General features: G+C 56.8%; 1 protein-coding gene across 1 annotated transcript; it reads left to right on the top strand.

Annotated features, from left to right (window-relative positions):
- Positions 1-14,166: 14,166 nt before the first annotated feature.
- lrrc20 (leucine rich repeat containing 20) lies at positions 14,167-66,420 on the top strand. The gene is made up of 5 exons (XM_072491876.1): positions 14,167-14,317; positions 15,927-16,036; positions 26,672-26,821; positions 29,740-29,907; positions 66,089-66,420. The coding sequence occupies exons 2-5, from the start codon at positions 15,967-15,969 to the stop codon at positions 66,220-66,222; spliced, it is 522 nt and encodes a 173-aa protein (XP_072347977.1). The 5' UTR covers positions 14,167-14,317; positions 15,927-15,966; the 3' UTR covers positions 66,223-66,420.
- The last annotated feature ends 2,453 nt before the right edge of the window (positions 66,421-68,873 follow it).

The following is a 68,873-nucleotide window of genomic DNA, read 5'->3' as shown; positions in this document are numbered from 1 at the left end:
TCCACTCTCTCCCCCTCCCTCTCTCTCCCCCCTCCCTCTCTCTCCTCCCCCCCTCCCTCTCTCTCCCCCCTCCCTCTCTCCCCCCTCCCTCTCTCTCCCCCCTCCCTCTCTCTCCCCCTCCCTCTCTCTCCCCCTCCCTCTCTCCTCCCCCTACCTCTCTCTCCCCCCTCACTCTCTCCCCCTCCGTCTCTCTCCACCCTCCCTCTCTCTCCCCCTCCCTCTCTCTCCCCCTCCCTCTCTCTCCCCCTCCCTGTCTCTCCCCCTCCCTGTCTCTCCCCCTACCTCTCTCTCCTCCCTACCTCTCTCTCCCCCCTCCGTCTCTCCTCCCCCCTCCGTCTCTCTCCACCCTCCCTCTCTCTCCCCCCTCCCTCTCTCTCCCCCTCCCTCTCTTTCCCCCTCCCTCTCTCTCCCCTCCCTCTCTCCCCCTCCCTCTCTCTCCCCCCTCCCTCTCTCTCCCCCTCCCTCTCTCTCCCCCTCCCTCTCTCTCCCCCTCCCTCTCTCTCCCCCTCCCTCCTCTCCCCCTCCCTCTCTCTCCACCTCCCTCTCTCCTCCCCTACCTCTCTCTCCCCCCTCACTCTCTCCCCCCTCCGTCTCTCTCCACCCTCCCTCTCTCTCCCCCTCCCTCTCTCTCCCCCTCCTCTCTCTCCCCCTCCCTGTCTCTCCCCCTGTCCCTCTCTCCCCCTACCTCTCTCTCCTCCCCCTACCTCTCTCTCCCCCTCCGTCTCTCTCCCCCCTCCGTCTCTCTCCCCCCTCCCTCTCTCTCCCCCTCCCTCTCTTCCCCTCCCTCTCTCTCCCCTCCCTCTCTCCCCCTCCCTCTCTCTCCCCCTCCCTCTCTCTCCCCCTCCCTCTCTCTCCCCCTCCTCTCTCTCCCCCTCCCTCTCTCTCCCCCTCCCTCTCTCTCCCCCTCCCTCTCTCTCACCCTCCCTCTCTCCCCCTCCCTCTCTCCCCCCTCCTCTCTCTCCCCCTCCCTCTCTCTCCCCCTCTCCTCTCTCTCTCTCCCCCTCCCTCTCTCTCCCCCTCCCTCTCTCTCCCCCCTCCCTCTCTCCCCCTCCCGTCTCTCTCCACCCTCCCTCTCTCCCCTCCCTCTCTCTCCCCCTCCTCTCTCTCCCACCCTCTCTCTCCCCTCCCCTCCTCTCTCTCACCCCTCCCTCTCTCTCCCTCCCTCTCTCTCCTCCTCCTCTCCCCTCCCTCTCTCTCCCCCTCCCTCTCTCTCCTCCCCCCTCCCTCTCTCTCCCCCCTCCCTCTCTCTCCCCCTCCCCTCTCTCCCCCTCCCTCTCTCTCCCCCCTCCCTCTCTCTCTCCCCCCTCCCTCTCTCTCCCCTCCCTCTCTCTCCCCCTCCCTCTCTCTCCCCCTCCCTCTCTCTCCCCCTCCTCTCTCTCCCCCTCCCTCTCTCTCCCTTCCTCTCTCTCCCCCTCCCCTCTCCCCTCCGTCTCTCTCCCCCTCCTCTCTCTCCCCCCCTCCCTCCCTCTCTCTCCCCTCCCTCTCTCTCCCCCCTCCCTCTCCTCTCTCTCCCCCCTCCCTCTCTCCCCCTCCTCTCTCTCCACCCTCCCTCTCTCCACCCTCCCCTCCTCCACCCCCTCTCTCTCCCCCTCCCTCTCTCTCCCCCCTCCCTCTCTCTCCCCCTCCCTCTCTCTCCCCCCTCCCTCTCTCTCCCCCTCCCTCTCTCTCCCCCTCCCTCTCTCTCCACCCCCTCCTCTCTCTCCCCCTCCCTCCCTCTCTCTCCCCCCTCCCCTCTCTCCCCCTCCCTCTCTCTCCCCCCTCCCTCTCTCCCCCTCCTCTCTCCCTCCCTCTCCCCCTCCCTCTCTCTCCCTCTCTCTCCCCTCCCTCTCTCTCCCCCTCCCTCTCTCTCCCCCTCCCTCTCTCCCCCTCCCCTCTCTCCCCCTCCCTCTCTCTCCCCCTCCCTCTCTCTCCCCTCCCTCTCTCTCCCCCTCCCTCTCTCTCCCCTCCCTCTCTCTCCCTCCCTCCTCTCCCCCCTCCCTCTCTCCCCTCCCTCTCTCTCCCCCTCCCTCTCTCTCCCCCTCCCTCTCTCTCCCCCTCCCTCTCTCTCCCCCTCCCTCTCTCTCTCTCCCCCTCCCTCTCTCTCCCCCTCCCTCTCTCTCCCCCTCCTCTCTCTCCCCCTCCTCTCTCCCCCCTCCCTCTCTCTCCCCCTCCCTCTCTCTCCCCCCTCCCTCTCTCTCCCCCCTCCCTCTCTCCCCTCCCTCTCTCTCCCCCTCCCTCTCTCTCCCCCTCCCTCTCTCCCCTCCCTCTCTCTCCCCCTCCCTCTCTCTCCCCCTCCCTCTCTCTCCCCCTCCCTCTCTCCCCTCCCTCCTCCCCCTCCCCCTCTCTCCCCCTCCCTCTCTCCCCCTCCCTCTCTCTCCCCCCTCCCTCTCTCTCCCCCCTCCCTCTCTCTCCCCTCCTCTCTCTCCCCTCCCTCTCTCCCCCCTCTCCCTCTCCCCCCCCTCCCTCTCTCCCCCCTCCCTCTCTCTCCCCCTCCCTCTCTCTCCCCCCCTCCCTCCCTCTCTCTCCCCCTCCCTCTCTCACCCCTCCCTCTCTCTCCCCCCTCCCTCCTCCCCCCTCCCTCTCTCCCCCCTCCCTCTCTCTCCCCCCTTCCTCTCTCTCCCCCTCCCTCTCTCTCCCCCTCCCTCTCTCTCCCCCTCCCTCTCTCTCCCCCTCCCTCTCTCTCCCCCCTCCCTCTCTCTCCCCCTCCCTCTCTCTCCCCCTCCCTCTCTCCCCCTCCCTCTCTCTCCCCCCTCCCTCTCTCTCCCCCTCCCTCTCTCTCCCCCTCCCTCTCTCTCCCCCCTCCCTCTCTCCCCCCTCCCTCTCTCTCCCCCTCCCTCTCTCTCCCCCTCCCTCTCTCTCCCCCCTCCCTCTCTCCCCCTCCGTCTCTCTCCACCCCTCCCTCTCTCTCCCCCTCCCTCTCTCTCCCCCTCCCTCTCTCCTCCCCTACCTCTCTCTCCCCCCCTCCCTCTCTCCCCCCTCCGTCTCTCTCCACCCTCCCTCTCTCTCCCCCTCCCTCTCTCTCCCCCTCCCTCTCTCTCTCCCCCATCCCTCTCTCTCCCCCTCCTCTCTCTCTCTCCCTCCCTCTCTCTCCCCCTCCCTCTCTCTCCCCCTCCCTCTCTCTCCCCCCTCCCTCTCTCCCCCTCCCTCTCTCTCCCCCCTCCCTCTCTCTCCCCCTCCCTCTCTCTCCCCCTCCTCTCTCTCCCCCTCCCTCTCTCTCCCCCCTCCCTCTCTCTCCCCCTCCCTCTCTCTCCCCCCTCCCTCTCTCCCCCTCCGTCTCTCTCCACCCTCCCTCTCTCTCCCCCTCCCTCTCTCTCTCCCCCTCCCTCTCTCCTCCCCTACCTCTCTCTCCCCCCTCCCTCTCTCCCCCCTCCGTCTCTCTCCACCCTCCCTCTCTCTCCCCCTCCCTCTCTCTCCCCCTCCCTCTCTCTCTCCCCCATCCCTCTCTCTCCCCCTCCCTCGCTCTCTCTCTCCCTCCCTCTCTCTCCCCCCTCCCTCTCTCTCCCCCTCCCTCTCTCTCCCCCCTCCCTCTCTCCCCCTCCCTCTCTCTCCCCCCTCCCTCTCTCTCCCCCTCCCTCTCTCTCCCCCTCCCTCTCTCACCCCCTCCCTCTCTCTCCCCCCTCCCTCTCTCTCCCCCCTCCCTCTCTCCCCTCCCTCTCTCTCCCCCTCCCTCTCTCTCCCCCTCCCTCTCTCTCCCCCTCCCTCTCTCTCCCCCCTCCCTCTCTCCCCCCTCCCTCTCTCCCCCCTCACTCTCTCTCCCCCTCCCTCTCTCTCCCCCCTCCCTCTCTCTCCCCCTCCCTCTCTCTCCCCCCTCCCTCCCTCTCTCTCCCCCTCCCTCTCTCTCCCCCTCCCTCTCTCTCCCCCCCTCCCTCTCTCTCCCCCTCCCTCTCTCTCCCCCTCCCTCTCTCTCCCCCCTCCCCCTCTCTCCCCCCTCCCTCTCTCTCCCCCCTCCCTCTCTCTCCCCCCTCCCTCTCTCTCCCCCTCCCTCTCTCTCCCCCTCCCTCTCTCTCCCCCCTCCCTCTCTCTCCCCCCACCCTGGAATGTGCCGCCGGAGCTGAGACCCGCGCGGGGAGGGAACCGGGACCGTGGCTCAGACCCCCATCTGAACCCCCCCTGAACTCCCCCCCCACCCTGACCCTCCCCTGACCCCTCCCTCACCCTGTCCCCCCCTCACCCTGTCCCCCCCTCACCCTGACCCCCATAACCCTGACCCTCCCCTGACCCCTCCCTCACCCTGTCCCCCCCTCACCCTGACCCCCCTCACCCTGACCCCCCACTCACCCTGACCCCCCCTCACCCAGACCCCCCTCACCCTGACCCCCCCTCACCCTGACCCCCCCTCACCCTGACCCCCTCACCCTGACCCCCCTCACCCTGTCCCCCCTCACACTGACCCCCCCCTGACCCTGACCCCCCTCACCCTGTCCCCCCCTCACACTGACCCCCCCCTCAACCTGACCCCCTCACCTGACCCCCCTTCACCCTGACCCCCCTCACCCTGTCCCCCCCTCACCCTGACCCCCCTCACCCTGACCCCCCTCACCCTGACCCCCCTCACCCTGTCCCCCCTCACCCTGACCCCCCCTGACCCTGACCCCCCTCACCCTGACCCCCCCTCACCCTGCCCCTCCCCTGCACCCCCCTCACCCTGACCCGCCCTTACCCTGACCCCCCCTCACCCTGACCACCCCTCACCCTGACCCTCCCCTGCACCCCCCTCACCCTGACCCCCTTTACCCTGACCCCCCTCACCCAGACCCCCCCTCACCCTGACCCCCCCTCACCCTGACCCCCCCTGACCCCCCTCAGCCTGACCCCCCTCACCCTGAACCCCTCACCCTGACCCCCTCACCCTGACCCCCCCACCCTGACCCCCCCACCCTGACCCCCCCCACACTGACCCCCCCCACCCTGACCCCCTCACCCTGACCCCCCCTCGCCCTGACCCCCCCTCGCCCTGATCCCCCTGACCCCTCCCTCACCCTGACCCCCACACCCTGACCCCCCACTCACCCTGACCCCCCTCACCCTGACCCCCCTCACCCTGACCCCCCTCACCCTGACCCCCCTCACCCTGACCCCCCCTCATCCAGACCCCCCTCACCCTGACACCCCTCACCCTGACCCCCCCTCACCCTGACCCCCCTCACCCTGACCCCCCTCACCCTGACCCCCCCTCACTCTGATCTCCCTCGCCCTGACCCCCCTCACCCTGACCCCCCTCACCCTGTCCCCCCTCAACCTGACCCCCCTCACCCTGAACCCCCTCACCCTGACCCCCCCACCCTGACCCCCCCCACCCTGACCCCCTCACCCTGACCCCCCCCTCACCCTGACCCCCCCTCGCCCTGATCCCCCTGACCCCTCCCTCACCCTGACCCCCCCTCACCATAACCCCCCACTTACTCATCCCTCACCCTGAGCCCCCCTCACCCTAACCCCCCCACCCTGACCCCCCCTCGCCCTGGCCCCCCCTTACCCTGACCCCCCCTCACCCTGATCCCCCCTCACCCTGACCCCCCCTCAGCCTGACCCCCCTCACCCTGACCCCCCTCACCCTGACCCCCCCACCCTGACCCCCCACCCTGATTCCCCCCCACCCTGACCCCCCCCACCCTGACCCCCTCACCCTGACCCGCCCTCACCCTGACCCCCCCTCGCCCTGATCCCCCTGACCCCTCCCTCACCCTGACCCCCCCTCACCATAACCCCCCACTTACTCATCCCTCACCCTGAGCCCCCCTCACCCTAACCCCCCCCCACCCTGACCCCCCCTCGCCCTGACCCCCCCTTACCCTGACCCCCCTCACCCTGACCCCCCTCACCCTGTCCCCCCTCACTCTGACCCTCCCTCACCCTGACCCCCTCTCACCCTGACCCCCTCATCCTGACGCCCCCTCACCCTGACCCCTCCTCACCCTGAACCCCCCTCACCCTGACACCCCCCACTCTGACCCCCCCTCACCCTGACCTCCCTCACCCTGACCCCCCCGACCCACCCACCGACCCTCACCCCCTCACCCTGACCCCCCCCCTCTCCCTGACCCCCCCCCTCTCCCTGACCCCCCCCCCTCTCCCTGACCCCCCCCCACCCTGACCCCCCCTCACCCTGGTCCCCCCCTCACCCTTGTTAAGTAATGCATTAAGAGACATTGCAATTAGTTGTCTCATTTATGTTAAGTATCCAATAATTGACACTGATATGTAAAGGGGCTTCAGGTGGCCTGTCAGGTGGTGTGTTGTTAGAGTTTTGTGCAGAGGCTGTGGAAGTGAAATAAATGGTGTTTGGTGAAAAGGAACAAGAACTTTAGACTCTTCATTTCACAGCAACTAAAACGACTAACAATGGGAGCAGAGGATGGTTGCTGTGCAAATGTGAAGGGTTGAAAGTTACAACTTTTACTGATCAAACCAAGGAGTGAGTGAGAAGGAAAAAAAACAGTTATATGGCTGAACCCAGGATAAAGGTGGCTGGATATGACTATCCCCCCTTATTTTCTGAAAGGGGATCGTACGACCAATGGAGAAGTGCAGTAGTTATGTGGACTAAGGTATAAGCCTTGGGAAAGAGAAAACAAGGTATGGCATTGACTCTTTCTCTACCATATGGCAGTAAAATCCGAAACAAAGTGCTTTCTGAGCTGGAATTGGAAGAGTTAGACTCAGAAGAAGGTCTGGGGACTCTATTACATTATATGGATAAGATTTACAAGAAAGATGACTTGTTAAATGCGTATGAAGCATGGTCGGAATTTGATAAGTTCCGGAAAATGGAGGATATCTCCATGGAAGACTATATAATGGAATTTGGCAGACTATATAAACGGCTGCAGAAACACAACCTGGAATTTCCAGTCTGTGTTGGCCTTTAAATTACTTGACTGTGCGAGAGTGAGCAACATGGATAGGCTCCTGGTTTTGACAGGAGCTCAGTTTATGGATGAGGATACCTTATTCGATCAGATGACAAAAGTTTTAAAGAAGTTTCTGGGGAAACATTCGATTCCGATGGCTCTGATGACCCAAATAGATCAGCCTGCAATAAGGCAGAATATGGAAGATACACTACTAACAGGATGGCGAAATTGTACGGCTACCAACAGGGTCCAAGACTATAGAAGGAGATCAAGACAAGGAAATTATGAAGACAGAAACCCAGTTAGAACTTACAATAGGAAGATGAACCCCAGAAATGCACGGGGCATGATAAATCGATGTATTCGATGTGACTCTCAATACCATTATGTCTTCAACTGTCCAAAACGTTATGATAGAGTGTTTGAAGCGACACATGACACGGAAGAACCAGAAGAGGAAAAAGATATTGACCAGAGAGAAGACATTGTCCTATTGACAAGCAGTTTTACGCCGGTAATGAGGGTGTTGGTTGCAGAATCCTTCAACTGTGCTGTATTGGACAGTGGCTGCACATCTACTGTGTGTGGAATTGACTGGTTAAAATGTTACCTGGACTCTTTGAATGCTGAAAATCGTAACAACGTTAAGGAATTTGAAAGTTCCACAAGTTTCAGGTTTCATAGATTTTCATAGAATTTACAGTGCAGAAGGAGGCCATTCGGCCCGTCGAGTCTGCACCGGCTCTTGGAAAGAGCACCCTACCCAAGGTCAACACCTCCACCCAATCCCCATAACCCAGTAACCCCACCCAACCCAGCACTAAGGGCAATTTTGGACACTAAGGGCAATTTATCATGGCCAATCCACCTGACCTGCACATCTTTGGACTGTGGGAGGAAACCGGAGCCCCCGGAGGAAACCCACGCAGACACAGGGAGGATGTGCAGACTCCACACAGACAGTGACCCAAGCCGGAATCGAACCTGGGACCCTGGAGCTGTGAAGCAATTGTGCTATCCACAATGCTACCGTGCTGCCCCAGGATGATAATACTCTGAAGTCGCTGAAAAGAGCGGTGATCCCTTGCAATATTGCCGGAGCGAATCATTTCATTAGCACGGATGTTGTATCAAGTGAGATACCTTTGCTTCTGAGCAGACCGTCGATGAAGAAAGCACACATGAAACTGGATATGGAACAGGATAAGGCAACAGCTTTTGGAAAGATGGTGGACTTACAATTTACACAGTTGGGACACTATTGTATTCCATTACTGACAAATAATATTTCAAGTAGAGTGTTTAAGGATGTGTTAATGGCAGTTGAAAATGGGACTTTCGCTGATAAAAAGCTTGTGCTATTAAAACGGCATAGGCAATTTACACATCCGTCTCCTTGGAGGCTGGAAAATGTATTAAAGGATGCAGGGGTAAGGGATGACGACTATACTAAACTAATAGAACAGGTTAGTGACCGCTGTGAAGTTTGTAGGAAGTACAGAAGGACACCAGCATGACCGATAGTAACCCTACCTTTGGCCAGGGATTTTAACAACTTTGTGGCCATGGACCTTAAGATCTGGGATAAGGCTATTTTTCCGAAAGGACAACTACCAAAAGTTGGTACAAAGGTGACATACTTGCCTGAAGGGTCTAGTCAATGGAAGGATGCAACTGTTATTAGAGCAGGGAAGGCCACTGGAAAGTATAAACATTGGTTGAATGGACAGCATTCAGGGGAGGGAGTTAAGAAAATGGATTGGGAACACAAAGTTCAAAAATGGAGGTCACAGAAACGCAGTGCCAGTTCAGATAGTACATCGGTTAGTGAACAGGTTCGCAGGAAAAGGTCGAGAATTTTGAAAGGACATCCCACAGCAGATAGGAAAGATCAAGCAGTAGCAGATAGAACAAGTTACCAGGCGGGAGAGGGGACGTAGTTTATCAAGGTCTCGGAACATGAGTAAAACAGCAAGAACTGCAGAGTTGGAGTGAATTTGGGGCATACACGGAAGTACCGGAAAACTCTATCTCACAGATGGATTTGCACGGAAAAGGTTCTTCCGCATGGAACTTATAAGGCAAAGGCCAGACTTGTGACAAGGGGATTTGAAGAAAGCTTAGAAGGTCAGGATTTAAGGGTAGATTCACCTACAGCAGGAAAGGTTAATTTTAAAGATCTTCTTTTAGCCACAAAGGCATGGGAATGCAAATCTATAGATATGAAAGCTGTCTTCTTGCAGGGGCATCAGCTCCAGAGAGACATTTTTCTCCGTCCTCCTATAGAAGCAGCTAACACAGAAGGGGTACTCTGGAAGTTGAATAAATGTGTATGTGGTTTAAATGTTGCATCTGGAGTCTGGTATTTTTCGGTAAGGTCAGTTTTGTTAAAGTTAGGCTGTTACCAGTTGAAAGTAGATCCGGTAATGTTTTACTGGCACTGTAAAGGGAACCTTTCTGGCATCTTTATGATGCATGTCAAATAATTTTTGTGGGGTGTGACTAGTGATGTTTAAGCTTTTGTAATCTCTGGTTTGAGGAAAGGATTCAGGGTCGGAAGTCAGGCTTCCGGTGCATTTAAATATATTGGACTGGAAATCGGACAGACTAAGTTAGGGGCAACTTTACGTCAGCAATCTTATTTGGAAAGCATCACCCCAATAGCAATTAGTCATGGCCGAGTTTCACAAAAAGATGCAAGGTTTCTTTTGATAGATACTCTAAAGTTTCTTTTGACAAGGTGCCACACAAAAGGTTGCTGCATAAACTAAAGATGCATGGCATTGAAGGTAAAGTGGTAGCATGGGTAGAGGATTGGTTAACTAACAGAAAGCAGAGAGTGGGGATAAATGGGTGTTTCCCTGGTTGGCAACCTGTAACTAGTGGGGTCCCTCAGGGATCAGTGTTGGGCCCGCAGTTGTTCACAATTTACATAGACGATTTGGAGTTGGGGACCAAGTGCAATGTGGCAAAGTTTGCAGACGACACTAAGATGAGAGGTAAAGCAAAAATTGCAGAGGATACCGGAAGTTTGCAGAAGGATTTGGATAGGTTAGGTGAATGGGCTAGGGTCTGGCAGATGGAATTCAATGTTGCCAAGTGTGAGGCTATCCATTTTGGGAGGAATAACAGCAGAATGGATTCTTATTTAAACGGTAAGATGTTAAAACATGCTGCTGTGCAGAAAGACCTGGGTGTGCTGGTGCACGAGTCGCAAAAAGTTGGTGTGCAGGTGCAACAGGTGATTAAGGAGGCTAATCGAGTTTTGTCTTTCATTGTTGGAGGGATGGAGTTCGAGACTAGGGAGGTTATGCTGCAATTGTATAGGGTGTTAGTGAGGCCACACCTGGAGTATTGTGTTCAGTTTTGGTCTCCTTACCTGAGAAAGGACGTACTGGCACTGGAGGGTGTGCAGAGGAGATTCACTAGGTTAATCCCAGAGCTGAAGGGGTTGGATTGGAGAGGTTGAGTAGGCTGGGACTGTACTCATTGGAATTTAGAAGGATGCAGATGGATCTTATAGAAACATATAAGATTATGAAGGGAATAGATAGGATAGATGCGGGCAGGTTGTTTCCACTGGCGGGTGAAAGCAGAACTAGGGGGCATAGCCTCAAAATAAGGGGAAGTAGATTTAGGACCGAGTTTAGGAGGAACTTCTTCACCCAAAGGGTTGTGAATCTCTGGAATTCCTTGCCCAGTGAAGCAGTTGAGGCTCCTTCTTTAAACGTTTTTAAGAAAAAGATAGATGCCTTTCTAAAGAATAAAGGGATTTGTGGATATGGTGTACGGGCCGGAGAGTGGAGCTGAGTCCACAAAGATCAGCCATGATCTTATTGAATGGCGGAGCAGACTCGAGGGGCCAGATGGCCTACTCCTGCTCCTAGTTCTTATGTTCAAAGATGGAAAAAGAGCAACTGCGAAGTTTAATTGGGCAACTGAACTGGTTAGGTAGACAGACTAGACCGGACGTGAATTTTGATGTCTTAGAGTTGAGTACAAAAATGAATGATCCCAAAGTGGAAGACATAATAAGAGCAAATAAAGCGTTTGGCCAAACTAAAAATGCAGGAGTGTGTTTTGAGGTTCCAGGTTTTAGGTGACCTTAGGCACTTGAAACTCATAGTTTACAGTGATGCGTCCCATGCAAATCAAGCACAGGAGGTTTTATAATTTTCCTTTGGGGAACAATGGTAAATGTTGTCCTCTTGTGTGGGAAACAAGAAAATAAGGAAAGTGGGCGAAAGCACTTTGGCTGCTGAGACATTAAGCTTTGTAGAGGCGGTGGATATGGCCTTTTATATATCTCAGATATTTGACAGAAATTTTACTTGTGGATATTGTTAATGAAGGGCGCCTGTTTCTGTGATTCCCCCCCCCCCAAAAAAAAGGGGGGAAATTGCGTGTGTGTTTTTGAGTTTCTTTAAATTTTGTTTTCACCTCATTATTTTTTTCTCCAAGGAAGGGGAGACTGTTAAGTAATGGGTTAAGAGTTAAGTAATGGGTTAAGAGACATTGCAATTAGTTGTCTCATTTATGTTAAGTATCCAATGATTGACACTGATATGTAAAGGGGCTTCAGGTGGCCCTTGTGTCAGGTGGTGTGTTGTTGGAGTTTTGTGCAGAGGTTGTGGAAATGGTGTTTGGTGAAAAGGAACAGGACTTCTGACTTTTCATACAATGGTAACTAAAACATTTCACGACCCTAACCCCCCCCTCACTGACTCCCCCCTCACCTGACCCCCCTCACCCTGACCCCCCCTCACCCTGACCCCCCCTTACCCTGACCCCCACCTCACCCTGACCCCCCCCACCCTGACCCCCGCTCACTAACTCCCCCTCACTGACTCCCCCCTCGCCCTGACCCCCACTCAGCCTGACTCCCTCACCCTGACCCCCCTCACCCTGACCCCCTCCCTCAGCCTGACCCCCTCCCTCACCCTGACCCAACACGCCTCACCCTGACCCCCCCTCACCCTGACCGCCCCTCACCCTGACCCCCCCTCACCCTGACCCCCCCTCACCCTGACCCCCTCACCCTGACCCCACTCACCCTGACCCCCCCTCACCCTGACCCCCCTCACCCTGACCCCCCTCACCCTGACCCCCCTCACCCTGACCCCCCCTCACTGACTCCCCCCTCACCCTGACCCCCCCTCACCCTGACCCCCCTCACCCTGACCCCCCTCACCCTGACCCCCCTCACCCTGACCCCCCTCACTGACTCCCCCCTCACCCTGACCCCCACTCAGCCTGACTCCCCTGACCCCACCTCGCCCTGACACCCCCCACCCTGACCCCCCCTCACTCTGACCCCCCTCAACCTGACCCCCACCTCACCCTGACCCCCTCCCTCACCCTGACCCCCCTCAACCTGACCCCCCCTCACCCATACCCACGCTCACTGACCCGCCTCACCCAGTGTCCACTCCTTCACCCAGAGTGACCCCCTCACCCTGACCCCCTCCCTCACCCTCAACCCCCACTCACCCTGACCCCCTCCCTCACCCTGACCCCCTCCCGCACCCTGACCCCCTCCCTCACCCTGACCCCCTCCCTCACCCTGACCCCCCTCAACCTGACCCCTCCTCAACCTGACCCCCCCTCACCCTGACCCCCCACCTCACCCTGACCCCCCACCTCACCCTGACCCCCCCTCACCCATACCCACGCTCATTGACCCGCCCCACCCAGTGTCCACTCCTTCACCCAGAGTGACCCCCTCACCCAGTGTCCACTCCCTCACCCAGTGTCCACCCCCTCACCCAGTGTCCACCCCCTCACCCTGACCCCCCTCGCCCAGTGTCCACCCCCTCACCCAGTGTCCACTCCCTCACCCTGACCCCCCTCGCCCAGTGTCCACCCCCTCACCCAGTGTCCACCCCCTCACCCAGTGTCCACCCCCTCACCCTGACCCCCCTCGCCCAGTGTCCACCCCCTCACCCAGTGTCCACCCCCTCACCCTGACCCCCCTCACCCAGTGTCCACTCCCTCACCCTGACCCCCCTCACCCAGTGTCCACTCCCTCACCCTGACCCCCCTCACCCAGTGTCCACCCCCTCACCCTGACCCCCCTCACCCAGTGTCCACTCCCTCACCCTGACCCCCCTCACCCAGTGTCCACTCCCTCACCCTGACCCCCCTCACCCAGTGTCCACTCCCTCACCCTGACCCCCCTCATCCAGTGTCCACTCCCTCACCCTGACCCCCCTCACCCAGTGTCCACTCCCTCACCCTGACCCCCCTCACCCAGTGTCCACTCCCTCACCCTGACCCCCCTCACCCAGTGCCGACTCCCTCACCCAGTGTCCACTCCCTTCACCCAGTGTCCAGCCCTCACCCAGTGTCCACTCCCTTCACCCAGTGTCCAGCCCCTCACCCAGTGTCCACCCCCTCACCCACTGTACACACACCGTACACATCCTTACCCAGTGTACAGATACCGTACACCCCTCTCCCAGTGTACACACCCTTTCCTCACCCTGTCCACCCATTCCTGATATTCGTTTGGTAAACATCCTCTGAACGGCTTCCAGCTCATTTACAATCTTCCTGAAATAAGGTGACCAGTATTGGACACCACCCCCTGTACAACTGGAGCAGGACTTCCCTACTGTGTGACCAATTCCCCTCACAATAGGCAATAACATTCCTCATGACGTGCTGCGCCCAGACACCAGCCTTTTGTGATTCATGCACTAGGCCACCCAGATCCCTCTGCGTCTCAGAGCTCTGCACGCTCGCACCACTGAGATAATAATCGTTTTTATTCTTCCTGCCAAAATGGACAATTTCACATTTTCACACATTATACTCCCATTTGCCAGATCTTTGTCCACTCGCGTAACCTTTCTATGACCGTTTGTGGCCTCCGTACGTCCTCTTCACAACGCACTTTCCCATCTTTGTCAGCAGCAAATTCAGCAACAATCCCCTTAATCCCTTCATCCCGATGAGGAGCTGTAAACAGCCGAGTTGGCAACACTGACCCCTGTACAAACCACTCTTTACATCGCGCCAAACTGAAACATTTATGCCAACTCTCCGTGCCCTGGTCGCTAGCCAGTGTTAGTATCAGTTCGCCCGCAATCTTATTCGACGGCAGAGGAGGCTCGAGGGGCTGAATGGACCACGCCTGCTCCTTGTTTGTTTTGTCCGTATGTCCACTGCTGCCCTGGCGTGTATCAGCCTTCCCCTGACCTGCCCACAACCCTGGGGCTGTGAACTGGGAGCAGGGACAAATGTCATTGCAAAGCAGTCAGCTAGTGAAAGGCTTTTAGTCAGCGTGGGATTATTCTGTACGTTCTGTTTGGTGGGGCGATTCCACGTGACTGGAAGCTGATTTTACTGGTTCAGCAAGTTTGCCCGATAAAGATGTGCTTGCAGTGGGAGGAGTCAGCTGTGTGACTTGGCATCTTGTTTCAATGGAGGAGGCTAATGCTTCGCTGTTTCACTCTCCTTAATTTCCTTTAGACTTCAAACCGGTAAGTACAGACTTGAACAAAGTTCCCATTCACACAGCCTTGAGGTGCTTTCTATCAATTCTACGGCAAGTGAGAGCATTATTTAATTCAACAGCAGACATTCTTAAGAGGAGGAGCTCTATGTTTGGCTGCTCTCAGAGACTGCGAGGCGAGCACCGTTAAATATCACCCCCGCCCCTGTCTTGGTGGGTAAGTATGCAGCCCAGTGAGTCCCACTGCTCTTGCTCTTTAACCCACAGTCCTGAGAGACTTGGGGTAAGATCTGTGCGGTAACAAGGCAGGGACTGGACATTCCGAGCTAGCAGTTTATTGAGTACATTAATGGACATTGTGGGACAGTTTTCAGCAGCCGAGACCTGACACCCTCCCCCACTTTGTGTCATAATAGAATTGATTACCAGGAATAATGAATGACTTGCATTTCTATAGCGCCTTTCACAATCTCTGGGCATCCCAAAGCAATTTACTTTTTGAAATGAAATGAAAATCGCTTATTGTCACAAGTTGGCTTCAATGAAGTTACTGTGAAAAGCCCCTAGTCGCCACATTCCGGCGCCTGTTCGGGGAGGCTGGTACGGGAATTGAACCGTGCTGCTGGCCTGCCTTGGTCTGCTTTCAAAGCCAGCGATTTAGCCCAGTGTGCTAAACCAGCCCCTTGCTGGAAGTGCTGTCACTTGTGGGAAACAAGTTTGCGCAGAGCAACGTCCCAGAAACAGCAGCGAGCAAGATAACCAGATCGGACGTCTTAGTGATGTTTGGATGAAGGATTATAAATTGAGCAGGACCTTGGAGGTACCCCCCCCCCCCCCCCCCCCCCCCCCCACCGCTCTACTTCTAAATAGTGTTGTGGGATCATTTATGTCCACCTTGATGTGAATTCAGAGATCCTGCTTTCTCTGTGGAAGTGGCAAGTGGGCTATAGGAAGCCTTGTGTGGTCTGGAGTTGTAAACACACTGGACAAGGTTTATGTGCAAGGCCGTTAGCTGATCTCAAAACTGGGGAACACCGTGTGGGAATGGGCGAGAGATTGGCTGAGCTGGGAACACTGTGTGGGAATGGGCCTTAATTGGAGGTCGTCTCCAGTCAGTAGGGCCTCCTGGTGGAGGTGACCTCTGCCCTTTTGTGTCTGAAATGGAATTGTTTTATTTCCGTCTCCATCCGCACAGAGCCGCACTCGTCCGCCAGCTTGAAGTATCAGACTCGATGGAAGACCCCATTAAATGGCCATTGAGAGCATTAAGGGGGCAAGGGTGATCTTCCCACTTGAGACCCTTCCCTTCCCGCGTAATATCGTCACCAGGTCGGGGCAGATGGAAACTCGGAGGGAATTCCGTCAATGCAATTTCACATCCCCCCCCTCCACCTCAGGACCCGCCCGGGGAGGGGGGCGGGGGCTGGTTAGGGTTTGGGGCGAGTGTTGGCAACGTTGAAATTCTAACCCCCATATTTAACTGTACGTCTGTGCTTTGTCCAACACGGGGGGGAGGGGGGGGCCACACACACACACACACGGAATGTTTCATTCTCAGCCCCAACACCCGAAATCTGTCGGGCACAGAATTCGCTGCTGGATTCGGCTTTGTTTAAGGGCGTGATTTTCTCTTTCAGATCTGCTCCGGCCCATTGAAGACCGTGTGTTGTGGAGACGATGGCGAAGGATGCAGCAAGAGTCGCTCGGATAGTCAATGAGACCGTGGAGGAGGGCAGGGACTCCCTCGGTAAGCTCCCTGGGCTGGAGTTCAGGGTCTCTGGGGATTTGGGTGTGGGGCGAGGAGGGTGGTGGGGGTGCTCTCAGTGAGTGGCAGCTCGGGCCCGAAGCTCACATTCTGCTCAGGATCCAGGATAAGATCAGTTTCCATTTTCCAGCTTTTTAATTCTCACAATGGACGGGTTAGGTTTTGTGAATCATAGAATCGCACAATTTACAGCACAGCAGGAGGCCCTTCGGCCCATCGAGCCTGCCCGCTGCATGAAAAACCCCCGACCTGCCCACCTCACCCCATCCACCAGCACTGGGCCCACAGCCTGGAGTGTTAGGCCGTGCCCAGCGCTCATCCAGGTACTTTGTAAAGGATGTGAGGTAACCCGCCTCCCCCACCCTCCCAGGCAGCGCGTCCCAGACCCGCCTCCCCCACCCTCCCAGGCAGCGCGTCCCAGACCCTCACCACCCTCTGGGGAAAAATGTCCGACGGTGTGGACACTCTGCTGCCGAATGGGAGAATCCCGCTCTCCCGCCCCATATATCAGGACAAAATGCCAGGCATGGAGCATGGGAAGTTTGACAGAGAGCTGGGGTGCACTCTCACGGTGGCCAGAGGGAACTCTGAAGACTTCACTCGGGATTTTTGACCTTGAATCCTGGGGGCTGCTCGACCAGGATGGCTGCACCTGGCGCAACCACATTAAAAAAGCGTTGTTCGAAAGTAAGCACCTCTCAGAGAGAAAAGAGCAGGAGTGGAAATTCCCATTCCGGGATTCCTCCAAACTCAATTCTCTGCAATCCTGTCCTAGGTCAGTCGAAGTCATCATCTCCATACCCACAGGAGCACCACAAGACCCCCTCCAGATGATGAATCCGGTCACTTTCAACTCAAAGGACAAAGAAGAAGGGGTTCAGTGCTGGTGGTCACTATCATTGTTGGAGTTAGAATCATAGAAGCAGAGGGCAGCACGGCAGCGCATTGGTTAGCACTGCTGCCTCACAGTGCTGAGGACCCGGGTTCGATCCCGGGTCACTATCCGTGTGGAGTTTGCACATTCTCCCCGTGTCTGTGTGGGTCTCAGCCCCACAACCCAAAGATGTGCAGGGGAGGTGGATTGGCCGCGCTAAATTGCCCCTTAATTGGGAAACAAAATTGGGTACTCTAAATTTATTTTAAAAAAGAATCATAACCTAGAATTCTTACCGTGCAGAAGGAGGCCTTTGGGCCCAACAACTCTGTGAAAGAGCTACTTCAGATTTTGGAAAAGAGTAAAAGCAACAGGGTTGTGGTGATGGGAGACTTCAACTTCCCCAATATTGACTGGGACTCACTTAGTGCCAGGGGCTTAGACGGGGCAGAGTTTGTAAGGAGCATCCAGGAGGGCTTCTTAAAACAATATGTAGACAGTCCAACTAGGGAAGGGGGTGTACTGGACCTGGTATTGGGGAATGAGCCCGGCCAGGTGGTAGATGTTTCAGTAGGGGAGCATTTCGGTAACAGTGACCACAATTCAGTAAGTTTTAAAGTACTGGTGGACAAGGATAAGAGTGGTCCGAGGATTGGGGGCGGATGTTTGAGGGCAAATCAACATCTGACATGTGGGAGGCTTTCAAGTGCCAGTTGAAAGGAATTCAGGACCGACATGTTCCTGTGAGGAAGAAGGATAAATACGGCAATTTCCGGGAACCTTGGATAACGAGAGATATTGTAGGCCTCGTCAAAAAGAAAAAGGAGGCATTTGTCAGGGCTAAAAGGCTGGGAAAAGACGAAGCCTGCGTGGAATATAAGGAAAGTAGGAAGGAACTTAAGCAAGGAGTCAGGAGGGCTAGAAGGGGTCACGAAAAGTCATTGGCAAATAGGGTTAAGGAAAATCCCAAGGCTTTTTACACGTACATAAAAAGCAAGAGGGTAGCCAGGGAAAGGGTTGGCCCACTGAAGGATAGGCAAGGGAATCTATGTGTGGAGCCAGAGGAAATGGGCGAGGTACTAAATGAATACTTTGCATCAGTATTCACCAAAGAGAAGAAATTGGTAGATGTTGAGTCTGGAGAAGGGTGTGTAGATAGCCTGGGTCACATTGAGATCCAAAAAGACGAGGTGTTGGGTGTCTTAAAAAATATTAAGGTAGATAAGTCCCCAGGGCCTGATGGGATCTACCCCAGAATACTGAAGGAGGCTGGAGAGGAAATTGCTGAGGCCTTGACAGAAATCTTTGGATCCTCACTGTCTTCAGGGGATGTCCCGGAGGACTGGAGAATAGCCAGTGTTGTTCCTCTGTTTAAGAAGAGTAGCAAGGATAATCCAGGGAACTACAGGCCGGTGAGCCTTACTTCAGTGGTAGGGAAATTACTGGAGAGAATTCTTCGAGACAGGATCTACTCCCATTTGGAAGCAAATGGACGTATTAGTGAGAGGCAGCACGGTTTTGTGAAGGGGAGGTTGTGTCTCACTAACTTGATAAGAGTTTTTCGAGGAGGTCACTAAGATGATTGATGCAGGTAGGGCAGTGGATGTTGTCTATATGGACATCAGTAAGGCCTTTGACAAGGTCCCTCATGGTAGACTAGTACAAAAGGTGAAGTCACACGGGATCAGGGGTGAACTGGCAAGGTGGATACAGAACTGGCTAGGTCATAGAAGGCAGAGAGAGTAGCAATGGAAGGATGCTTTTCTAATTGGAGGGCTGTGACCAGTGGTGTTCCGCAGGGATCAGTGCTGGGACCTTTGCTGTTTGTAGTAATGATTTGGAGGAAAATGTAACTGGTCTGATTAGTAAGTTTGCAGACGACACAAAGGTTAGTGGAAATGCGGATAGCGATGAGGACTGTCAGAGGATGCAACAGGATTTAGATCGTTTGGAGACTTGGGCGGAGAGATGGCAGATGCAGTTTAATCCGGACATGCATTTTGGAAGGTCTAATGCAGGTAGGGAATATACAGTGAATGGTAGAACCCTCAAGAGTATTGAAAGTCAAAGAGATCTAGGAGTACAGGTCCACAGGTCACTGAAAGGGGCAACACAGGTGGAGAAGGTAGTCAAGAAGGCATAAGGCATGCTTGCCTTCATTGGCCGGGGCATTGAGTATAAGAATTGGCAAGTCATGTTGCAGCTGTATAGAACCTTAGTTAGGCCACACTTGGAGTATAGTGTTCAATTCTGGTCACCACACTACCAGAAGGACGTGGAGGCTTTAGAGAGGGTGCAGAAGAGATTTACCAGAATGTTGCATGGTATGGAGGGCATTAGCTATGAAGAGCCGTTGAATAAACTCAGTTTGTTCTCACTGGAACGAAGGAGGTTGAGGGGAGACCTGATAAAGGTCTACAAAATTATGAGGAGCATAGACAGAGTGGATAGTCAGAGGCTTTTCCCCAGGGTAGAGGGGTCAATTACTAGGGGGCATAGGTTTAAGGTGAGAGGGGCAAGGTTTAGAGTAGATGTACGAGGCAAGTTTTTTACGCAGAGGGTAGTGGGTGCCTGGAACTCGCTACCGGAGGAGGTGGTGGAAGCAGGGACGATAGGGACATTTAAGGGGCATCTTGACAAATACATGAATAGGATGGGAATAGAGGGATACGGACCCAGGCAGTGTAGAAGATTGTAGTTTAGTCGGGCAGCATGGTCGGCACGGGCTTGGAGGGCCGAAGGGCCTGTTCCTGTGCTGTACATTTCTTTGTTCTTTGTTCTTTGAATGCTTGCCTTCATTGGACGGGGCATCGAGTATAAAAACTGGCAAGTCATGCTACAGTTTCACGTGTCCCCCGCTAATGTATTTGCCTCAACCAATGTACTGCCAATTGAGGTGGTTGAGGCAGGTACGTTCACGACCTTTAAGACTTATCTGGATAGGCATATGAACAGACGGGGTATAGAAGGACACAGGCGGTTGGTCTAGAAAGGATACGGGATCGGTGCAGGCTTGGAAGGCCAAAGGGCCTGTTTCTGTGCTGTACTTTTCGTTGTTCCCTTTGTTCTTTGTAGTTGTATAGAAACCTTGGTCAGGCCGCACTTGGAATATTGCGCACAATTCTGGTTGCCACTCTACCAGAAGGATGTGGAGGCTTTGGACAGAGTGCAGTGAAGGTTTACCAGGATGTTGCCTGGTCTGGAGGATGTTAGCTATGTGGTGGCTGAATAGACTTGGGCTGTTTTCGTTAGAACGACGGAGGTTGGGTGACCTGATAGAGGTCTACAAGATTATGAGGGGCGTGGATAGAGTGGATGGGCAGGCACTCTTTCCCAGGGTGGAGGGGGTCAGTCACCAGGGGCCATAGGTTTAAGGTCCGTGGGCAAAGTTTAAAGATACTAAAGAAAAAAAAATAGGCGACAGTTTTAGATAGAGGATCTGGATCGGCGCAGGCTTGAAGGGCCGAAGGGCCTGTTTGAATCATAGAATTTACAGTGCTGAAGGAGGCCATTCGGCCCATCGAGTCTGCACCGGCTCTTGGAAAGAGCACCCTACCCAAGGTCAACACCGCCACCCCATCCCCATAACCCAGCAACCCCACCCAACACTAAGGGCAATTTTGGACACTAAGGGTAATTTATCGTGGCCAATCCACCTAACCTGCACATCTTTGGTTAGGTGTCCAAGGGAGGAAACCGGAGCACCCGGAGGAAACCCACGCAGACACGGGGAGAAAGTGCAGACTCCACACAGTCACCCGAGGCTGGTTTTGAACCCGGGTCCCTGGCGCTGTGAGGCAGCTGTGCCTCCCTGCCCTGGCACCCTGTATCATTGGCGGTGGAAATCTATCACCTAACAGAGAAATGTGCTGACCTCAGTGTGTTCATTCTCGTCATGTTTTAGCAAGCGAACCGTGTCTAGTCACAACACCCAGTTGCCAGGAGATGCTTAGAAACAGCTTGGAGAGGCTCAAAGCCCAATTGGAACTGATTCTCCCTTTCTTTCTCCCTTGGAGAGTCAGGGCGGAATGTTACTTGATGGTATCAAAGACAAGTCTACATTCCTTGGTATTGGCATCACCGACTGGGCCAGCGCCTATTGCCCATCCCAGATTTCCTTTGAGGGGGCAGTTAACAGTCAAGCTCATTTCTGGTGAAAGGGCAGCTTTCATGGTCGTCTTTAGAATTTAGAATTTAAGAAAAATTCAAATTCCACCATCTGCGTGGCGGGGATTCGAACCCGGATCCCCAGAGCCTGGGTATCTGGATTGTTAGTCCAGTGACAATGCACAACACTGAATGGGACCTCAGTACAACATTCTCCACAGTTGAAAACAGATGGTTTCTATTGTTCCAGATTTTATTCCGTACTGCCCCCTTCCCCAGTATTTTCATTGCTTTCCATTTGGCTTTTTGCTGTTTTTGAGTTTCCCCTTGACCCTCTTCCTCTCGCTCCAGCTGTTGTCCCTCTCTCTCTGTTTCCTGTTCCTACTCTCCGCTCCCCATGGCCCACGATGGCTTTCCTCCTGGGAGAAGCCAGTGAGGAGATAGAAGCTCTAGGTGATGCACTCTTCCCTTGCCGTGACTGTGTCAAATCTAAGGAACCAGTCCAGTCCGCAGCAAACACAAGTTACTGTTCCGGAAAACCTGTTCCCTATTGTGACGGGCCAAGGGTCAAAGTGCAGGACAGTGAAAGTCATTGCGGAATTTGTGACGAGACACGTCCGAGCTTGTGTTTTGTAAATGATCGGATCAAAGGAAGGTAATGGTCCAGGGTAATATTGTGGGACGGAGTAACTATAACTCAGGAGCGAAGGTGAAATTAAATAATTTGAGCACAATGCTTTAAAACAGAGGCAAGAAGAGAGGGAGTGGAAAGAGGTGAGTGTTTTCCTGGAGTGTTTTCCAGTGGCGCCTCGGACTGCATTCCCCTCATCCCTTTAGTGTCATCTTGAGGCGTCACAGTGGTTAGCACGGCTGCCTCGCAGCGCCAGGGTCCCGGGTTTGATTCCCGGCTTGGGTCACTGTCTGTGCGGAGTCTGCACATCCTCCCCGTGTGTGCGTGGGTTTCCTCCGGGTGCTCCGGTTTCCTCCCACAGTGCAGGTTAAGTGGTTACAGGGATAGGGCGGGGGAGTGGGCCTAGGTAGGGTGGTCTTTCGGAGGGCCGGTGCAGAATCAATGGGCCGAATGGCATTCTGCACTGCAGGGATTCCTTGGAAATGTTCTCCTTGGGCTACAGGGATCGAGCAGGGCTATGGCACTTCGCAGGAAGGATTTGATGGATGGAAGGACCTTCCCCAGCACTGGATAACCCTCTATAACTCTGTGACAGACCAGCAGACGATCGGTCTCCGCCCCTTTCATTAGCCTCTGCCAAATTTCTTTTCATATCTGTGAAATGACCTCAGACAATTATTTGTGAGGCTTGACATTGATCCCTGCCGTGGCTTCAAACCTTATCCATTTCCACAACCAACTGTCATTTGTGAAACCAGTTTAGGAGGAACAGCAGCTGACGCTGTAACTAATAGTCTCTGATCGTCACAGAATGAGCAACACAAGGATTAGGAATAGGAGCTGACCATTCAGCCCCTCCAAGCTGCTCTGCTATACAGCAAGATCATGACTAAGAGAGGTGAAATTCTCTGAGAGTGAAGGAGTGGTGAAGTTACTCAATGGGGACATTGCCTCGGATTTCACAGTGGGAATAAAGGACAAAGAAACGTACAGCACAGGAACAGGCCCTTCGGCCCTCCAAGCCCGTGCCGACCATGCTGCCCGACTAAACTACAATCTTCTACACTTCCTGGGTCCGTATCCCTCTATTCCCATCCGATTCGTGTATTTGTCAAGATGCCCCTTAAATGTCACTATCGTCCCTGCTTCCACCACCTCCTCCGGTAGCGGGTTCCAGGCACCCACTACCCTCTGTGTAAAAAAACTTGCCTCGTACATCTACTCTAAACCTTGCCCCTCTCCCCTTAAACCTATGCCCCCTAGTAATTGACCCCTCTACCCTGGGGAAAAGCCTCTGACTATCCACTCTGTCTCTGCCCCTTATAATCTTGTAGACCTCTATCAGGTCGCCCCTCAACCTCCGTCGTTCCAGTGAGATCAAACAGAGTTTATCCAACCTCTCCTCATAGCTAATGCCCTCCAGGCAACATTCTGGTAAATCTCTTCTGCACCCTCTCTAAAGCCTCCACATCCTTCTGGTAGTGTGGCGACCAGAATTGAACACTATATTCCAAGTGTGGCCTAACTAAGGTTCTATACAGCTGCAACATGACTTGCCAATTCTTATACTCAATGCCCCGGCCAATGAAGGGCAGGGAGTGCACAATAATAGAAATGTGTGCTTATTCAGAATGTTTCGCAGTTTGGATCAGAAATTGGCTAGCTGGAAGAAGACAAAGGGTGGTGGTTGATGGGAAATGTTCAGACTGGTGTCCAGTTACTAGTGGTGTACCACAAGGATCTGTTTTGGGGCCATTGCTGTTTGTCATTTTTATAAATGAGCTGGAGGAGAGCGTAGAAGGATGGGTGAGTAAATTTGCAGATGACACTAAAGTCGGTGGAGTTGTGGACAGTGTGGAAGGATGTTACAAGTTACAGAGGGACATAGATAAGCTGCAGCGCTGGGCTGAGAGGTGGCCCAGTTTAATGCAGATCTATTCCCATCCTATTCATGTATTTGTCAAGATGCCCCTTAAATGTCACTATCGTCCCTGCTTCCACCACCTCCTCCGGTAGCGAGTTCCAGGCACCCACTACCCTCTGTGTAAAAAAACTTGCCTCGTACATCTACTCTAAATGCAGAAAAGTGTGAGGTGATTCATTTTGGAAGGAATAACAGGAAGACAGAGTACTGGGCTAATGGTAAGGTTCTTGGCAGTGTGGATGAGCAGAGAGATCTCGGTGTCCATGTACATAGATCCCTGAAAGTTGCCACCCAGGTTGAGAGGGTTGTTAAGAAGGCGTACGGTGTGTTAGCTTTTATTGGTAGAGGGATTGAGTTTCGGAGCCATGAGGTCATGTTGCAGCTGTACAAAACTCTGGTGCGGCCGCATTTGGAGTATTGCGTGCAATTCTGGTCGCCGCATTATAGGAAGGATGTGGAAGCTTTGGAGCGGGTGCAGAGGAGATTTACCAGAATGTTGCCTGGTATGGAGGGAAGATCTTATGAGGAAAGGCTGAGGGACTTGAGGCTGTTTTCGTTAGAGAGAAGAAGGTTAAGAGGTGATTTAATTAGAACATAGAACGATACAGTGCAGTACAGGCCCTTCGGCCCACAATGTTGTACCGACATGGGAAGTCAAAAAACAAAAGCCATCTAACCTACACTATGCCATTATCATCCATATGCTTATCCAATAAACTTTTAAATGCCCTCAATGTTGGCGAGTTCACTGAGGCATACAAGATGACCTAATGATAGGGTGGACAGTGAGAGCCTTTTTCCTCGGATGGTGATGTCTAGCACGAGGGGGCATAGCTTTAAATTGAGGGGAGATAGATATAAGACAGATGTCAGAGGTAGGTTCTTTACTCAGAGAGTAGTAAGGGTGTGGAATTCCCTGCCTGCAACAGTAGTGGACTCGCCAACACTAAGGGCATTCAAATGGTCATTGGATAAACATATGGACGATAAGGGAATAGTATAGATGGGCTTTAGAGTGGTTTAACAGGTCGGCGCAACATCGAGGGCCGAAGGGCCTGTACTGCGCTGTAATGTTCCATGTTTGTGCCACAATCTCAATTCTGAGCAGCCCCTTCGCCCGTCACACTTCCACTTGCTGCCGTGTGCACGGCCTTTTCGGCCACCAACGCCGCCATTGTAAAGTTCTCCGGGTCTGATGAAAGGTCTGAAACGTCAACTCTGTTTCTAACTGGGGCGGCACGGGGGCGCAGTGGTTAGCACTGCTGCCTCACGGCGCCGAGGTCCCAGGTTCGATCCCGGCTCTGGGTCACTGTCCGTGTGGAGTTTGCACATTCTCCCCGTGTCTGCGTGGGTTTAACCCCCACAACACAAAGATGTGCAGGGGAGGTGGATTGGCCACGCTAATTGCCCCTTAATTGGAAAAAAGGAATTGGACACTCTGAATTTTTTTTTTTTTAAAGTAAAAGGTGAGCCAGATTTTCTGACATTCTTTGTGACGATTAAGATGTTAATGAAGGAAATGTGGTGGATGTTGTCTGTATCGATTCTCTTGGTCTGCTTCTACGTTGGTGGGTGCTCAGTGGTGCCAGGGAATTACGAGGCCCGGCTTGCGTCCTGATCCATGTTATCCAGTGGGATCATTCTGGTAGTTTGAGGTCTTCCTTTTTATCTTTTGGGAGACCCTGAAGATTTGATTTTAATCCACACATCTTTCCAGCCCTCTCGCCACAATTGTACTGAATGATTTTGGTTCTGCCCTGGGCCTGGACTGGGGTTGAGTTGGGTTGTGTGGCAGGTATTTAGCTCCCCTTCGAACTGTGGTTGTCACATTTTCATGTTTGCTAAGCGGGATTGATGAAGTTAACGTGGACCTAATGTTCCCCAGGTGGGAAATCTAGAACGGGAGGTCCCAGATATAGGTTGAGAGGCGGTAGATTTAGAACTGAGATGAGGAGGAACTACTTCTCGCAGAGGGTGGTGAATTTGTGGAACTTGCTGCCCCGCAGTGCGGTGGAATCTGAGTCATTAAATAGTTTCAAGGAGAAGATTTCTGATTTGAAAACTGGTTCAAGGGATTTGGGGAACAGGTAGGGAGGTGGATTTGAGACCAGGAAGAGATCAGCCAGGATCTGATTGACTGACGGGACAGGGTCGAGGGGTAGAATTGCCGACTTCTCCTAATTCCTATGTATTTTCTAAGGGTGGGTATAATGAACCCGTTCTTCCTCCTTCATGGGTGCCGATGGGTCTGGTGTCCAGAGAGAGGAGGCTGTGATGGGTCGTTGGTGCCTTTGGCATTGCTGAAGTGGGCGGAGATGTACGTTGGTGGGTGTCTGATCATGGCACGGGAAATTTATGCTGCTTTCCCGTGATGATTGCGGCTTGCGTGGTGTGGCCTCATGCTGTGCCGCCCCCCCCCCTCCCCCCTGCTCTCTCGAGGGGCTGGATTGGTATCTAATTCTGTCCATTGAGTGTTGAGCCGTTTTTTTTCCCCCTTTCCTCGTGGCGATATATTCGTTTGTAACTGCGTTGAGTTATTCTCTGAAATGTAAAACCTCAACAAACATACTTTAAAAAAAAAAAATGTTACTTGATGAAGTTCCAAATAGAAAGATTTGGGGTGCGGAAGGTGCCGGAAAACATTGGTCAGGTGAGGCACAAAACTGAAATACTGCACGTTGACCATCATTGAAAGAAAGGAGCAGTGATACCCAAGTTAACACGAACCTGACTGCTGGTAACATCATGTCCTAACTACCGGAACACCCAGAGGCCTGTTCATCAAATGCAGACAGATTGTGTCAAAACCAATAAACAGCGAGGGTAGGAAACTGATGTGAAAACAGAGAGAGCCATGCTCAGTGGATGTTTCTTTAGACTGACGTGAAGCAGAGGGAGGCAGCAAAATGGAGACCAACTTGTAAAAGAGAAGGTGATAAGTTAAAAATACACAGGAAAGGGTGGAGGAATTGGGATGAATGGGGCAACCCTACTAAAGCAACAGCACTCATAAGACGGGCCGAATGGTCTGTAAAATACTCTGATTCTTTGTTTTCCGACCATATTTGTTATTTTTTCCAGATCTGTCGAACTGCAAACTAACCACATTTCCAGTGGCGCTCTTCAAGCTTATGAGGGACGTGGTGGCAAACATTCAGATCATTTCACTGGAAAACAATGAATTGAAATTCATCTCCGCTGATTTTATGACCAACTTTAACCAGCTCCGGGGTAAGCCAGGGAACCAATCACTCGGCACTGAGTAATGCTACAGGCCCCGCCTAGACCCCAATTTATATCAGGAAACCGGATGACAACCCAACAATTTTTCAGTTTGTAAACTGTGACGAAAGGATACTTTGCCCCCAGGAGCGATTCCACTGACCAATAGGGATCTTTTACACAAAAATAAACTTTATTAATAACAGGATTAAACACATTAACATCACAGAAAATAGCTTTACAATTCACAGTTAAACAATTCTTAAAATATAATTCAACTCCTAACTTACACCTATCTCCAATTAAGCAAACCCAAACGCCACTTATAAATAAAGTTAGCAAACACAGGGGTACTTGCTGCACTCTTGTTTAGAGTTCTCCTTCAGAAAAGGAAGGAGAGACCCTTTCTGGCACAGCCTGGAAATCCTTCTGCCCTTATCAGGCTAAAAGGTCCGACAGCTGAAACGCTTGCTACAGACCTGGCTCCTCCCATTAATTACATCATCCCCTAATTGTCTCATGACCATCTTAACTAATGCTAAGCACAACCCCTCAATTATCTACACCCCAGAGAACCTTAAAAAATATGCAATATGTAATTAACCCCATCTAGGTAAACAAGCACATGTTGGAATTAATGACAATCTCACTTTTACAACACTTTATTGCCAGCCCTAGCAGACACATCGCCTGCCTGTATGTTAATACACGATTTTTAATAGTATTGCTGCAACAGATAGATAATAAAATATATGTATAAACATTTCCTACATCTATCACTGCACCGTTGCATAGTGGTTACCGCTGCTGCCTCACAGCTTCAGGGACCCGGGTTCAATTCCGGCTTGGGTCACTGTCTGTGCGGAGTCTGCACGTTCTCCCCGTGTGTGTGTGGTTTTCCTCCGGGTGCTCCGGTTTCCTCCCACAGTCTAAAGATGTGCAGGTTGGGTGGATTGGCTGTGCTAAATTATCCCTTAGGGTGGGGTTACAGGGCGGGGAATTGGGCCTAGGTAGGATGGTCTTTTGAAGGGTTGGTGCAGAGTCGATGGGCCGAATGGCCTCTTTCCATCACACTGGATTAATAATTAATTGTGAATATGACTTCAGATCACCATGGCAGATTGACAATCTGAATTCAGTCTGGAACTAATAAGCAGGTGCGAGTAAATGTGACCAATTGGGATTGTTGTAGAAAGCTACCCGGTTCACCATTGTCCTCTGCAGAAGGAAATCTTCTGTGGTTATATGGCCTGGCCTAAATATGACCCTAAATCTGCAGCAATGTAGTTGACCCTGAGCTGTCCTCGAAAGGTACTCAGCTGTCCTGCCCACTTATTTGGGTCAATAAGGATGGGCAATAACTGGCAGCTATGCCAATGATGCCTACAGTCCAAAATGGCACCATTAAATTCACCCCCCCCCTCCCCCCCCATCTCCTTCCACTCCTGAAGCTGGTGACTGATGTCTGCTCGAGCGCCTCATCCGAGGGACCAGTCTCTACGCCAGAGCTGGGCAGTGGTAGACCACAGAATTCTCACCCCGCCTTCCCCCTCCATGACAAATGATGGGCAACTCAGAGGGCAGGACCACTGGAGAGCGATGAGGAATGTCAACACTGACAGACTGTCACCTCTGGCACTGAGGCCAATTGTAATGCTCCAATGACCGCTCTGAGATCAATGAACACAGTGCAGATTGAATCAAGATCTTTTGACTTTTAAAAGGCGTCCAATGGGGGAGGTGGGGGGGCGGGGGTGCTCCCTTTCTGACTTATAGAACATAGAACATGAACATAGAACGATACAGCGCAGTACAGGCCCTTCGGCCCACGATGTTGCACCGAAACAAAAGCCATCTAACCTACACTATGCCATTATCATCCATATGTTTATCCAATAAACTTTTAAATGCCCTCAATGTTGGCGAGTTCACTACTGTAGCAGGTAGGGCATTCCACGGCCTCACTACTCTTTGCGTAAAGAACCTACCTCTGACCTCTGTCCTATATCTATTACCCCTCAGTTTAAAGTTATGTCCCCTCGTGCCAGCCATTTCCATCCGCGGGAGAAGGCTCTCGCTGTCCACCCTATCCAACCCCCTGATCATTTTGTATGCCTCTATTAAGTCTCCTCTTAACCTTCTTCTCTCCAACGAAAACAACCTCAAGTCCATCAGCCTTTCCTCATAAGATTTTCCCTCCATACCAGGCAACATCCTGGTTAATCTCCTCTGCACCCGCTCCAAAGCCTCCACGTCCTTCCTTATGACTTGGTTAGGAATATTTGGAAAATTTGGGGTTGGAGAAGAGTTAAGTTCTTGGAGTTTGGCTCCCTGTGTCTCGCAGTGTTTATTACTTTCCGTTAAAATGAATGAATGAAATAACCCTTCGCCACTCTATTCTGACTCCTGCTCTTGAAACACCAAAGCAAGTGCGACCAGCGGGGTATTACTTTAAAATAGTCACGGCAAAATGATGCAGAGCAAGTTCCCAAAAGCAGCAATGTGCTGTACCTGATCAGATCATTATCGGATTACCTGTCTTGAGTGACACTGGTTGAGTAATAAATACTGGTCAAGACTTTGAGGAGACCACCCCCATCTCTTCTTTAAAAAAAGTGCCCCAGGATCGTTGATATCTCCCTCAGAAGGCAGCATCCCAGTAAGGGCTACAATTTGCTCTTCAAACAAGACAATTGCTCTCACTCTGATTCCCTCACTGGGACTTACGACGTCGCTTCCAGTAAATACATTAATACAACAGAGCTTGACTAGAGCTAATAAGAATTAATGTAACTGCATCACAAATACCATGATAGCCTGGCTCACCGGGAGTTCTCGGAGTGGGGTTTTTGATTTTTAAGGTTTTGCTATGCGTTTGCCTTTAGATCATTTTTATGACTTGTATTCCCACAAATCTTTCCCCTCAGAATTAAACCTCGCAGGTAATTCCCTGAAACAACTCCCTGAGGAAGTGAAGGTTTTGACGCAGTTGACCAGCATTAACCTGGCGAGGAATAAATTCTCTGAGTTCCCACAGCAACTGACGGAAGTCAGCACACTGGAATTGATTAATCTGGAGGCCAATGAGATTACTGGTGAGTATTTTAGGTCAGAATTTCATAGAATTTACAGAGCAGAAGGAGGCCAATCGGCCCATTGAGTCTGGACCGGCCCTGGGGCAGCACGGCGGCGTAGTGGTTAGCACTGCTGCCTGTCGACACCAAGGTCCCAGGTTTGATCCCGGCTCTGGGTCACTGTCTGTGTGGAGTTTGCACATTCTCCCCGTGTCTGCGTGGATTTCGCCCCCACAACCCAAAGATGTGCAGGGTAGGTGGATTGGCCATGCTAAATCGCCCCTTCATTGGAAAACATTAATTGGGTACTCTAAATTTTTGAAAAAAAGACTCCACACCGCCCCTTTAAAGAGCACCCTACTTAACCCTATGCCTCCACCCTTTCCCCATCATCCAGTAACCCCACCTAACCTCTGGACCCCACGGGCAATTTAGCATGACTCAGCACAGAAAGTGACCCAAGCCGGGAATCGAACCTGGGTCACTGGCGCTGTGAAGCAACAGCGCTAACCACAGGATACAAGCAAATTATTGCCGATGCTGGAATCTGAAACGAAAGAGAAAATGCTGGAAAATCTCAGCAGGTCTGGCAGCATCTGTAGGGAGAGAAAAGAGCGAACGTTTCAAGTCCGATGACCCTTCGTCAAAGCGGACAGAGAAAGTGGGAAATATTTATGCTGTGGAGTGAGAATGAAAGATGAGTCACAGCCACAGAAACCCAGGGAAACCGGGTGCTAACGGCCACAGAAACCCAGGGAAACCGGGTGCTAATGGCCACAGAAACCCAGGGAAACCGGGTGCTAATGTGTGCTAATGGCCACAGAGTGGGGGAGGAACCTACGGAAATCCTGTCGGAGAGAAGAGCAGTACTTCTTCAGGGTAGGCTTTCCTGGAAGAGAGGTGGCACTGTGCTACCGTGCTGCCCCAGTTATAGAAGGATTGCCTGGTAGACCAGGTAGACCTCTCTTAGACACTTCCAGCTCCCTCAAGCTTTCACAATATTTTGAGTTAGTAACTGAACTACCCATCTTCCCCACCCCCATTTCACTCTTGCACGTTCTCCCTGTGTCTGCGTGGGTTTCCTCCAGGTGCTCCGGGTTCCTTCCACACTCCAAAGAGGAGCAGGTTTGGTGGATTGGTCACGATAAATTGCGCCTTCGTGTTCAAAAAGGTTGGGTGGGATTACTGGGTCATGGGGATAGGGTGGAGGCGTGGGCTTAAATAGGGAGCTCTTTCCAGAGGCTGGTGCAGACTTGATGGTCCGAATGCCCTCCTTTTGCACTGTAAATTAAATGATTTTCAGCTTTGGTCACATAACAATCTCTAATCGACGATGATTTAAATCGCCATGCCCTCCCTCCTCTGACTTCACTGCCTTCTAGTCCTCCCTAAATCTCTCCCTCCATGTCAACCCCACAGCCCATTTCACAGCCACCTCCTCGGCCATGCCACCACACATGGTCTTGCCAGCGCCATCCAATCAATCGAAGAGAAGGCTCACTTCCTTGTGTGACTCACCACCTACATCCTCTTCTTCAACCCAATCCTGCTTCCATCCCCGGGAAGGAAAAACTATTCTCCTGCTCACAGCAGCACTTTCAAAAATCCCAGCTATCCACTCTTGCACCCAGCCTGGGCCTGACTGTCCCACACACCCAGCCCAGGCCTGACTGTCCCACACACCCAGCCTGGGCCTGACTGTCCCACACACCCAGACTGGGCCTGACTATCCCACACACCCAGCCTGGGCCTGACTGTCCCACACACCCAACCTGGGGCAGAGTATCTCACACACCCAGCCTGGGCCTGACTATCCCACACACCCGGCCTGGGCCTGACTATCCCACACACCCAGCCTGGGCCTGACTATCCCACACACCCAGACTGGGCCTGACTGTCTCACACACCCAGCCTGGGCCTGACTGTCTCACACACCCAGCCTGGGCCTGACTGTCCCACACACCCAGCCCGGGCCTGACTGTCCCACACACCCAGCCCGGGCCTGACTGTACCACACACCCAGCCTGGGCCTGACTGTCCCACACACCCAGCCTGGGCCTGACTAGCCCACACACCTAGCCTGGGCCTGACTGTCTCACACACCCAGCCTGGGCCTGACTGTCCCACACACCCAGCCTGGGCCTGAGTATCCCACACACCCAGCCTGGGCCTGAGTATCTCACACACCCAGCCTGGGCCTGACTGTCCCACACATACAGCCTGGGCCTGACTATCTCACACACCCAGTCTGGGCCTGACTATCTCACACACCCAGTCTGGGCCTGACTATCCCACACACCCAGCCTGGGCCTGACTATCCCACACACCCAGCCTGGGCCTGACTATCCCACAAACCCAGCCTGGGCCTGACTATCTCACACACCCAGACTGGGCCTGACTATACCACACACCCAGAATGGGCCTGACTATACCACACACCCAGACTGGGACTGACTATCCCACACACCCAGACTGGGCCTGACTATCCCACACACCCAGCCTGGGCCTGACTATCCCACACACCCGGCCTGGGCCTGACTATCCCACACACCCAGCCTGGGCCTGACTATCTCACACACCCAGCCTGGGCCTGACTATCTCACACACCCAGACTGGGCCTGACTGTCCCACACACCCAGCCTGGGCCTGACTATCTCACACACCCAGACTGGGCCTGACTATCTCACACACCCAGACTGGGCCTGACTATCCCACACACACAGCCTGGGCCTGACTGTCCCACACACCCAGCCTGGGCCTGACTGTCCCACACACCCAGCCTGGGCCTGACTGTCCCACACACCCAGCCTGGGCCTGACTGTCCCACACACACAGCCTGGGCCTGACTATCCCACACACTCAGCCCGGGCCTGACTGTCCCACACACCCAGCCCGGGCCTGACTATCTCACACACCCAGACTGGGCCTGACTGTCCCATACACCCAGCCTGGGCCTGACTATCCCACACACCCAGCCTGGACCGGACTATCCTACACACCCAGTCTGGGCCTGACTGTCCCACACACCCAGTCTGGGCCTGACTGTCCCACACACCCAGCCTGGGTCTGACTATCTCACACACCCAGCCTGGGCCTGACTATCCCACACACCCCGACTGGGCCTGACTATCCCACACACCCAGCCTGGGCCTGACTATCTCACACACCCAGACTGGGCCTGACTGTCCCACACACCCAACCTGGGCCTGACTATCCCACACACCCAGCCTGGGCCTGACTATCTCACACACCCAGCCTGGGCCTGACTATCTCACACACTCAGCCCGGGCCTGACTATCCCACACACCCAGCCTGGGCCTGACTGTCCCACACACCCAGCCCGGGCCGGACTATCTCACACACCCAGACTGGGCCTGACTGTCCCACACACCCAGCCTGGGCCTGACTATCCCACACACCCAGCCTGGACCGGACTATCCCACACACCCAGTCTGGGCCTGACTATCCCACACACCCAGCCTGGGGCTGACTGTCCCACACACTCAGCCTGGGCCTGACTATCCCACACACCCCGACTGGGCCTGACTATCCCACACACCAAGTCTGGGCCTGACTATCTCACACACCAGACTGGGCCTGACTGTTTCACACACCCAGCCTGGGCCTGACTATCCCACACACCCAGCCTGGGCCTGACTGTCCCACACACCCAGCCCGGGCCTGACTATCTCACACACCCAGACTGGGCCTGACTGTCCCACACACCCAGCCTGGGCCTGACTATCCCACACACCCAGACTGGGCCTGACTATCTCACACAACCAGACTGGGCCTGACTGTCCCACACACCCAGCCCGGGCCTGACTATCTCACACACCCAGCCTGGGCCTGTGTATCTCACACACCGAGCCTGGGCCTGACTGTCCCACACACCGAGCCTGGGCCTGACTATCCCACACGCCCAGCCTGGGCCTGACTATCCCACACACCCAGACTGGGCCTGACTATCTCACACACCCAGACTGGGCCTGACTATCTCACACACCCAGACTGGGCCTGACTATCTCACACACCCAGCCTGGGCCTGACTATCCCACACACCCAGCCTGGGCCTGACTATATCACACACCCAGCCTGGGCCTGACTGTCCCACACATCCAGCCTGGGCCTGACTATCTCACACACCCAGACTATGCCTGACTGTCCCACACATCCAGCCTGGGCCTGACTATCTCACACACCCAGCCTGGGCCTAACTATCTCACACACCCAGCCTGGGCCTAACTATCTCACACACCCAGCCTGGGCCTAACTATCTCACACACCCAGCCTGGGCCTGACTATCCCACACACCCAGCCTGGGCCTGACTATCTCACACACCCAGCCTGGGCCTGACTATCCCACACACCCAGCCTGGGCCTGACTGTCCCACACACCCAGCCTGGGCCTGACTATCCCACACACCCGGCCTGGGCCTGACTGTCCCACACACCCAGCCTGGGCCTGACTATCTCACACACCCAGCCTGGGCCTGACTATCTCACACACCCAGACTGGGCCTGACTGTCCCACACACCCAGCCTGGGCCTGACTATCTCACACACCCAGACTGGGCCTGACTATCTCACACACCCAGACTGGGCCTGACTATCCCACACACCCAGCCTGGGCCTGACTGTCCCACACACCCAGCCTGGGCCTGACTGTCCCACACACCCAGCCTGGGCCTGACTGTCCCACACACCCAGCCTGGGCCTGGCTATCCCACACACCCAGCCTGGGCCTGACTGTCCCACACACCCAGCCCGGGCCTGACTATCTCACACACCCAGGCTGGGCCTGACTGTCCCATACACCCAGCCTGGGCCTGACTATCCCACACACCCAGCCTGGACCGGACTATCCCACACACACAGTCTGGGCCTGACTGTCCCACACACCCAGCCTGGGCCTGACTATCTCACACACCCAGCCTGGGCCTGACTATCCCACACACCCCGACTGGGCCTGACTATCCCACACACCCAGCATGGGCCTGACTATCTCACACACCCAGACTGGGCCTGACTGTCCCACACACCCAGCCTGGGCCTGACTATCCCACACACCCAGCCTGGGCCTGACTATCTCACACACCCAGCCTGGGCCTGACTATCTCACACACCCAGACTGGGCCTGACTGTCCCACACACCCAGCCTAGGCCTGACTATCCCACACACCCAGCCTGGGCCTGACTATCCCACACACCCAGACTGGGCCTGACTATCTCACACACCCAGCCCGGGCCTGACTATCCCACACACCCAGCCTGGGCCTGACTGTCCCACACACCCAGCCCGGGCCTGACTATCTCACACACCCAGACTGGGCCTGACTGTCCCACACTCCCAGCCTGGGCCTGACTATCCCACACACCCAGCCTGGACCAGACTATCCCACACACCCAGTCTGGGCCTGACTATCCCACACACCCAGCCTGGGCCTGACTGTCCCACACACCCAGCCTGGCCCTGACTATCCCACACACCCCGACTGGGCCTAACTATCTCACACACCCAGCCTGGGCCTAGCTATCTCACACACCCAGCCTGGGCCTAACTATCTCACACACCCAGCCTGGGCCTGACTATCCCACACACCCAGCCTGGGCCTGACTATCTCACACACCCAGCCTGGGCCTGACTATCTCACACACCCAGCCTGGGCCTGACTATCCCACACACCCGGCCTGGGCCTGACTATCCCACACACCCGGCCTGGGCCTGACTGTCCCACACACCCAGCCTGGGCCTGACTATCTCACACACCCAGCCTGGGCCTGACTGTCCCACACACCCTGCCTGGGCCTGACTATCCCACACACCCAGCCTGGGCCTGACTATCCCACACACCCAGCCTGGGCCTGACTGTCCCACACACCCAGCCTGGGCCTGACTATCCCACACACCCAGCCTGGGCCTGACTATCTCACACACCCAGACTGAGCCTGACTATCCCACACACCCAGCATGGGCCTGACTGTCCCACACACCCAGACTGGGCCTAACTATCTCACACACCCAGCCTGGGCTTAACTATCTCACACACCCAGCCTGGGCCTGACTATCCCACACACCCAGCCTGGGCCTGACTATCCCACACACCCAGACTGGGCCTGACTTTCCCACACACCCAGCCTGGGCCTGACTGTCCCACACACCCAGACTGGGCCTGACTATCTCACACACCCAGCCTGGGCCTGACTATCTCACACACCCAGACTGGGCCTGACTATCCCACACACCCAGCCTGGGCCTGACTATCTCACACACCCAGCTTGGGCTTAACTATCTCACACACCCAGCCTGGGCCTGACTATCCCACACACCCAGCCTGGGCCTGACTATCCCACACACCCAGACTGGGCCTGACTGTCCCACACACCCAGCCTGGGCCTGACTGTCCCACACACCCAGCCTGGGCCTGACTATCTCACACACCCAGCCTGGGCCTGACTATCTCACACACCCAGACTGGGCCTGACTGTCCCACACTACCAGCCTGGGCCTGACTATCTCACACACCCAGCCTGGGCCTGACTATCTCACACACCCAGACTGGGCCTGACTGTCCCACACTACCAGCCTGGGCCTGGCTATCTCACACACCCAGACTGGGCCTGACTATCTCACACACCCAGACTGGGCCTGACTATCCCACACACCCAGCCTGGGCCTGACTGTCCCACACACCCAGCCTGGGCCTGACTGTCCCACACACCCAGCCTGGGCCTGACTGTCCCACACACCCAGCCTGGGCCTGACTGTCCCACACACCCAGCCCGGGCCTGACTATCTCACACACCCAGACTGGGCCTGGCGGTCCCACACACCAAGCCTGGACCAGACTATCCCACACACCCAGTCTGGGCATGACTATCCCACACACCCAGTCTGGGCATGACTATCCCACACACCCAGCCTGGGCCTGACTGTCCCACACACCCAGCCTGGGCCTGACTATCCCACACACCCCGACTGGGCCTGACTATCCCACACACCCAGCCTGGGCCTGACTATCTCACACACCCAGACTCGGCCTGACTGTCCCACACACCCAGCCTGGGCCTGACTATCCCACACACCCAGCCTGGGCCTGACTATCTCACACACCCAGACTGGGCCTTACTGTCCCACACACCCAGCCTGGGCCTGACTGTCCCACACACCCAGCCTGGGCCTGACTATCTCACACACCCAGCCTGGGCCTGAATGTCCCACACAGCCAGCCTGGGCCTGACTATCTCACACACCCAGCCTGGGCCTGACTATCTCACACACCCAGCCTGGGCCTGACTATCCCACACACCCAGACTGGGCCTGACTATCTCACACACCCAGCCTGGGCCTGACTATCTCACACACCCAGCCTGGGCCTGACTATCTCACACCCAGACTGGGCCTGACTGTCCCACACACCCAGCCTGGGCCTGACTGTCCCACACACCCAGACTGAGCCTAACTATCTCACACACCCAGCCTGGGCCTAACTATCTCACACACCCAGCCCGGGCCTGACTATATCACACACCCAGCCTGGGCCAGACTCTCCCACACACCGCTGGCTGATGTCCCACACACCCAGCCTGGGCCTAACTATCTCACACACCCAGCCCGGGCCTGACTATCTCACACACCCAGCCTGGGCCTGACTGTCCCACACACCGCTGGCTGATGTCCCACACACCCAGCCTGGGCCTGACTGTCCCACACACCCAGCCTGGGCCTGACTATCCCACACACCCAGCCTGGGCCTGACTGTCCCACACACCCAGCCTGGGCCTGACTGTCCCACACACCCAGCCTGGGCCTGACTATCTCACACACCCAGCCTGGGCCAGACGATCTCACACACGCAGCCTGGGCCTGACTATCCCACACATCCAACCTGGGCCTGACTGTCCCACACACACAGACTGGGCCTGACTATCTCACACACCCAGCCTGGGACTGACTGTCCCACACACCCAGCCTGGGACTGACTGTCCCACACACCCAGCCTGGGACTGACTGTCCCACACACCCAGCCTGGGACTGACTGTCCCACACACCCAGCCTGGGCCTGACTATCCCACACACCCAGCCTGGACCGGACTATCCCACACACCCAGCCTGGGCCTGACTATCCCACACACCCAGACTGGGCCTGACTATCTCACACACCCAGACTGGGCCTGACTATCCCACACACCCAGCCTGGGCCTGACTATCCCACACACCCAGCCTGGGCCTGACTATCCCACACACCCAGCCTGGGCCTGACTATCCCACACACCCAGCCTGGGCCTGACTGTCCCACACACCCAGCCTGGGCCTGACTGTCCCACACACCCAGCCTGGGCCTGACTGTCCCACACACCCAGCCTGGGCCTGACTATCCCACACACCCCGACTGGGCCTAACTATCTCACACACCCAGCCTGGGCCTAGCTATCTCACACACCCAGCCTGGGCCTAACTATCTCACACACCCAGCCTGGGCCTGACTATCCCACACACCCAGCCTGGGCCTGACTATCTCACACACCCAGCCTGGGCCTGACTATCTCACACACCCAGCCTGGGCCTGACTATCCCACACACCCGGCCTGGGCCTGACTATCCCACACACCCGGCCTGGGCCTGACTGTCCCACACACCCAGCCTGGGCCTGACTATCTCACACACCCAGCCTGGGCCTGACTGTCCCACACACCCTGCCTGGGCCTGACTATCCCACACACCCAGCCTGGGCCTGACTATCCCACACACCCAGCCTGGGCCTGACTGTCCCACACACCCAGCCTGGGCCTGACTATCCCACACACCCAGCCTGGGCCTGACTATCTCACACACCCAGACTGGGCCTGACTATCCCACACACCCAGCATGGGCCTGACTGTCCCACACACCCAGACTGGGCCTAACTATCTCACACACCCAGCCTGGGCTTAACTATCTCACACACCCAGCCTGGGCCTGACTATCCCACACACCCAGCCTGGGCCTGACTATCCCACACACCCAGACTGGGCCTGACTTTCCCACACACCCAGCCTGGGCCTGACTGTCCCACACACCCAGACTGGGCCTGACTATCTCACACACCCAGCCTGGGCCTGACTATCTCACACACCCAGACTGGGCCTGACTATCCCACACACCCAGCCTGGGCCTGACTATCTCACACACCCAGCTTGGGCTTAACTATCTCACACACCGAGCCTGGGCCTGACTATCCCACACACCCAGCCTGGGCCTGACTATCCCACACACCCAGACTGGGCCTGACTGTCCCACACACCCAGCCTGGGCCTGACTGTCCCACACACCCAGCCTGGGCCTGACTATCTCACACACCCAGCCTGGGCCTGACTATCTCACACACCCAGACTGGGCCTGACTGTCCCACACTACCAGCCTGGGCCTGGCTATCTCACACACCCAGACTGGGCCTGACTATCTCACACACCCAGACTGGGCCTGACTATCCCACACACCCAGCCTGGGCCTGACTGTCCCACACACCCAGCCTGGGCCTGACTGTCCCACACACCCAGCCTGGGCCTGACTGTCCCACACACCCAGCCTGGGCCTGACTGTCCCACACACCCAGCCTGGGCCTGACTATCTCACACACCCAGCCTGGGCCTGACTATCTCACACACCCAGCCTGGGCCTGACTGTCCCACACACCCAGCCCGGGCCTGACTATCTCACACACCCAGACTGGGCCTGACTGTCCCACACACCCAGCCTGGGCCTGACTGTCCCACACACCCAGCCTGGACCTGACTATCCCACACACCCCGACTGGGCCTGACTGTCCCACACACACAGACTGGGCCTGACTATCCCACACATCCAACCTGGGCCTGACTGTCCCACACACCCAGCCTGGGCCTGACTGTCCCACACACCCAGCCTGGGACTGACTGTCCCACACACCCAGCCTGGGACTGACTGTCCCACACACCCAGCCTGGGACTGACTGTCCCACACACCCAGCCTGGACCGGACTATCCCACACACCCAGCCTGGGCCTGACTATCCCACACACCCAGACTGGGCCTGACTATCTCACACACCCAGACTGGGCCTGACTATCCCACACACCCAGCCTGGGCCTGACTATCCCACAAACCCAGCCTGGGCCTGACTATCCCACACACCCAGCCTGGGCCTGACTATCCCACACACCCAGCCTGGGCCTGACTATCCCACACACCCAGCCTGGGCCTGACTATCCCACACACCCAGCCTGGGCCTGACTGTCCCACACACCCAGCCTGGGCCTGACTGTCCCACACACCCAGCCTGGGCCTGACTATCTCACACACCCAGCCTGGGCCTGACTGTCCCACACACCCAGCCTGGGCCTGACTATCCCACACACCCAGCCTGGGCCTGACTGTCCCACACACCCAGCCCGGGCCTGACTATCTCACACAACCAGACAGGGCCTGGCTGTCCCACACACCCAGCCTGGGCCTGACTATCCCACACACCCAGACTGGGCCTGACTATTTCACACACCCAGACTGGGCCTGACTGTCCCACACACCCAGCCCGGGCCTGACTATCTCACACACCCAGCCTGGGCCTGACTGTCTCACACACCCAGCCTGGGCCTGACTATCCCACACACCCAGCCTGGGCCTGACTGTCTCACACACCCAACCCGGGCCTGAGTATCCCACACACCCAGCCTGGGCCTGAGTATCTCACACACCCAGCATGGGCCTGACTGTCCCACACACCCAGCCTGGGCCTGACTATCCCACACACCGAGCCTGGGCCTGACTATCCCACACACCCAGCCTGGGCCTGACTATCCCACACACCCAGCCTGGGCCTGACTATCTCACACACCCAGACTGGGCCTGACTGTCCCACACACCCAGCCTGGGCCTGACTATCTCACACACCCAGCCTGGGCCTGACTATCTCACACACCCAGCCTGGGCCTGACTGTCCCACACACCCAGCCTGGGCATGACTATCTCACACACCTAGCCTGGGCCTGACTATCTCACACACCCTGACTGGGCCGGACTGTCCCACACACCCAGCCCGGGCCTGACTATCCCACACACCCAGACTGGGCCTGACTGTCTCACACACCCAGCCTGGGCCTGACTATCTCACACACCCAGACTGGGCCGGACTGTCCCACACACCCAGCCTGGGCCTGACTATCTCACACACCCAGACTGGACCTGACTGTCGCACACACCCAGCATGGGCCTAACTATGTCACACACCCAGCCTGGGCCTGACTGTCCCACACACCCAGCCTGGGCCTGACTATCTCACACACCCAGCCTGGGCCTGACTATCTCACACACCCAGCCTGGGCCTGACTATCCCACACACCCAGCCTGGGCCTGACAGTCCCCCACACCCAGACTGGGCCTGACTATCCCACACACCCAGCCTGGGCCTGACTATCCCACACACCCAGCCTGGGCCTGACTGTCCCACACACCCAGCCTGGGCCTGACTGTCCCACACACCCAGACTGGGCCTGACTGTCCCACACACCCAGACTGGGCCTGACTATCTCACACACCCAGCCTGGGCCTGACTGTCCCACACACCCAGCCTGGGCCTGACTGTCCCACACACCCAGCCTGGGCCTGACTATCCCACACACCCAGCCTGGGCCTGACTGTCCCACACACCCAGCCTGGGCCTGACTATCTCACACACCCAGACTGGGCCTGACTGTCCCACACACCCAGCCTGGGCCTGACTGTCCCACACACCCAGACTGGGCCTGACTATTTCACACACCCAGACTGGGCCTGACTGTCCCACACACCCAGCCCGGGCCTGACTATCTCACACACCCAGCCTGGGCCTGACTGTCCCACACACCCAGCCTGGGCCTGAGTATCCCACACACCCAGCCTGGGCCTGAGTATCTCACACACCCAGCCTGGGCCTGACTGTCCCACATACCCAGCCTGGGCCTGACTGTCCCACACACCCAGCCTGGGCCTGACTATCCCACACACCCAGCCTGGGCCTGACTGTCCCACACACCCAGCCTGGGCCTGAGTATCTCACACACCCAGCCTGGGCCTGACTGTCCCACACACCCAGCCCGGGCCTGACTATCTCACACACCCAGACTGGGCCTGACTGTCCCACACACCCAGCCTGGGCCTGACTGTCCCACACACCCAGACTGGGCCTGACTATCTCACACACCCAGACTGGGCCTGACTGTCCCACACACCCAGCCCGGGCCTGACTATCCCACACACCCAGACTGGGCCTGACTATCTCACACACCCAGCCTGGGCCTGACTATCTCACACACCCAGACTGGGCCGGACTGTCCCACACACCCAGCCTGGACCTGACTCTCCCACACACCCAGCCTGGGCCTGACTATCTCACACACCCAGACTGGACCTGACTGTCCCACACACCCAGCATGGGCCTGACTGTCCCACACACCCAGACTGGGCCTGACTGTCCCACACACCCAGCCTGGGCCTGACTATCTCACACACCCAGACTGGGCCTGACTGTCCCACACACCCAGCCTGGGCCTGACTGTCTCACACACCCAGACTGGGCCTGACTATCTCACACACCCAGACTGGGTCTGAGTATCCCACACACCCAGCCTGGGCCTGAGTATCTCATACACCCAGCCTGGGCCTGACTATCCCACACACCCAGCCTGGGCCTGACTATCCCACACACCCAGCCTGGGCCTGACTATTTCACACACCCAGACTGGGCCTGACTATCTCACACACCCAGCCTGGGCCTGACTATCCCACACACCCAGCCTGGGCATGACTATCTCACACACCCAGCCTGGGCCTGACTATCTCACACACCCAGACTGGGCCGGACTGTCCCACACACCCAGCCTGGGCCTGACTATCCCACACACCCAGCCTGGGCCTGACTATCTCACACACCCAGACTGGACCTGACTGTCCCACACACCGGGCATGGGCCTGACTGTCCCACACACCCAGACTGGGCCTAACTATCTCACATACCCAGCCTGGGCCTAACTATCTCACACACCCAGCCTGGGCCTAACTATCTCACACACCCAGCCTGGGCCTAACTATCTCACACACCCAGCCTGGGCCTGACTGTCCCACACACCCAGCCTGGGCCAGACTATCTCACACACCCAGCCTGGGCCTGACTATCTCACATACCCAGCCTGGGCCTGACTATCCCACACACCCAGCCTGGGCCTGACTGTCCCACACACCCAGACTGGGCCTGACTGTCCCACACACCCAGCCTGGGCCTGAATGTCCCACACACCCAGACTGGGCCTGACTATCTCACACACCCAGCCTGGGCCTGACTATCTCACACACCCAGCCCGGGCCTGACTATCTCTCACACCCAGACTGGACCTGACTGTCGCACACACCCAGCCTGGGCCTGACTGTCCCACACACCCAGACTGGGCCTGACTATCTCACACACCCAGACTGGGCCTGACTGTCCCACACACCCAGCCCGGGCCTGACTATCTCACACACCCAGCCTGGGCCTGACTGTCCCACACACCCAGCCTGGGCCTGAGTATCTCACACACCCAGCCTGGGCCTGACTGTCCCACACACCCAGCCTGGGCCTGACTGTCCCACACACCCAGCCTGGGCCTGACTATCCCACACACCCAGCCTGGACCGGACTATCCCACACACCCAGCCTGGGCCTGACTATCCCACACACCCAGACTGGGCCTGACTATCTCACACACCCAGACTGGGCCTGACTATCCCACACACCCAGCCTGGGCCTGACTATCCCACACACCCAGCCTGGGCCTGACTATCCCACACACCCAGCCTGGGCCTCACTATCCCACACACCCAGCCTGGGCCTGACTATCCCACACACCCAGCCTGGGCCTGACTGTCCCACACACCCAGCCTGGGCCTGACTGTCCCACACACCCAGCCTGGGCCTGACTATCTCACACACCCAGCCTGGGCCTGACTGTCCCACACACCCAGCCTGGGCCTGACTATCCCACACACCCAGCCTGGGCCTGACTGTCCCACACACCCAGCCCGGGCCTGACTATCTCACACACCCAGACAGGGCCTGGCTGTCCCACACACCCAGCCTGGGCCAGACGATCTCACACACGCAGCCTGGGCCTGACTATCCCACACACCCAGCCTGGGCCTGACTGTCCCACACACACAGACTGGGCCTGACTATCTCACACACCCAGCCTGGACCTGACTATCCCACACACCCCGACTGGGCCTGACTGTCCCACACACACAGACTGGGCCTGACTATCCCACACATCCAACCTGGGCCTGACTGTCCCACACACCCAGCCTGGGCCTGACTGTCCCACACACCCAGCCTGGGACTGACTGTCCCACACACCCAGCCTGGGACTGACTGTCCCACACACCCAGCCTGGGACTGACTGTCCCACACACCCAGCCTGGGACTGACTGTCCCACACACCCAGCCTGGACCGGACTATCCCACACACCCAGCCTGGGCCTGACTATCCCACACACCCAGACTGGGCCTGACTATCTCACACACCCAGACTGGGCCTGACTATCCCACACACCCAGCCTGGGCCTGACTATCCCACAAACCCAGCCTGGGCCTGACTATCCCACACACCCAGCCTGGGCCTGACTATCCCACACACCCAGCCTGGGCCTGACTATCCCACACACCCAGCCTGGGCCTGACTATCCCACACACCCAGCCTGGGCCTGACTGTCCCACACACCCAGCCTGGGCCTGACTGTCCCACACACCCAGCCTGGGCCTGACTATCTCACACACCCAGCCTGGGCCTGACTGTCCCACACACCCAGCCTGGGCCTGACTATCCCACACACCCAGCCTGGGCCTGACTGTCCCACACACCCAGCCCGGGCCTGACTATCTCACACACCCAGACAGGGCCTGGCTGTCCCACACACCCAGCCTGGGCCTGACTATCCCACACACCCAGACTGGGCCTGACTATCTCACACACCCAGACTGGGCCTGACTGTCCCACACACCCAGCCCGGGCCTGACTATCTCACACACCCAGCCTGGGCCTGACTGTCTCACACACCCAGCCTGGGCCTGACTATCCCACACACCCAGCCTGGGCCTGACTGTCTCACACACCCAACCCGGGCCTGAGTATCCCACACACCCAGCCTGGGCCTGAGTATCTCACACACCCAGCATGGGCCTGACTGTCCCACACACCCAGCCTGGGCCTGACAATCCCACACACCGAGCCTGGGCCTGACTATCCCACACACCCAGCCTGGGCCTGACTATCCCACACACCCAGCCTGGGCCTGACTATCTCACACACCCAGACTGGGCCTGACTGTCCCACACACCCAGCCTGGGCCTGACTATCTCACACACCCAGCCTGGGCCTGACTATCTCACACACCCAGCCTGGGCCTGACTGTCCCACACACCCAGCCTGGGCATGACTATCTCACACACCCAGCCTGGGCCTGACTATCTCACACACCCTGACTGGGCCGGACTGTCCCACACACCCAGCCCGGGCCTGACTATCCCACACACCCAGACTGGGCCTGACTGTCTCACACACCCAGCCTGGGCCTGACTATCTCACACACCCAGACTGGGCCGGACTGTCCCACACACCCAGCCTGGGCCTGACTATCTCACACACCCAGACTGGACCTGACTGTCCCACACACCCAGCATGGGCCTAACTATGTCACACACCCAGCCTGGGCCTGACTGTCCCACACACCCAGCCTGGGCCTGACTATCTCACACACCCAGCCTGGGCCTGACTATCTCACACACCCAGCCTGGGCCTGACTATCCCACACACCCAGCCTGGGCCTGACAGTCCCCCACACCCAGACTGGGCCTGACTATCCCACACACCCAGCCTGGGCCTGACTATCCCACACACCCAGCCTGGGCCTGACTGTCCCACACACCCAGCCTGGGCCTGACTGTCCCACACACCCAGACTGGGCCTGACTGTCCCACACACCCAGACTGGGCCTGACTATCTCACACACCCAGCCTGGGCCTGACTGTCCCACACACCCAGCCTGGGCCTGACTGTCCCACACACCCAGCCTGGGCCTGACTATCCCACACACCCAGCCTGGGCCTGACTGTCCCACACACCCAGCCTGGGCCTGACTATCTCACACACCCAGACTGGGCCTGACTGTCCCACACACCCAGCCTGGGCCTGACTGTCCCACACACCCAGACTGGGCCTGACTATTTCACACACCCAGACTGGGCCTGACTATTTCACACACCCAGCCCGGGCCTGACTATCTCACACACCCAGCCTGGGCCTGACTGTCCCACACACCCAGCCTGGGCCTGAGTATCCCACACACCCAGCCTGGGCCTGAGTATCTCACACACCCAGCCTGGGCCTGACTGTCCCACATACCCAGCCTGGGCCTGACTATCCCACACACCCAGCCTGGGCCTGACTGTCCCACACACCCAGCCTGGGCCTGACTATCCCACACACCCAGCCTGGGCCTGACTGTCCCACACACCCAGCCTGGGCCTGAGTATCTCACACACCCAGCCTGGGCCTGACTGTCCCACACACCCAGCCCGGGCCTGACTATCTCACACACCCAGACTGGGCCTGACTGTCCCACACACCCAGCCTGGGCCTGACTGTCCCACACACCCAGACTGGGCCTGACTATCTCACACACCCAGACTGGGCCTGACTGTCCCACACACCCAGCCCGGGCCTGACTATCCCACACACCCAGACTGGGCCTGACTATCTCACACACCCAGCCTGGGCCTGACTATCTCACACACCCAGATTGGGCCGGACTGTCCCACACACCCAGCCTGGACCTGACTCTCCCACACACCCAGCCTGGGCCTGACTATCTCACACACCCAGACTGGACCTGACTGTCCCTCACACCCAGCATGGGCCTGACTGTCCCACACACCCAGACTGGGCCTGACTGTCCCACACACCCAGCCTGGGCCTGACTATCTCACACACCCAGACTGGGCCTGACTGTCCCACACACCCAGCCTGGGCCTGACTGTCTCACACACCCAGACTGGGCCTGACTATCTCACACACCCAGACTGGGTCTGAGTATCCCACACACCCAGCCTGGGCCTGAGTATCTCATACACCCAGCCTGGGCCTGACTATCCCACACACCCAGCCTGGGCCTGACTATCCCACACACCCAGCCTGGGCCTGACTATTTCACACACCCAGACTGGGCCTGACTATCTCACACACCCAGCCTGGGCCTGACTATCCCACACACCCAGCCTGGGCATGACTATCTCACACACCCAGCCTGGGCCTGACTATCTCACACACCCAGACTGGGCCGGACTGTCCCACACACCCAGCCTGGGCCTGACTATCCCACACACCCAGCCTGGGCCTGACTATCTCACACACCCAGACTGGACCTGACTGTCCCACACACCGGGCATGGGCCTGACTGTCCCACACACCCAGACTGGGCCTAACTATCTCACATACCCAGCCTGGGCCTAACTATCTCACACACCCAGCCTGGGCCTAACTATCTCACACACCCAGCCTGGGCCTAACTATCTCACACACCCAGCCTGGGCCTAACTATCTCACACACCCAGCCTGGGCCTGACTGTCCCACACACCCAGCCTGGGCCAGACTATCTCACACACCCAGCCTGGGCCTGACTATCTCACATACCCAGCCTGGGCCTGACTATCCCACACACCCAGCCTGGGCCTGACTGTCCCACACACCCAGACTGGGCCTGACTGTCCCACACACCCAGCCTGGGCCTGAATGTCCCACACACCCAGACTGGGCCTGACTATCTCACACACCCAGCCTGGGCCTGACTATCTCACACACCCAGCCCGGGCCTGACTATCTCTCACACCCAGACTGGACCTGACTGTCGCACACACCCAGCCTGGGCCTGACTGTCCCACACACCCAGACTGGGCCTGACTATCTCACACACCCGACTGGGCCTGACTGTCCCACACACCCAGCCCGGGCCTGACTATCTCACACACCCAGCCTGGGCCTGACTGTCCCACACACCCAGCCTGGGCCTGAGTATCTCACACACCCAGCCTGGGCCTGACTGTCCCACACACCCAGCCTGGGCCTGACTGTCCCACACACCCAGCCTGGGCCTGACTATCCCACACACCCAGCCTGGACCGGACTATCCCACACACCCAGCCTGGGCCTGACTATCCCACACACCCAGACTGGGCCTGACTATCTCACACACCCAGACTGGGCCTGACTATCCCATACACCCAGCCTGGGCCTGACTATCCCACACACCCAGCCTGGGCCTGACTATCCCACACACCCAGCCTGGGCCTGACTATCCCACACACCCAGCCTGGGCCTGACTATCCCACACACCCAGCCTGGGCCTGACTGTCCCACACACCCAGCCTGGGCCTGACTGTCCCACACACCCAGCCTGGGCCTGACTATCTCACACACCCAGCCTGGGCCTGACTGTCCCACACACCCAGCCTGGGCCTGACTATCCCACACACCCAGCCTGGGCCTGACTGTCCCACACACCCAGCCCGGGCCTGACTATCTCACACACCCAGACAGGGCCTGGCTGTCCCACACACCCAGCCTGGGCCTGACTATCCCACACACCCAGACTGGGCCTGACTATCTCACACACCCAGACTGGGCCTGACTGTCCCACACACCCAGCCCGGGCCTGACTGTCTCACACACCCAGCCTGGGCCTGACTGTCTCACACACCCAGCCTGGGCCTGACTATCCCACACACCCAGCCTGGGCCTGACTGTCTCACACACCCAACCCGGGCCTGAGTATCCCACACACCCAGCCTGGGCCTGAGTATCTCACACACCCAGCATGGGCCTGACTGTCCCACACACCCAGCCTGGGCCTGACTATCCCACACACCGAGCATGGGCCTGACTATCCCACACACCCAGCCTGGGCCTGACTATCCCACACACCCAGCCTGGGCCTGACTATCTCACACACCCAGACTGGGCCTGACTGTCCCACACACCCAGCCTGGGCATGACTATCTCACACACCCAGCCTGGGCCTGACTATCTCACACACCCAGCCTGGGCCTGACTATCTCACACACCCAGCCTGGGCCTGACTGTCCCACACACCCAGCCTGGGCATGACTATCTCACATACCCAGCCTGGGCCTGACTATCTCACACACCCAGACTGGGCCGGACTGTCCCACACACCCAGCCCGGGCCTGACTATCTCACACACCCAGACTGGACCTGACTGTCCCACACACCCAGCATGGGCCTAACTATCTCACACACCCAGCCTGGGCCTGACTGTCCCACACACCCAGCCTGGGCCTGACTATCTCACACACCCAGCCTGGGCCTGACTATCTCACACACCCAGCCTGGGCCTGACTATCCCACACACCCAGCCTGGGCCTGACTGTCCCCCACACCCAGACTGGGACTGACTATCCCACACACCCAGCCTGGGCCTGACTATCCCACACACCCAGCCTGGGCCTGACTGTCCCACACACCCAGCCTGGGCCTGACTGTCCCACACACCCAGACTGGGCCTGACTGTCCCACACACCCAGACTGGGCCTGACTATCTCACACACCCAGCCTGGGCCTGACTGTCCCACACACCCAGCCTGGGCCTGACTGTCCCACACACCCAGCCTGGGCCTGACTATCCCACACACCCAGCCTGGGCCTGACTGTCCCACACACCCAGCCTGGGCCTGACTATCTCACACACCCAGACTGGGCCTGACTGTCCCACACACCCAGCCTGGGCCTGACTGTCCCACACACCCAGACTGGGCCTGACTATCTCACACACCCAGACTGGGCCTGACTGTCCCACACACCCAGCCCGGGCCTGACTATCTCACACACCCAGCCTGGGCCTGACTGTCCCACACACCCAGACTGGGCCTGACTATCTCACACACCCAGACTGGGCCTGACTGTCCCACACACCCAGCCCGGGCCTGACTATCTCACACACCCAGCCTGGGCCTGACTGTCCCACACACCCAGCCTGGGCCTGACTGTCCCACACACCCAGCCTGGGCCTGAGTTTCCCACACACCCAGCCTGGGCCTGAGTATCTCACACACCCAGCCTGGGCCTGACTGTCCCACACACCCAGCCTGGGCCTGACTATCCCACACACCCAGCCTGGGCCTGACTGTCCCACACACCCAGCCTGGGCCTGACTATCTCACACACCCAGCCTGGGCCTGACTGTTCCACACACCCAGCCTGGGCCTGAGTATCTCACACACCCAGCCTGGGCCTGACTGTCCCACACACCCAGCCCGGGCCTGACTATCTCACACACCCAGACTGGGCCTGACTGTCCCACACACCTAGCCCGGGCCTGACTATCCCACACACCCAGACTGGGCCTGACTATCTCACACACCCAGCCTGGGCCTGACTATCTCACACACCCAGACTGGGCCGGACTGTCCCACACACCCAGCCTGGACCTGACTATCCCACACACCCAGCCTGGGCCTGACTATCTCACACACCCAGACTGGACCTGACTGTCCCACACACCCAGCATGGGCCTGACTGTCCCACACACCCAGACTGGGCCTGACTGTCCCACACACCCAGCCTGGGCCTGACTATCTCACACACCCAGACTGGGCCTGACTGTCCCACACACCCAGCCTGGGCCTGACTGTCTCACACACCCAGACTGGGCCTGACTATCTCACACACCCAGACTGGGTCTGAGTATCCCACACACCCAGCCTGGGCCTGAGTATCTCACACACCCAGCCTGGGCCTGACTATCCCACACACCCAGCCTGGGCCTGACTATCCCACACACCCAGCCTGGGCCTGACTATTTCACACACCCAGACTGGGCCTGACTATCTCACACACCCAGCCTGGGCCTGACTATCCCACACACCCAGCCTGGGCATGACTATCTCACACACCCAGCCTGGGCCTGACTATCTCACACACCCAGACTGGGCCTGACTATCCCACACACCCAGCCTGGGCCTGACTATCTCACACACCCAGACTGGACCTGACTGTCCCACACACCGGGCATGGGCCTGACTGTCCCACACACCCAGACTGGGCCTAACTATCTCACACACCCAGCCTGGGCCTAACTATCTCACACACCCAGCCTGGGCCTAACTATCTCACACACCCAGCCTGGGCCTAACTATCTCACACACCCAGCCTGGGCCTGACTGTCCCACACACCCAGCCTGGGCCTGACTGTCCCACACACCCAGACTGGGCCTGACTGTCCCACACACCCAGCCTGGGCCTGACTGTCCCACACACCCAGACTGGGCCTGACTGTCCCACACACCCAGACTGGGCCTGACTATCTCACACACCCAGCCTGGGCCTGACTATCTCACACACCCAGCCCGGGCCTGACTATCTCTCACACCCAGACTGGACCTGACTGTCGCACACACCCAGCCTGGGCCTGACTGTCCCACACACCCAGACTGGGCCTGACTATCTCACACACCCAGACTGGGCCTGACTGTCCCACACACCCAGCCCGGGCCTGACTATCTCACACACCCAGCCTGGGCCTGACTGTCCCACACACATAGCCTGGGCCTGAGTATCTCACACACCCAGCCTGGGCCTGACTGTCCCACACACCCAGCCTGGGCCTGACTGTCCCACACACCCAGCCTGGGCCTGACTATCCCACACACCCAGCCTGGACCGGACTATCCCACACACCCAGCCTGGGCCTGACTATCCCACACACCCAGCCTGGGCCTGACTATCCCACACACCCAGCCTGGGCCTGACTATCCCACACACCCAGCCTGGGCCTGACTATCCCACACACCCAGCCTGGGCCTGACTGTCCCACACACCCAGCCTGGGCCTGACTGTCCCACACACCCAGCCTGGGCCTGACTATCTCACACACCCAGCCTGGGCCTGACTGTCCCACACACCCAGCCTGGGCCTGACTATCCCACACACCCAGCCTGGGCCTGACTGTCCCACACACCCAGCCCGGGTCTGACTATTAGGGCAGCACGGTAGCACAAGTGATTAGCACTGTGGCTTCACAGCGCCAGGGTCCCAGGTTCGATTCCCCGCTGGGTCACTGTCTGTGCGGAGTTTGCACGTTCTCCCCGTGTCCGCGTGGGTTTCCTCCGGGTGCTCCGGTTTCCTCCCACAGTCCAAAGACGTGCAGGTTAGGTGGATTGGCCATGCTAAATTACCCGTAGTGTCCATAAGGGTTGGGAGGGGTTATTGGGTGGAAGTGAGGGATTAATGTGGGTCGGTGCAGACTCGATGGGCCGAATGGCCTCCTTCTGCACTGTATGTTCTATGTAATCTATGTAATCTCACACACCCAGACAGGGCCTGGCTGTCCCACACACCCAGCCTGGGCCTGACTATCCCACACACCCAGACTGGGCCTGACTATCTCACACACCCAGACTGGGCCTGACTGTCCCACACACCCAGCCCGGGCCTGACTATCTCACACACCCAGCCTGGGCCTGACTGTCTCACACACCCAGCCTGGGCCTGACTATCCCACACACCCAGCCTGGGCCTGACTGTCTCACACACCCAGCCTGGGCCTGACTATCCCACACACCGAGCATGGGCCTGACTATCCCACACACCCAGCCTGGGCCTGACTATCCCACACACCCAGCCTGGGCCTGACTATCTCACACACCCAGACTGGGCCTGACTGTCCCACACACCCAGCCTGGGCATGACTATCTCACACACCCAGCCTGGGCCTGACTATCTCACACACCCAGCCTGGGCCTGACTATCTCACACACCCAGCCTGGGCCTGACTGTCCCACACACCCAGCCTGGGCATGACTATCTCACATACCCAGCCTGGGCCTGACTATCTCACACACCCAGACTGGGCCGGACTGTCCCACACACCCAGCCCGGGCCTGACTATCCCACACACCCAGACTGGGCCTGACTATCTCACACACCCAGCCTGGGCCTGACTATCTCACACACCCAGACTGGGCCGGACTGTCCCACACACCCAGCATGGGCCTAACTATCTCACACACCCAGCCTGGGCCTGACTGTCCCACACACCCAGCCTGGGCCTGACTATCTCACACACCCAGCCTGGGCCTGACTATCTCACACACCCAGCCTGGGCCTGACTATCCCACACACCCAGCCTGGGCCTGACTGTCCCCCACACCCAGACTGGGACTGACTATCCCACACACCCAGCCTGGGCCTGACTATCCCACACACCCAGCCTGGGCCTGACTGTCCCACACACCCAGCCTGGGCCTGACTGTCCCACACACCCAGACTGGGCCTGACTGTCCCACACACCCAGACTGGGCCTGACTATCTCACACATCCAGCCTGGGCCTGACTGTCCCACACACCCAGCCTGGGCCTGACTGTCCCACACACCCAGCCTGGGCCTGACTATCCCACACACCCAGCCTGGGCCTGACTGTCCCACACACCCAGCCTGGGCCTGACTATCTCACACACCCAGACTGGGCCTGACTGTCCCACACACCCAGCCTGGGCCTGACTGTCCCACACACCCAGACTGGGCCTGACTATCTCACACACCCAGACTGGGCCTGACTGTCCCACACACCCAGCCCGGGCCTGACTATCTCACACACCCAGCCTGGGCCTGACTGTCCCACACACCCAGCCTGGGCCTGAGTATCCCACACACCCAGCCTGGGCCTGAGTATCTCACACACCCAGCCTGGGCCTGACTGTCCCACACACCCAGCCTGGGCCTGACTATCCCACACACCCAGCCTGGGCCTGACTGTCCCACACACCCAGCCTGGGCCTGACTATCTCACACACCCAGCCTGGGCCTGACTGTCCCACACACCCAGCCTGGGCCTGAGTATCTCACACACCCAGCCTGGGCCTGACTGTCCCACACACCCAGCCCGGGCCTGACTATCTCACACACCCAGACTGGGCCTGACTGTCCCACACACCCAGCCTGGGCCTGACTGTCCCACACACCCAGACTGGGCCTGACGATCTCACACACCCAGACTGGGCCTGACTGTCCCACACACCCAGCCCGGGCCTGACTATCCCACACACCCAGACTGGGCCTGACTATCTCACACACCCAGCCTGGGCCTGACTATCTCACACACCCAGACTGGGCCGGACTGTCCCACACACCCAGCCTGGACCTGACTATCCCACACACCCAGCCTGGGCCTGACTATCTCACACACCCAGACTGGACCTGACTGTCCCACACACCCAGCATGGGCCTGACTGTCCCACACACCCAGACTGGGCCTGACTGTCCCACACACCCAGCCTGGGCCTGACTATCTCACACACCCAGACTGGGCCTGACTGTCCCACACACCCAGCCTGGGCCTGACTGTCTCACACACCCAGACTGGGCCTGACTATCTCACACACCCAGACTGGGCCTGAGTATCCCACACACCCAGCCTGGGCCTGAGTATCTCACACACCCAGCCTGGGCCTGACTATCCCACACACCCAGCCTGGGCCTGACTATCCCACACACCCAGCCTGGGCCTGACTATTTCACACACCCAGACTGGGCCTGACTATCTCACACACCCAGCCTGGGCCTGACTATCCCACACACCCAGCCTGGGCATGACTATCTCACACACCCAGCCTGGGCCTGACTATCTCACACACCCAGACTGGGCCGGACTGTCCCACACACCCAGCCTGGGCCTGACTATCCCACACACCCAGCCTGGGCCTGACTATCTCACACACCCAGACTGGACCTGACTGTCCCACACACCGGGCATGGGCCTGACTGTCCCACACACCCAGACTGGGCCTAACTATCTCACACACCCAGCCTGGGCCTAACTATCTCACACACCCAGCCTGGGCCTAACTATCTCACACACCCAGCCTGGGCCTAACTATCTCACACACCCAGCCTGGGCCTGACTGTCCCACACACCCAGCCTGGGCCAGACTATCTCACACACCCAGCCTGGGCCTGACTATCTCACATACCCAGCCTGGGCCTGACTATCCCACACACCCAGCCTGGGCCTGAGTATCTCACACACCCAGCCTGGGCCTGACTGTCCCACACACCCAGCCTGGGCCTGACTATCCCACACACCCAGCCTGGGCCTGACTGTCCCACACACCCAGCCTGGGCCTGACTATCTCACACACCCAGCCTGGGCCTGACTGTCCCACACACCCAGCCCGGGCCTGAGTATCTCACACACCCAGCCTGGGCCTGACTGTCCCACACACCCAGCCCGGGCCTGACTATCTCACACACCCAGACTGGGCCTGACTGTCCCACACACCCAGCCTGGGCCTGACTGTCCCACACACCCAGACTGGGCCTGACTATCTCACACACCCAGACTGGGCCTGACTGTCCCACACACCCAGCCCGGGCCTGACTATCCCACACACCCAGACTGGGCCTGACTATCTCACACACCCAGCCTGGGCCTGACTATCTCACACACCCAGACTGGGCCGGACTGTCCCACACACCCAGCCTGGACCTGACTATCCCACACACCCAGCCTGGGCCTGACTATCTCACACACCCAGACTGGACCTGACTGTCCCACACACCCAGCATGGGCCTGACTGTCCCACACACCCAGACTGGGCCTGACTGTCCCACACACCCAGCCTGGGCCTGACTATCTCACACACCCAGACTGGGCCTGACTGTCCCACACACCCAGCCTGGGCCTGACTGTCTCACACACCCAGACTGGGCCTGACTATCTGACACACCCAGACTGGGCCTGAGTATCCCACACACCCAGCCTGGGCCTGAGTATCTCACACACCCAGCCTGGGCCTGACTATCCCACACACCCAGCCTGGGCCTGACTATCCCACACACCCAGCCTGGGCCTGACTATTTCACACACCCAGACTGGGCCTGACTATCTCACACACCCAGCCTGGGCCTGAGTATCCCACACACCCAGCCTGGGCATGACTATCTCACACACCCAGCCTGGGCCTGACTATCTCACACACCCAGACTGGGCCGGACTGTCCCACACACCCAGCCTGGGCCTGACTATCCCACACACCCAGCCTGGGCCTGACTATCTCACACACCCAGACTGGACCTGACTGTCCCACACACCGGGCATGGGCCTGACTGTCCCACACACCCAGACTGGGCCTAACTATCTCACACACCCAGCCTGGGCCTAACTATCTCACACACCCAGCCTGGGCCTAACTATCTCACACACCCAGCCTGGGCCTAACTATCTCACACACCCAGCCTGGGCCTGACTGTCCCACACACCCAGCCTGGGCCAGACTATCTCACACACCCAGCCTGGGCCTGACTATCTCACATACCCAGCCTGGGCCTGACTATCCTACACACCCAGCCTGGGCCTGACTGTCCCACACACCCAGACTGGGCCTGACTGTCCCACACACCCAGCCTGGGCCTGACTGTCCCACACACCCAGACTGGGCCTGACTATCTCACACACCCAGCCTGGGCCTGACTATCTCACACACCCAGCCCGGGCCTGACTATCTCTCACACCCAGACTGGGCCTGACTGTCGCACACACCCAGCCTGGGCCTGACTGTCCCACACACCCAGACTGGGCCTGACTATCTCACACACCCAGACTGGGCCTGACTGTCCCACACACCCAGCCCGGGCCTGACTATCTCACACACCCAGCCTGGGCCTGATTGTCCCACACACCCAGCCTGGGCCTGAGTATCTCACACACCCAGCCTGGGCCTGACTGTCCCACACACCCAGACTGGGCCTGACTATCTCACACACCCAGCCTGGGCCTGACTATCTGACACACCCAGCCCGGGCCTGACTATCTCTCACACCCAGACTGGGCCTGACTGTCCCACACACCCAGCCTGGGCCTGACTGTCCCACACACCCAGACTGGGCCTGACTATCTCACACACCCAGACTGGGCCTGACTGTCCCACACACCCAGCCCGGGCCTGACTATCTCACACACCCAGCCTGGGCCTGACTGTCCCTCACACCCAGCCTGGGCCTGAGTATCTCACACACCCAGCCTGGGCCTGACTGTCCCACACACCCAGCCTGGGCCTGACTGTCCCACACACCCAGCCTGGGCCTGACTATCCCACACACCCAGCCTGGGCCTGACTGTCCCACCCACCCAGCCTGGGCCTGACTATCCCACACACCTAGCCTGGGCGTGACTATCCCACACACCCAGCCTGGACCTGACTATCTCACACACCCAGCCTGGGCCTGACTGTCCCACACACCCAGCCTGGGCCTGAGTATCTCACACACACAGCCTGGGCCTGACAGTCCCACACACCCAGCCCGGGCCTGACTATCTGACACACCCAGACTGGGCCTGACTGTCCCACACACCCAGCCTGGGCCTGACTGTCCCACACACCCAGACTGGGCCTGACTATCTCACACACCCAGACTGGGCCTGACTGTCCCACACACCCAGCCCGGGCCTGACTATCTCACACACCCAGCCTGGGCCTGACTGTCCCACACACCCAGCCTGGGCCTGAGTATCCCACACACCCAGCCTGGGCCTGAGTATCCCACACACCCAGACTGGGCCTGACTATCTCACACACCCAGACTGGGCCTGACTGTCCCACACACCCAGCCCGGGCCTGACTATCTCACACACCCAGCCTGGGCCTGACTGTCCCACACACCCAGCCTGGGCCTGCGTATCCCACACACCCAGCCTGGGCCTGAGTATCCCACACACCCAGCCTGGGCCTGAGTATCTCACACACCCAGCCTGGGCCTGACTATCCCACACACCCAGCCTGGGCCTGACTATCCCACACACCCAGCCTGGGCCTGACTATCTCACACACCCAGACTGGGCCTGACTATCTCACACACCCAGACTGGGCCTGACTATCTCACACACCCAGCCTGGGCCTGACTATCCCACACACCCAGCCTGGACATGACTATCTCACACACCCAGCCTGGGCCTGACTATCTCACACACCCAGACTGGGCCTGACTATCTCACACACCCAGACTGGGCCTGACTGTCCCACACACCCAGCCTGGGCCTGACTATCCCACACACCCAGCCTGGGCCTAACTATCTCACACACCCAGCCTGGGCCTAACTATCTCACACACCCAGCCCGGGCCTGACTATTTCACACACCCAGCCCGGGCCTGACTATCTCACACACCCAGCCTGGGCCTGACTGTCCCACACACCCAGCCCGGGCCTCACTATCTCACACACCCAGCCTGGGCCTGACTGTCCCACACACCGCTGGCTGATGTCCCACACACACAGCCTGGGCCTGACTGTCCCACACACCCAGCCTGGGCCTGACTGTCCCACACACCCAGCCTGGGCCTGACTATCCCACACACCCAGACTGGGCCTGACTATCTCACACACCCAGCCCGGGCCTGACTATCCCACACACCCAGCCTGGGCCTGACTGTCCCACACACCCAGCCCGGGCCTGACTATCTCACACACCCAGACTGGGCCTGACTGTCCCACACACCCAGCCTGGGCCTGACTATCCCACATACCCAGCCTGGACCGGACTATCCCACATACCCAGCCTGGACCGGACTATCCCACACACCCAGTCTGGGCCTGACTATCCCACACACCCAGCCTGGGCCTGACTGTCCCACACACCCAGCCTGGGCCTGACTATCCCACACACCCCGACTGGGCCTGACTATCCCACACACCCAGCCTGGGCCTGACTGTCTCACACAGCCAGACTGGGCCTGACTGTCCCACACACCCAGCCTGGGCCTGACTATCCCACACACCCAGCCTGGGCCTGACTATCTCACACACCCAGCCTGGGCCTGACTATCTCACACACCCAGACTGGGCCTGACTGTCCCACACACCCAGACTGGGCCTGACTGTCCCACACACCCAGCCTGGGCCTGACTATCCCACACACCCAGACTGGGCCTGACTATCTCACACACCCAGCCCGGGCCTGACTATCCCACACACCCTGACTGGGCCGGACTATCCCACACAGCCAGCCTGGGCCTGACTATCCCACACACCCAGCCTGGGCCTGACTATCTCACACACCCAGCCTGCGCCTGACTATCTCACACACCCAGCCTGGGCCTGACTACCCCACACACCGAGCCTGGGCCTGACTATCCCACACACCCAGCCTGGGCCTGACTATCCCACACACCCAGCCTGGGCCTGACTATCCCACACACCGCTGGCTGATGTCCCATGTCCTACCCTCTGTAAATTTGGCATCATCTAAAACGTTGCTGCTGCGTGGGTTTCCTCTCGGTGCTCTGGTTTCCGCCCACAAGTCCCGAAGGATGTGCTGTTCGGTGAATTGGACATTCTGAATTCTCCCCCTGTGTACCCGAACAGGTGCCGGGGTGTGGCGACTAGGGGCTTTTGACAGTAACTTCATTGCAGTGTTAATGTAAACCTATTTGTGACGATAATAAAGATTATTATTATTAATGTATTTATCAAGATGCCCCTTAAATGTCACTATCGTCCCTGCTTCCACTACCTCCTCCGGTAGCGAGTTCCAGGCACCCACTACCCTCTGGGTAAAAAACTTCCCTCGTACATCTACTCTAATCCTTGCCCCTCTCACCTTAAACCTATGCCCCCTAGTAATTGACCCCTCTACCCCGGGGAAAAGCCTCTGATTTTCCACTCTGTCTATGCCCCTCATAATTTTGTAGACCTCTATCAGGTCGCCCCCTCGACCTCCGTCGTTCCAGTGAGAACAAACCGGGTTTATCCAATCGCTCCTCAGAGCTAATGCCCTCCATACCAGGCAACATTCTGGTAAATCTCTTCTGTACTCTGTCCAAAGCCTCCACATCCTTCTGGTAGTGCGGCGACCAGAATTGAACACGATACTCCCAAGTGTGGCCTAACTATGGTTCTATACAGCTCCCGTACCGGCCTCCCTGAACAGGCGCCGGAATGTGGCGACTAGGGGCCTTTCACAGTCACTTCATTGAAGCCTACTTGTGATAAAAGCGATTATTATTATTATACAGCTGCAACATGACTTGCCAATGCCCCGGCCAATGAAGGCAAGCATGCCGTATGCCTTCTTGACTACCTTCTCCACCTGTGTTGCCCCTTTCAGTGACCTGTGGACCTGTACTCCTAGATCTCTCTGACTGTCAATACTCTTGAGGGTTCGGACTTCCGGGTGCGGCGATGACCAGCTGAGTCGCACGTTTCGGCAGCTCCCGGTGAAACGGACTTTTGGGCTCTTGATAGGAGCCCCAACGGCAATTTGGACGGCTAAAAACACTGTGCGGTAAACCAGAAGGGAATCCCCCCTGGATACGGATGAAAAAAGAAGGAGAAAGTGGCCGGATTGCAGTGGATCCTTTAGAACAGCGGCAAGGAAGGCAAGCAAAAACCAAGATGGCGTCGGAAGGTGGCAGTTTAACATGGGGCCCTGAACAACAAGAGTTCTTGAAATGCTGTGTGGAAGAGCTCAAAAAGGAAATGAAGAAAGAGCTGTTGGCCCCGATACTACAGGCGATCAAAGGGCTAAAGGAGGAACAAAAGACCCAGGAGCGGGAGCTTCGGGTCGTGAAGGCAAAGGCAGCCGAGAATGAGGACGACATACAGGGCCTGGTGGTGAAGACGGAGATGCATGAGGCACATCAGAAACGATGTGTGGAAAGGTTGGAGGCACTGGAGAACAATGCAAGGAGGAACAACCTGAGGATTCTTGGTCTTCCTTAAGGTGTAGAGGGAGCGGACGTCGGGGCATATGTGAGCACGATGCTGCACTCGTTAATGGGAGCGGAGGCCCCGGCGGGTCCGTTGGAGGTGGAGGGAGCATACCGAGTGATGGCGCGAGGACCGAGAGCAGGAGAAATTCCCAGAGCCATAGTGGTGAGATTCCTCCGTTTTAAGGATAAAGAAATGGTCCTTAGATGGGCAAAGAAAACTCGGAGCAGTAAATGGGAGAACGCGGTGATCAGCGTTTATCAAGACTGGAGTGCGGAGGTGGCGAGAAGGAGGGCGAGCTTTAATCGGGCCAAGGCGGTGCTTCATAAAAAGAAGATAAAATTTGGAATGCTGCAACCAGCAAGACTGTGGGTCACATATCGAGGAAGGCACCACTACTTTGAGACGGCGGATGAAGCGTGGACTTTTATTGTGGAAGAAAAACTGGAATGAGCGGGTTATTAAAAAGAAAGTTTGAACAAAGTGGTGGGGCGAATGTGGGGGGCGAAGAGGGGGGTTAAAAAGGGTTTTATGTACTAATCCTGCGATGTGGTAACTTTTCTCTCTTCCACAGGTGGTGATGGGGGGAGGAGGGGAGGTGGAGGAGATGGGGCGTTGGCCATTGGGGGCGGGGCCAAGGGAGAAGCGCGGGCTTGGTTCCCGCGCTATGATAATCATGGCGGGAATAGAGAAGCAGGAAGGAGGGGGCGTCGCACGGTGCGAGCCGAGGTCACGGGGGGGAAGCCGAGGTCGGCCAGAGTTTGCTGACTTCTGGGAGCAACATAGAATCATAATGGGGGGAGTAATTACGCTAGCGGGGGATCTAGCGGGGGTGGGGGGGTGGGAGGGGGGAATTACTGGGTTGCTGCTGCTGGGGAGAGGGGGGAGCTGTTATGGGAGGGGATGGGCGGGGGGGCACCGCCTGGGGGAGATACAGCTGCGTGGGAACTGGGTGAGGAGCTGGAAAAAGGGGATGGCTAATCGACAAGGGGGCGGGGGGGGGTAGGAAGCCCCCCAACCCGGCTGATCACGTGGAACGTGAGAGGGCTGAACGGGCCGATAAAGAGGGCACGGGTACTCGCACACCTTAAGAAACTTAAGGCAGATGTGGTTATGTTACAGGAAACGCACCTGAAACTGATAGACCAGGTTAGGCTACGCAAAGGATGGGTGGGGCAGGTGTTCCATTCGGGGCTAGATGCGAAAAACAGGGGGGGTGGCTATATTAGTGGGGAAGCGGGTCATGTTCGAGGCAAAGACTATAGTGGCAGATAACGGGGGCAGATACGTGATGGTGAGTGGCAAACTACAGGGGGAGACGGTGGTTTTGGTAAACGTATATGCCCCGAACTGGGATGATGCCAATTTTATGAGGCGGATGCTAGGACGCATTCCGGACCTAGAGATTGGAAAGCTGATAATGGGGGGAGATTTTAATACGGTGTTGGAACCAGGGCTGGATAGGTCGAGGTCCAGGACTGGAAGGAGGCCGGCAGCAGCCAAGGTACATAAAGATTTTATGGAGCAGATGGGAGGTGTAGACCCGTGGAGATTTAGCAGACCTAGGAGTAAGGAGTTCTCGTTTTTCTCCTATGTCCATAAAGTCTACTCGCGAATAGACTTTTTTGTGCTGGGAAGGGCGTTGATCCCGAAGGTGAGGGGAACGGAGTATACGGCTATAGCCATTTCGGATCACGCTCCACACTGGGTAGACTTGGAGATAGGGGAGCAAACAGGAGGGCGCCCACCCTGGAGAATGGACATGGGACTAATGGCAGATGAGGGTGTGTGTCTAAGGGTGAGGGGGTGCATTGAAAAGTACTTGGAACTCAATGATAATGGGGAGGTCCAGGTGGGAGTGGTCTGGGAGGCGCTGAAGGCGGTGGTTAGAGGGGAGCTGATATCAATAAGGGTACATAAAGGGAAGCAGGAGAGTAAGGAACGGGAGCGGTTGCTGCAAGAACTTTTGAGGGTGGACAGACAATATGCGGAAGCACCGGAGGAGGGACTGAACAGGGAAAGGCAAAGGCTACATGTAGAATTTGACTTGCTGACTACGGGCACTGCAGAGGCACAATGGAGGAAGGCACAGGGTGTACAGTACGAATATGGGGAGAAGGCGAGCAGGTTGCTGGCACACCAATTGAGGAAAAGGGGAGCAGCGAGGGAAATAGGGGGAGTGAGGGATGAGGAAGGAGAGATGGAGCGGGGAGCGGAGAGAGTGAATGGAGTGTTCAAGACATTTTATAAAAAATTATATGAAGCTCAACCCCCGGATGGGAGGGAGAGAATGATGGGCTTTTTGGATCGGCTGCAATTTCCCAAGGTGGAAGAGCAGGAAAGGGTGGGACTGGGAGCACAGATCGAGGTAGAAGAAGTGGTGAAAGGAATTAAGAGCATGCAGGCGGGAAAGGCCCCAGGACCGGATAGATTCCCAGTCGAATTCTATAGAAAATATGTGGACTTGCTCGCCCCGGTATTGACGAGGACCTTTAATGAGGCAAAGGAAAGGGGACAACTGCCCCCGACTATGTCTGAAGCAACGATATCGCTTCTCTTAAAGAAGGAAAAGGACCCGCTACAATGCGGGTCCTATAGACCTATTTCCCTCCTAAATGTAGATGCCAAGATCCTGGCCAAGGTAATGGCAATGAGAATAGAGGAATGTGTCCCGGGGGTGGTCCACGAGGACCAAACTGGGTTTGTGAAGGGGAGACAGCTGAACACGAATATACGGAGGCTGTTAGGGGTAATGATGATGGCCCCACCAGAGGGGGAAATGGAGATAGTAGTGGCGATGGATGCCGAGAAAGCATTTGATAGAGTGGAGTGGGATTATTTGTGGGAGGTGTTGAGGAGATTTGGTTTTGGAGAGGGGTATGTTAGATGGGTGCAGCTGTTGTATAGGGCCCCAGTGGCGAACGTGGTCACGAATGGACGGGGATCTGCATATTTTCGGCTCCATAGAGGGACAAGGCAGGGATGCCCTCTGTCCCCATTATTGTTTGCACTGGCGATTGAGCCCCTGGCGATAGCGTTGAGGGGTTCCAAGAAGTGGAGGGGAGTACTTAGAGGAGGAGAAGAACACCGGGTATCTTTGTATGCGGACGATTTGTTACTATATGTGGCAGACCCGGCGGAGGGGATGCCAGAAATAATGCGGATACTTGGGGAGTTTGGGGATTTTTCAGGGTATAAATTGAACATGGGGAAAAGTGAGTTGTTTGTGGTGCATCCAGGGGAGCAGAGTAGAGAGATAGAGGACCTACCGTTGAGGAAGGTAACAAGGGACTTTCGTTACCTGGGGATCCAGATAGCCAAGAATTGGGGCACATTGCATAGGTTAAATTTAACGCGGTTGGTGGAACAAATGGAGGAGGATTTCAAGAGATGGGATATGGTATCCCTGTCACTGGCAGGGAGGGTGCAGGCGGTTAAGATGGTGGTCCTCCCGAGATTCCTCTTTGTGTTTCAGTGCCTCCCGGTGGTGATCACGAAGGCTTTTTTTTTAAAAGGATCGAAAAGAGCATCATGGGTTTTGTGTGGGCCGGGAAGACCCCGAGAGTGAGGAAGGGATTCTTACAGCGTAGCAGGGATAGGGGGGGCTGGCACTACCGAGCTTAAGTGAGTATTATTGGGCCGCTAATATTTCAATGGTGAGTAAGTGGATGGGAGAGGAGGAGGGAGCGGCGTGGAAGAGATTAGAGAGGGCGTCCTGTAGGGGGACTAGCCTACAGGCTATGGTGACAGCCCCATTGCCGTTCTCACCGAGGAACTACACCACAAGCCCGGTGGTGGTGGCTACACTGAAGATTTGGGGACAGTGGAGACGGCATAGGGGAAAGACTGGAGCCTTGGGGGGGTCCCCGATAAGAAACAACCATAGGTTTGCCCCGGGGGGAATGGATGGGGGATATGGAATGTGGCAAAGAGCAGGAATAACGCAACTGAAAGATCTGTTTGTGGATGGGAAGTTTGCGAGTCTGGGAGCGCTGACCGAGAAATATGGGTTGCCCCAAGGGAATGTATTTAGGTATATGCAACTGAGGGCTTTTGCGAGGCAACAGGTGAGGGAATTCCCGCAGCTCCCGACACAAGAGGTGCAGGACAGAGTGATCTCAAAGACATGGGTGGGGGATGGTAAGGTGTCAGATATATATAGGGAAATGAGGGACGAAGGGGAGACTATGGTAGATGAACTAAAAGGGAAATGGGAAGAAGAGCTGGGGGAGGAGATCGAGGAGGGGCTGTGGGCAGATGCCCTAAGCAGGGTAAACTCGTCGTCCTCGTGTGCCAGGCTAAGCCTGATTCAGTTTAAGGTATTACACAGGGCGCATATGACTGGAGCACGGCTCAGTAAATTTTTTGGGGTGGAGGATAGGTGTGCGAGGTGCTCGAGAAGCCCAGCGAATCATACCCATATGTTTTGGTCATGCCAGGCACTACAGGGGTTTTGAATGGGGGTGACAAAGGTGCTTTCAAAAGTAGTGGGGGTCCGGGTCGAACCAAGCTGGGGGTTGGCTATATTTGGGGTTGCACAAGAGCCGGGAGTGCAGGAGGCGAGAGAGGCCGATGTTTTGGCCTTTGCGTCCCTAGTAGCCCGGCGCAGGATATTGTTAATGTGGAAAGAAGCCAAGCCCCCGGGGGTGGAGACCTGGATAAATGACATGGCGGGGTTTATAAAGCTAGAGCGGATTAAGTTCGTTCTAAGGGGGTCGGCTCAAGGGTTCACCAGGCGGTGGCAACCGTTCGTCGAATACCTCGCAGAAAGATAGATGGAATGGGAAAAAAGAAGGCAGCAGCCCAGGATGCGGGGGGGGGGGGGGGGGGGGGGGAGGAACCAGAAGGACTCTCAGGGTTGTTAATATATACTGTATAATATGTATAGGTCGTTGCTACAGATAATTATATATTGGACTGTTAAATTATATTTTTGGAGAGTGTTACTTGTGACAAGGCAGTTGCCAATTAGGGTTAGTTTTCATTTTTGTTAATTATTATTTATTCATTTTCTGTTTATAAAATAGGTCATTGTTATTTGTGTTGTTATAATATTGTGTAAAGGATGCACAATGTACTGTGTTGGTTGACCAAAAATTTTCAATGAAATATTAAAAAAAAAAAAAATACCCTTGAGGGTTCTACCATTCACTGTATATTCCCTACCTGCATTAGACCTTCCAAAATGCAGTACCTCACATTTGTCCGGATTAAACTCCATCTGCCATCTCTCCGCCCAAGTCTCCAAACGATCTAAATCCTGCTGTACCCTCTGACAGTCCTCATCGCTATCCGCAATCCCACCAACCTTTGTGTCGTCTGCAAACTTACTAATCAGACCATTACTGATCGGATCATTGCATGTTTTTCACAAGCTAAGATTCAGATGATCCATTGCTGTTTTTCAGAGATACCGCTTCAGAGTCTCGCCTCCATGCCCTTCCTCAAGTTACTGAATATGAAATCCAACCCATTGGCCGTTGGAACGCAGACAGCTCAGCAGACGGTATTACCCTTTGAATTACTGACGGCGGATGAATAGTTTACGTGGACTGGACACCAGAGCTTGTTTGGAGTGAACAATACCATCGGGAATTTCCCAGAAATCCAGGATTGTGTGTGGCAAAGAGTGGCATTTTCCCAAAGGGGGACATCCAGCTGTGCCAATCGGGAAATCCGCCTTCAGAGATCGATTGGATGGTTGTAACCAATCAGCAGTAAAGTCTTCTGGAGCCTTTTATTTATTTGATGTGACAGCCTTTTTTACAAATCGAGCAATTGGATGATGAATTATTCCGATTTACAAATAGTTTGATCGTAACATTTGGAATTATTTTGACTTATGAAATACTTGGAATCTGCTTTCCCTCATTAGCTTTCTGTCGTTCCGGAGAATTATTTAAATTATTTAAATAACTTTTCCCGGGTCAAATGGGGAGCACTTGAAATAACAATTATCGCCCCGGAGTCTCTCCTTTAAACTGTTAATGTAAAATGGTTATTGCATGATGGTTAATAGTGATGGGTTCACAGTGAAATTGAGCTGATCGAATTAAAGAGCTGATGTGTTTATGGTGGATGTGTATATCAGTGTATCCAATGAGTCCGCAGCAGTATCCAGAGCATTAAGTGTAACCTGTTGGTACAATCCACTGTGTATCTGACGCAGGACAATGTCTAACTCCTGGATAAAGTACACTGTATCACAGCCAATGAAATAAAAAGATTCCATCTAAAGTTTCAAAATTACGGAATCTTTCCAGTGCAGGCCATTTGGTCCGGTTAAAATCCCGGACCAGATCCCATAAGACGTAGGAGCAGAATTAGGCCACTCGGCCCATCGAGTCTGCTCCGCCATTCAATCATGGCTGATATTTTCTCATCCCCATTCTCCTGCCTTCACCCCATAACCCCTGATCCCCTTATTAATCAAGAACCTAGGGGCAGCACGGTGGCACAGTGGGTTAGCACTGCTGCCTCACGGCGCCAAGGTTCCAGGTTCGATCCCGGCCCTGGGTCACTGTCTGTGTGGAGTTTGCACATTCTCCCTGTGTTTGCGTGGGTTTAACCCCCACAACCCAAAGATGTGCAGGGTGGGTGGATTGGCCACGCTAAATTGCCCCTTAATTGGAAAAAAGGAATTGGACACTCTGAATTTAAAAAAAAAATTAATCAAGAACCTATCTATCTCTGTCTTAAAGACACTCAGTGATTTGGCCTCCACAGCCTTCTGCGACAAAGAGTTCCACAGATTCACCACCCTCTGGCTGAAGAAATTCTTCCTCATCTCTGTTTCAAAGGATCGTCCCTTTAGTCTGAGGTTGTGTCCTCGGGTTCTAGTTTTTCCTACAAGTGGAAACATCCTCTCCACGTCTACTCTATCCAGGCCTCGCAGTATCCTGTAAGTTTCAATAAGATCCCCCCCCTCATCCTTCTAAACACCAACGAGTACAGACCCAGAGTCCTCAACCGTTCCTCATACGACAAGCTCTTCATTCCAGGGATCATTCTTGTGAACCTCCTCTGGACCCTTTCCAAGGCCAGCACATCCTTCCTTAGATACGGGGCCCAAAACTGCTCACAATACTCCAAATGGGGTCTGACCAGAGCCTTATCCAGCCTCAGAAGTACCTCCCAACAGTTGTTAGGATACTGGTTGAGGGCCTCAAACACTTTTTAAAATGTTCAAACTGTAAGGAAAGGATACTTCGCTCCAGGAGTGAGTCCGTTGACCAATGGGGATTGGAGGCGCGATTCTCCCAAAGGGAGACAAAGGGCACGATTCTCCACTCCCGCGCCGGTTGGGAGAATCGCCTGGGCCGCCAAAATTTCCGGGGACACCGGTCCGACGCCCTCCCGCGATTCTCCCAAGCGGTGGGAACGGCTCGGTCGAGTTTCGCAGGCCGGAGAATCGCCGGAGACACCGAAAATGGTGATTCTCCGGCACCCCCGCTATTCTGAGGCCCGGATGGGCCGAGCGGCCAGGCCAAAACAGCGGGCTTCCCCCGGCGCCGTCCACACCTGGTCGCTGCAGTCGTGGGCGGTGCGTGAACGCTGGGGGGGCGGCCTGTGGGGGACGAGGGGGGATCCTGCACCGGGCTTCACCTGGAATGTTGGGTGGCCCACGATTGGTGCCCACCGATCGTCGGGCCGTCCTCTCTGAAGGAGGACCTCCTTCCTTCCGCGGCCCCGCAAGTTCCGTCCGCCATCTTCTTGCGGGGCGGACTTAGAGAGGACGGCAACAACGCATGCGCGGGTTGGCATGCGCGGATGACGTCCGTTATGTGCAGCCGGCCGCGTCAACTATGCGGCGCCGCTTTTACGCGGGCGACAAGGCCTGGCGAGGGTAGATGACGCGGCCCCGATACTGGCCCATTGTCAGGGCCTGACTCGGTCAGGACCGGGGCCATTCCGCGCCGTCCTGAACCTCAACGCCGTTCACGACGGCGCGGCCACTTCGGCGTGGGAGTGGAGAATCCCGCCCAAAGTCCCGACGCTGGAGTGAAAACCAGAGTGTTTCACTCCTATTCTCCCGCCCCCTGGGGGCTCGGAGCGGCGTCACGTCTTTTACACATGCTGGGCCTTGGCGCCGCATGAAAAGCGGCGCCGCGTAAATGGCATCACCCGCGCATGCGCAGTTGCCGTCCTATCCGAGGCCGCTCCGCAAGAAGGTGGCGGATGGATCTGGCGGTG

Source organism: Scyliorhinus torazame, chromosome 28 (assembly GCF_047496885.1).
Source record: "Scyliorhinus torazame isolate Kashiwa2021f chromosome 28, sScyTor2.1, whole genome shotgun sequence".
NCBI lineage: Eukaryota > Metazoa > Chordata > Chondrichthyes > Carcharhiniformes > Scyliorhinidae > Scyliorhinus > Scyliorhinus torazame.
Note: the sequence above shows the minus strand (reverse complement) of the source record. Positions and strands in the feature narration are given on the sequence as shown.

Excerpts from the sequence above, each read along its gene's own strand:
- lrrc20 (XM_072491876.1), top strand. The coding sequence starts at position 15,967 with ATGGCGAAGGATGCAGCAAGAGTCGCTCGGATAGTCAATGAGACCGTG. Across the intron at positions 26,822-29,739 it reads CAACTTTAACCAGCTCCGGG|AATTAAACCTCGCAGGTAAT; the intron begins GTAAGCCAGGGA and ends CTTTCCCCTCAG. Across the intron at positions 29,908-66,088 it reads GGAGGCCAATGAGATTACTG|AGATACCGCTTCAGAGTCTC; the intron begins GTGAGTATTTTA and ends GCTGTTTTTCAG.